The sequence below is a fragment of the Ascaphus truei genome, chromosome 10 (genome assembly GCF_040206685.1).
Source record: "Ascaphus truei isolate aAscTru1 chromosome 10, aAscTru1.hap1, whole genome shotgun sequence".
Lineage (NCBI taxonomy): Eukaryota > Metazoa > Chordata > Amphibia > Anura > Ascaphidae > Ascaphus > Ascaphus truei.
This window is the reverse complement of record NC_134492.1, coordinates 52095333-52167421: the sequence shown is the minus strand read 5'-3', so window position 1 is coordinate 52167421 and position 72089 is coordinate 52095333. Positions and strand designations below refer to the sequence as shown.

Sequence of the window (72089 nt, the reverse complement as noted above, 5' to 3'; positions counted from 1 at the left end):
CAGCATTCATCACTCCAAGTGGCCTCTATGAGTTTTTGGTGATGCCATTTGGGATGAAGAATGCCCCGGCTACCTTCCAACGCCTGGTCAATAGGTTACTGGAAGGGATGCAGAGCTATGCCAGGGCTTACTTAGATGACATTGCTGTCTTTAGTAATTCCTGGGAATCCCACATAGGACATGTAGCTGCTGTGCTGGATAGAATCAGGGAGGCTGGGCTTACCTTAAAACCCACTAAGTGTATGGTAGGGATGGCAGAAGTCCTGTACTTAGGGCACAGGGTGGGTGGAGGGCATCTCAAGCCAGAGCCAGCCAAGGTAGAAGCCATAGTTCAGTGGCCTGTTCCAAAAACCAAGAAACAGGTCATGGCCTTTTTGGGCACCGCAGGGTACTACAGGAAATTTGTCCCACAGTACAGCGCCGTGGCCAAACCCCTGACTGATCTGACTAAGAAGCAACTGCCTGTGCTTGTTACCTGGTCTCCTGCCTGTGAAACTGCTTTCCAGGCACTGAAAGCTGCGCTTGCTGAGGCCCCCATCCTGGCTGCCCCAGATTATACCAAGCATTTTCTTATTCAGACTGATGCCTCTGACTTTGGTGTGGGGGCTGTGTTGAGCCAGGTGGGGGACGACGGCAAAGAGCACCCTGTGGTGTATCTCAGTCGCAAACTGCTCCCCAGGGAGGTGGCATATGCCACCATTGAAAAGGAGTGCTTGGCCATTGTGTGGGCACTCAAAAAGCTCCAGCCCTATGTCTATGGGAGGGCTTTCACAGTCATTACCGACCACAATCCCCTGAGCTGGCTACAGAGGGTATCAGGGGAAAATGCCAAACTGCTGAGATGGAGCTTGGCTTTGCAAGAATTTGAATTCACCATTCAGCACAAAAAGGACAGTGAAAACAGCAATGCTGATGGGCTTTCACGCCAGGACTATCCCTCTGAGACTGAATTCATTAATGGTGCCAGCAGTGCCCCACTCCCCGTCAGGGCCAGTGGGCCACAGGACACGCATTAAGAAGGGGAGGTGTAGAGGGAGAGAGAGGGGTGGCCCGGTATTAAAGGGGTTGCACCCCATTTGGCCACCCCTGACCGCACCAGGGAGACAAGGGGTTAACTGGGCTGAGGTCCAGAAATGTGATGTAACCCTTGTTATGACATGTAAATGTATTTCCCCTGTTCCATTGTAATGTCTGGTTACTCAGTGTTTGCATCACACACACACTAGAATCCATCCGGGAGCACAAGGGTTAATAATTCTTTAATGATTATAGCTCTTTGTGTAGTTTTCCCGCCTTTTCAGGCACCATTTTGCAGGTCCCCATTGGCCGCCATTAGGGCTCAATGCATTTCAATAGGAATTTGTGCTGTTTTCGTCCTGTTTCCTGTAGTGACCAGCAGGTGGCGTCCGAGAGGGAGAGCGGCGGTTTCCCATTGAAAGTCAATGGGCTCATTGACTTCAATGGAGATGCCTCGAGGTAACCTAGTTGGCTGCCGTCCAGACCGCAAACCGCAAAGCGGATACAATGTCTTTCAAAAGAGCTAAAATCACTGGGTCAAGTTCAACGTCAATTAGCGGGGAAATAAACTGTTCTAGGGCACCTAGGGATAAAATTCTTTTTGCCCCTAGTTCCTAAGCGTCCCCCCACTCGACCACCACCGGGTCCCCGAATCCTGGACCCCCCATAAGGGTCGAACCAGATAGAGCGGGTCGCGCCATAGGCTTTGCCGGCGGCGGCAGAAACGGCTCAGAAAAATGACTAAGTGAGAAATGCTGAATGTTAGGAATCCATATCTCCGGTTCCGGAGGGTCCAGCGGATCAGGGTTTGGGGTATCTGTAGCCACTGCTCCGGCATCGCTGCAGAACCATCCTTGACCCGCTTGGACCAACCCGACGGAGTATGGACCCCCTTGAAGTTCGGGACTTTTCCCATAGACTTCAATGGCAGAAAATCCCCATTGACTTCAATGGCGGCGATTTACCATTGAAAGTCTATGGCGGAGCTGCCCGTTGTTTTCAATGGGGATTTAGTGAAAAGCTGAGATTTCTTTTTCAATGGAGATTTTTGTATTAAAATGATTTAATGTGCATTTGTGTAACTCCGGTTTCTTAGGTCGTAGCAAGTCGCTTTTTTGACCATATGGTGTCCCAGTTCTGGCAATGCGAACTGGGAAGTTTGGACCTGCTAAACCTAACGGAACCAGATATTTTAATACGTTTATGTTTTATGCTTAATAGTGTATCCTAAGGTAGGGATAAGTTCAAAAGGAAATTCTTTTGGGCCATAAGGTAGCAGATGGCCCTGGGGACGCCGCTATGTCTAGGATTTAAGTGCTGTTCAAAGAGTTTTATCACCCTCACTGTTTATCCGAAGCCCAAACCAGGGCAGGTCTTAAGTGTTCCAGTTAACACCTTTCAACAAAGGTTTTCCTGCCAGAACTCCAAATAGTAGACATTCTGGCATTCCTGACGTAAATGTGGGGCTTCAGAAATGAGACCCCCAGAGTTCTACTGCCCATGTGCCAACTAGCAGGGGGGCATGGGTCAGAATGCTTTCCCACGTTAGTGAGTGGCTGGAGGTAATTGTAAACCAATCCCCTGTGCTTAAGGTTAAGAATAGAAGGAGAATGGTTTATAAACGGCTGTCCACCCATATATCCTTTGTCTTCGTTTGCTGATATGGTTACCTGATATCACCTGAATGATTTCCTCACTGCTGAAAGAAATGCTACATCATACTTCTCATTCCCCAACCCTTAAGTAAGTGTACTTCTTGTTTGTTACTGTATTATCTGTTGTGTTCACCTTTATTCTAAGGAATAAATACAATTTATTATATCTTAAGCCTCGTTCAGTTCAAACCCAATTATTTTTGTGTAATATTAATAAGCCTGTGGAAGCTATCGTCACAGGCGTATTAATATAACTGGTGGCAGCTGGTGGGACTGAACTGGACCTGGATTACAGTATTCTGCGGGGTACTGTGATCCAGTGGGAACTTGATAGTAATTGCAAGTTCCTGGGACTAAAGATATTGAACACACAGTAGTGCAACAAGTAACGCAAGTTGTTACACCACCTCACTGCTGCGACCCAGAACTCAGAGCCATGAGTGAAGCGGAGAACCTCTATTACCTGAGAACTAGAACTCAGCTAAAGGACAAGTGCCGTGCCTATGGACTGGAATATGTGGACCAGGCGGTCGAGGACATGGTTGCTGCAGTCACCGCATATGAAGCTGAGCATCCAGAGGTCCTGGAAGTAGCTCAGCTTGCCCTTTTACAGCCGCCCGGAGATCAGGGACTGAACCCAGTGCCGGGCTGGCAGGATCCCGGGGAGGGACCAAGTGCACCTCCCAGGACAAGTGCAGCAGGAGGGGCATGGGTAGCTGCGGCTACCAGTCCCTTTACCCCTGAAATGCTGGCACTGATAACAGCGTGGGGAGACCGAGGGACACCGGAGGAGCGGCTACAGTTTATCTCTATGGCAGTGAACAGACCCGCTTATTGCCCCCCGGTCCGACCCCCCAAAGATGAACTCCAACTGGACAAGCACAGTCTCACCAAGTATGTGGAGGGCACTGATCAGATTGACATGTTTCTAAGGAACTTTGAAATGCAGTGCCGGCGGTACGGGGTGCTTCCCCAGCATAGGGTTGCACGCCTGGACCCGCTACTCTCCGGCTTGGCTAAACAGACTTTGATGGCGCTTACAGAGGAGTTTGCTGATGACTATGACCACCTGAAAGAACTTTTGCTGTTTCAGCACGGTTTTACCCCTGAAGCTTACCGGGGTAAGTTCCGGCTGGCGGAGAGGCACCCTCAGGAGACCTATGTCACTTATGTGACCCGCATGGCTTTGTACGGGTTACACTGGGTGGAGGGCTCTGAGGCCAGGACTTACCAACGCCTGCTGGACCTCATCTTTCAGGAGCAGCTCATGCAGCAGTGCCCGCCGGCGGTGAGGGCTTTTGTGTATGATAAAAAGCCCAAGACCTACACCGAGGCGGCGAGGATGGCAGATGACTATGTGGTCAGCCGGTCCCAGATGACCGCCAAGGTACCAGCCAAAGCGGTAACCCCACCGGCGCCGGCCAAGAAAGCTGTGAGTACCCCCCAGTGGACCCAAAAGCCGCCTGCGGGCAGCGGGTCACAGAAGGCGGGAGAGCTCCGGCATGAGCGCCGGTGCTACAATTGCAACAGCACTGGTCACCTCAGACCAGATTGCCCGGAACCCCTGCGTTCCAATGGACCCTACCGAGGGCAACGCACCCCAGCTGCAAAGCCGGTAGCCCGCGTGCGGGTGGCTTCCACCAAAGAACCAGGACCGGTCATGGAAACAACTCCCAGCGAGACGTCCCATGTCACCCCTACCCCGGTTTCTTCAGTGCCTACAGCCAGGAGCGGAGGACATCACAGCGCAGACCTGCAGCAGATGGACGGCAGGAGCAAGCATCTCACCCCGGTCACAGTCGGTGACCGGCAAGCAGTTGGCTTACTTGATTCAGGAGCTGCAGTGACCCTGGTCCGACCTGATATGGTCCGGCCAGAGGAATTGATCCCAGGCCCTGGGATGCAGATCACTGTGGCTGACGGAGAGCCACGTTTCCTGCAGGTGGCCCGCATTTTTTTGGATTGGGGGGTGGGCAAGGGTGTGCGGGAGGTGGGGGTTCTACCAGGTTTGGATGCTGAAATTCTTTTGGGCAATGACCTGGGACCGATGACCTGCACCTACGACCGTGTGCCCCAGCCCGCTGCAGTGGCGGCAGTTACCCGGAGCCAAACCGCGGCAATGCCGGCGGTGGCCACCCCAGTCCCCCAGCCTTTGGGACCAACGTTAGCGGAGGGCACAGAGGAGCCCAGGGAGGTAAGCCAGGATCAGTTGCAACCACAGGCTGACTTACTGTTCCCCCTTACCGTGTCCCTTTCCCCTGACAATGACATGACTGGGGGGGGGGCAGATTTAGGAGCCCAGTTTAGGGAGGCAGTGAAGGCAGACCCTACCCTGGCCGGCGTGAGACTTCGGGCGTCCGAATCTCAGGCAGGGGAGGGCACTGAGCGCTGCCTATGGCATAAGGGACTCCTATACAGAGAAGAAGGGAACCCGGGAATAGAGAAAGGATTGACCGGTAAGCGACAGCTAGTAGTACCCCAGGGGTACCGACAGCAATTGTTACGGGTAGCTCACTCTATTCCGTTAGCGGGACATCAGGGGGTCACCAGAACGCGAGCCCGGTTATTGCAGCGTTACTTCTGGCCGGGGGCATCCAGGGATGCGGCTGATTTCGGCCGCTCCTGTGATACCTGCCAGCGAGTAGGTAAGGCGGGCGACCGTGTGAAGGCACCCCTGAGACCCCTACCGATAATAGGGGAACCCTTCCAGAAGGTAGCGATGGACCTGATAGGACCCCTCATGATTCCTAGCAGGTCAGGGAAGCGCTACATCCTCACGGTGGTGGATTTTGCCACCCGGTACCCTGAGGCGGTAGCGCTGGGCACCATAAGTGCCAAGACAGTGGCAGCAGCTTTGCTGAACATTTTTGCTAGGGTAGGTTTCCCTAGTGAGATCCTAACTGATCAGGGGTCGCAGTTCATGAGTGAACTGTTACATTGTCTCTGGGATGCCTGCGGTGTACAGCACCAGCGCACTACCCCTTACCATCCCCAAACAAACGGATTATGTGAGAGGTTTAATGGTACCCTGAAGCAGATGCTTCGGACCTTTATAGAGGCGGAGGGGAAAGACTGGGAGATTCACCTGCAGCACTTGCTGTTTGCATACCGAGAGGTACCGCAAGAATCTACAGGCTTCTCCCCCTTCGAGCTACTATATGGCCGCAGGGTACGTGGACCTCTGGACCTCTTCCGTGAGGGATGGGAGGGGGAGACTACCGCTACTGATGCTTCAGTGATCCAGTATGTGGTAGATCTCAGAGACCGGTTAGAGATGCTTATGGGGGTGGCCCAGGACCACCTCAGGGCTGCTCAGACCAAGCAGAAGCAATGGTATGACCAGCAGGCCCGTAGCAGAGAGTTCATCCCAGGACAGCAGGTGCTTGTTCTCAAACCCACTCGGGAGAACAAGTTAATGGCTGCCTGGTCGGGACCGTATTCGGTCATCCGAAAGGTGAATGAGTGCAACTATGTTGTACAGGTAGCGCCTGAGAGGCACAAGACATATCACATTAATATGTTAAAGGAATACCGAGCACCGAGTATGGGAGCAGTAATGGCAATTTGTAGCCCACTGCTGGAGGATCCGGCGAGCAATGCTCTGCCTGATCTCCTAGGGGAGGCAAAGCAAGGAAACACTGTTGAGCAGGTAGAGATCGGGGCACAGTTGAGTGCTAGGCAGAAGGGAGAAGCCAGGGACATGCTAGCTCAGTATAGCGCCCTCTTCACTGACATGCCAGGGACCACACATCTCACCAAACACCCAGTACACACAGGGGACCTGCAGCCTCTGCATAAGCACGCTTATAGAGTGTCAGCAGAGGTCAAGACAAGTATGGAGAGAGAGATTGAGGAGATGCTGACCCTAGGGGTAATTACTCCGTCCCAGAGCCCTTGGGCAAGTCCAGTAGTCCTAGTGCCTAAGAAGGACAAAACCACCCGGTTTTGTGTGGACTACCGGTTGCTCAACGCTGGGACGGTGTCAGATGCTTACCCCATGCCCCGCATGGATGAGTTACTAGATGAACTCGCGGGGGCAAAGTATCTGACCACCATGGATCTGAGCAAAGGCTACTGGCAGATTCCCCTGACCCTGGAGGCTAGGGAGAAGTCAGCATTCATCACTCCAAGTGGCCTCTATGAGTTTTTGGTGATGCCATTTGGGATGAAGAATGCCCCGGCTACCTTCCAACGCCTGGTCAATAGGTTACTGGAAGGGATGCAGAGCTATGCCAGGGCTTACTTAGATGACATTGCTGTCTTTAGTAATTCCTGGGAATCCCACATAGGACATGTAGCTGCGGTGCTGGATAGAATCAGGGAGGCTGGGCTTACCTTAAAACCCACTAAGTGTATGGTAGGGATGGCAGAAGTCCTGTACTTAGGGCACAGGGTGGGTGGAGGGCATCTCAAGCCAGAGCCAGCCAAGGTAGAAGCCATAGTTCAGTGGCCTGTTCCAAAAACCAAGAAACAGGTCATGGCCTTTTTGGGCACCGCAGGGTACTACAGGAAATTTGTCCCACAGTACAGCGCCGTGGCCAAACCCCTGACTGATCTGACTAAGAAGCAACTGCCTGTGCTTGTTACCTGGTCTCCTGCCTGTGAAACTGCTTTCCAGGCACTGAAAGCTGCGCTTGCTGAGGCCCCCATCCTGGCTGCCCCAGATTATACCAAGCATTTTCTTATTCAGACTGATGCCTCTGACTTTGGTGTGGGGGCTGTGTTGAGCCAGGTGGGGGACGACGGCAAAGAGCACCCTGTGGTGTATCTCAGTCGCAAACTGCTCCCCAGGGAGGTGGCATATGCCACCATTGAAAAGGAGTGCTTGGCCATTGTGTGGGCACTCAAAAAGCTCCAGCCCTATGTCTATGGGAGGGCTTTCACAGTCATTACCGACCACAATCCCCTGAGCTGGCTACAGAGGGTATCAGGGGAAAATGCCAAACTGCTGAGATGGAGCTTGGCTTTGCAAGAATTTGAATTCACCATTCAGCACAAAAAGGGCAGTGAAAACAGCAATGCTGATGGGCTTTCACGCCAGGACTATCCCTCTGAGACTGAATTCATTAATGGTGCCAGCAGTGCCCCACTCCCCGTCAGGGCCAGTGGGCCACAGGACACGCATTAAGAAGGGGAGGTGTAGAGGGAGAGAGAGGGGTGGCCCGGTATTAAAGGGGTTGCACCCCATTTGGCCACCCCTGACCGCACCAGGGAGACAAGGGGTTAACTGGGCTGAGGTCCAGAAATGTGATGTAACCCTTGTTATGACATGTAAATGTATTTCCCCTGTTCCATTGTAATGTCTGGTTACTCAGTGTTTGCATCACACACACACTAGAATCCATCCGGGAGCACAAGGGTTAATAATTCTTTAATGATTATAGCTCTTTGTGTAGTTTTCCCGCCTTTTCAGGCACCATTTTGCAGGTCCCCATTGGCCGCCATTAGGGCTCAATGCATTTCAATAGGAATTTGTGCTGTTTTCGTCCTGTTTCCTGTAGTGACCAGCAGGTGGCGTCCGAGAGGGAGAGCGGCGGTTTCCCATTGAAAGTCAATGGGCTCATTGACTTCAATGGAGATGCCTCGAGGTAACCTAGTTGGCTGCCGTCCAGACCGCAAACCGCAAAGCGGATACAATGTCTTTCAAAAGAGCTAAAATCACTGGGTCAAGTTCAACGTCAATTAGCGGGGAAATAAACTGTTCTAGGGCACCTAGGGATAAAATTCTTTTTGCCCCTAGTTCCTAAGCGTCCCCCCACTCGACCACCACCGGGTCCCCGAATCCTGGACCCCCCATAAGGGTCGAACCAGATAGAGCGGGTCGCGCCATAGGCTTTGCCGGCGGCGGCAGAAACGGCTCAGAAAAATGACTAAGTGAGAAATGCTGAATGTTAGGAATCCATATCTCCGGTTCCGGAGGGTCCAGCGGATCAGGGTTTGGGGTATCTGTAGCCACTGCTCCGGCATCGCTGCAGAACCATCCTTGACCCGCTTGGACCAACCCGACGGAGTATGGACCCCCTTGAAGTTCGGGACTTTTCCCATAGACTTCAATGGCAGAAAATCCCCATTGACTTCAATGGCGGCGATTTACCATTGAAAGTCTATGGCGGAGCTGCCCGTTGTTTTCAATGGGGATTTAGTGAAAAGCTGAGATTTCTTTTTCAATGGAGATTTTTGTATTAAAATGATTTAATGTGCATTTGTGTAACTCCGGTTTCTTAGGTCGTAGCAAGTCGCTTTTTTGACCATATGGTGTCCCAGTTCTGGCAATGCGAACTGGGAAGTTTGGACCTGCTAAACCTAACGGAACCGGATATTTTAATACGTTTATGTTTTATGCTTAATAGTGTATCCTAAGGTAGGGATAAGTTCAAAAGGAAATTCTTTTGGGCCATAAGGTAGCAGATGGCCCTGGGGACGCCGCTATGTCTAGGATTTAAGTGCTGTTCAAAGAGTTTTATCACCCTCACTGTTTATCCGAAGCCCAAACCAGGGCAGGTCTTAAGTGTTCCAGTTAACACCTTTCAACAAAGGTTTTCCTGCCAGAACTCCAAATAGTAGACTTTCTGGCATTCCTGACGTAAATGTGGGGCTTCAGAAATGAGACCCCCAGAGTTCTACTGCCCATGTGCCAACTAGCAGGGGGGCATGGGTCAGAATGCTTTCCCACGTTAGTGAGTGGCTGGAGGTAATTGTAAACCAATCCCCTGTGCTTAAGGTTAAGAATAGAAGGAGAATGGTTTATAAACGGCTGTCCACCCATATATCCTTTGTCTTCGTTTGCTGATATGGTTACCTGATATCACCTGAATGATTTCCTCACTGCTGAAAGAAATGCTACATCATACTTCTCATTCCCCAACCCTTAAGTAAGTGTACTTCTTGTTTGTTACTGTATTATCTGTTGTGTTCACCTTTATTCTAAGGAATAAATACAATTTATTATATCTTAAGCCTCGTTCAGTTCAAACCCAATTATTTTTGTGTAATATTAATAAGCCTGTGGAAGCTATCGTCACACCGACACCAAGCTGAAAGTTCCCAAGATCGCAAAGACGTTGGGCAAGGAGGTGAGGGGTTTTGACAGTGTCAAGATTACATCGTCTGCGTATAACGCTACTTTATGTTGCTGCTCCCCTATATCTATCCCTGTTATATCTGGGCTTGCTCTGATATGAGCCGCTAACGGTTCTATGCAGAGGGCAAATATTAACGGTGAAAGTGGGCATCCTTGTCTTGTCCCGCTACGGATGTTAAATACCTCCGAGGGGAACCCTTGGTGTCGCACCTTTGCAGTGGGACCATTGTAAAGGGCTAGTATTGCCTCTAGGAGGCGCCCCCCGAACCCAAACGCCCCCAGCGTCTCCCTGAGGAAGGGCCTTTTCGGCGTCCAGACTCAACAACATAGACGGAATACTTTTCTTTTTTGCCAGATCAATCAAATCTACAATCCGTCTAGTATTGTCTGCCGCCTGCCTGCCCTCAATAAAGCCTACTTGATCCGGGTGAATCAGCCCCGGAAGGACAATGCCCACCCTGTTAGCTAGCAATTTTGAGAAGATTTTAATGTCGGAATTGATCAGGGATATTGGCCGGTAGCTCTTTACGTCTGCCGGGTCCTTACCGGGTTTGTGGATCACAGAGATAGACGCCTGGAGCATCTGCTGATTGCTGCACTGTTTTTTAACTGCCTGGTCGCGCAATTGGCGTAGGAACTATGGCAATTGGCGTGGGAACTAGGTCAATTGGCGTGGGAACTTCTGTTCTAGGGCACCTAGAAATAAAATTCATTTTGCCCCTAGATGTTAGGAACCCCCTCACTTGACCCCAACAGGGTCTGAGCAGTAATGGTGGTGAGAAAGGGTCAAGTCGGCGAGGAGGGTCCTACCATTGAGCGCGATGGCGGAGAAAGCTTTGAACCAGCTAAGTCAGAATGAGCAGAAACCTTGAACCCACAACTCCGGTTCTGTTCGACCTAGAGGGCTCAGATTCGGTGACCATGTAGTCCTAGTTGTGGCAGGATTGCATGGCAAATTTCGACCCTCTCGTGGCAACAGAACGGAGTCAGGGTGATGTTAAAGTTTAGGTTTCTGCCTTTGACTTGCATGGCAGAAAAAAAGCCACTTTGGTAATGTGCTTTTAAACTGTCTTTTGGTACTTTCGGTTCCGGGGGTCATGCAAGGCTGATATTTTGCCACTATGGCAAGGGTCCTCCCGCATGAGGACCAGGTAAATTTCAACCCGCTCAGACCCACAGAACGGGTTATGTTACATTATACTTACTGTATATACAGGATTTATATATTTTTATTTTAAAGATATTAAAGAATGTACTGTATTGTATTAAAAACATGTGACTGTAAACCATAGTGACTGACAAATATTTTCACACCCTGATGAAATACTGTATCAGTGTACTCTCAATTCTCACAGTGCTGTGCACATCAGATTTACATTTCAAATTCGAGAGGAGATTTTCGAAAGCATTACCGTTCAAACAACAGGCCTCTAAGGGTTGGGGAGGGGGATGGTGTGATTAGACGCAGGCGTGCTGTGTGTTTGTAGCTTGGCTATGGGCGGATTAAGAACACAATGGCAATATGCAGAAGATCAACGACCCAGTGGAGAGAGGGGGATGGTAGGCTAGAGTGACTCAGCCGATTGACGCTTGGCTAGGGAGGGATTAAAAACTCTGGAGGTGTGTGGCTGAAATACTGTAGTTAACAGCAGTGTAATTTCAAAAGGCAGTTCATCATAATAATTTGATGAATAAACCCCCAAAGACAACCCCCAAATACAGTACATAAAAAGCAAGTCACTGTATCTCCCTGTGCCCCATGCACCAAAAATGTTTTGTGGCAGAATAATTTAATAAAGGCTGCAGTATGTATTATTGTGTGTTGATGGTTAGAATTGCTGTGCACTTTAAATGTTACAACATTGTACAGTATTTGTAAATAAATGTTTTTGTACTGACTCCACCAATAAAAGACCATGTTGAATTGCCTCACATTGTTTCCATTTGCTCCTTTGCCAGTGTAACAAATGTAGAGGCTTGCTGCACTGTTTTTTAACTGCCTGGTTGCGCAATTGGCGTAGGAACTTCTGTTCTAGGGCACCTAGAAATAAAATTCATTTTGCCCCTAGATGTTAGGAACCCCTTTACTTGACCCCAACAGGGTCTGAGCAGTAATGGCGGCGAGAAAGGGTCACGCCGGCGAGGAGGGTCCTACCATTGAGCGCGATGGCGGAGAAAGCTTTGAACCGGCTAAGTCAGAATGAGCAGAAACCTGGAACCCACAACTCCGGTTCTGTTCGACCTAGAGGGCTCAGATTCGGTGACCATGTAGTCCTAGTTGCGGCAGGATTGCATGGTAAATTTCGACCCTCTCGTGTCAACAGAACGGAGTCAGGGTGATGTTAAAGTTTAGGTTTCTGCCATTGGCTTGCATGGCAGAAAAAAAGCCACTTTGGTAATGTACTTTTAAACTGTCTTTTGGTACCTCCGGTTCCGGGGTCGTGCAAGGCTGATATTTTGCCACTATGGCAAGGGTCCTCCCGCATGAGGACCAGGTAAATTTCAACCTGCTCAGACCCACAGAACGGGTTATTTTACATTATATTCGCGCAATTGGCGTGGGAACTACTTAGGGCCGCGGTCAAGTTCACGGGCAATTGGCGTGGGAACTTCTGTTGTAGGGCACCTAGGAATAAAATTATTTTTGCCCATAGATATTAGGCACTGTATACCACTGTACAGTATACTGTGGAAGACACATAATGAAACGATACTGAATATGTAGAATAAATGCACAGTTTTATTTATTCGGGTTTATTACACAGTATACTGTATGGCCGGAAAACATCAGCATACAGTACAATATTATCCATCGAAATCCCCCCATTAGCCGTTTTCTTTTCTGAGGAAAAAAAAAGAAAAGTTTTAATGTACAGTAATGGTCTGCCCCCTAAAGAAGTACCCAGCCAGCCCCACCAAAATAATACGGCAACAAGACAGTACTCACCATAGAATTAAAATTCATTTCCCCCCAGATGTTAGGAACCCCCTCACTTCACCCCAACAGGGTCCGAGCATGTACATTACTGTACTTTAAAATAAATTAAATATGTAATTTTACTATTACTGTGTGTGCACGCACAGACTGTGTACTGCAGGTTGAACCGCGAAGGTATTAGACTTCAGAGACAACAGCTCGCGAACGCCCCCATGCGTTTTTACACGGCATTGCAGTATTGCAGCCAGTGGGAATAAAATGCTTAAATCACAGCCGCGAAAATAACGCTATACACCCCGGGAGAAAACGACACAAAACCGCACATCACCGGGATCTTCTCAAATTCGCGGAGCTAGCCAAGTAAGAATAAAGTTGGTCGCCACTGTACATTAAGTGTGGCCACCTCAGGCACCTCACCCTTGTACATGTGATTGAAGAAGCTAAAATAATTTTGCAAATGGAGAAGGCATCAAAACTAGGTCATGTTTACATAATGGGTGATTTTAATAATCCAGATATTGACTGGGGCAATGAGATTAGCTTTACAACTAATGGAAACAGGTTTTGGGGGTGCTTAAAGACAATTACATGACCCAAATTATTGAGGAACAATCCGGAGAAGGGCAATACTGGATTTGGTAATATCAAACAATGTAGAATTAATAACAAATATTTAAGTCCTGGAACATTTGGGTAGCAGTGATCAGAAAATGGTCACTTTTGAAATAAATTATTACAGACCTGTAAGCGTGATTTCAATAGTGGGCAAGCTGAAGGTTTAATATGGGATAATACACTGGCGACACACTTTATTCGAGCTTGGCTAGTCCCACGAATTCGGGTATACCCGGGTGTATTGAGGTTTGTGACTGTTTTCTGCCCGAGTGCATTGAGTTATTTTCCAGGCAGGGATTGAAGCATTTTATTCCCGCTGGCTGCAATACTGCACAGTATATATATATATATACTGCATTACAATTCATGAATTTATGCCATCTGGTAGACACGCGAAGCATTGCAGCCTATTAAATCCTAATCATTATCATTTAACAGATCAGCCGTCCGTCAGCCAGGCATGAACCCAGGCTGGGAAGGAAAATGCAACGGGGCTTGTCAGAGGTGAGGAGCGGCGCATTCCAGGTATCTGCCTGGTACATACTGGGTATTTGCTCGAATAAAGTGTGTCACAGCAGTATTCAGGAATACCTAATGGAAAACTAAATTATTAGTAATAGTCAGCATGAATTTATGAAGGATAGATCTTGCCAAACTAACCTTATTTGTTTCTTTGAGGAGGTAAGTAGGAATTTACACCAGGGTAATGCAGTTGATGTGGTCTACTTAGATTTTGCAAAGGCTTTTGATACGTTTCGCACAAGAGATTGGTGTGTAAAATAAAGGAAATTGGACTCAGTAAAAATATACAGGCATACCCCACATTTATGTACGCAATGGGATCAGAGCATGTATGTAAAACAAAAATGTACTTAAAGTGAAGCACAACCTTTTTTCCAGTTATTGATGCATGTACTGTACTGCAATCATCATAAACGTGCATAACTGATGTAAATAACGCATTTGTAACAGGCTCTATAGTCTCTCCACTTGCGCACAGCTTCGGTAAAGGTAGGAGCCGGTATTGCTGTTCAGGACGTGCTGTCAGGCACATGCATGAGCTGGGGTTTGCCTATTGGGCGATATGTCCTTACTCGCGAGTGTACTTAAAGTGAGTGTCCTTAAACAGGGGTATGCCTGAATGCACTTGGATTGAAAACTGGTTGAAGGATAGACAACAGAGAGTTGTAAGAAATGCAACTTTTTCAGGTTGGGCTAAAGTAGTGAGTGGAGTACCTCAGGGATCGGTACTGGGACCCCTGCTTTTTAACTTGTTTATTAATGACCTTGAGGTTGGCATCGAGAGCAAAGTCTTCATCTTTGCTGATGATACTAAATTGTTTAAGGTAGTAGAATCAGATCAGGATTTAATTTCTCTCTAGAAGTACTTGGAGAGACTGGAAACTTGGGCAGCTAAATGGCAGATGACATTTAATGCAGATACATGTAAGGTTATGCATTTGGGAAGCAAGAATTAACAGGCGACTTACACATTAAATGGGGATAAATTAGTGGAATCCGTGATGGAGAAGGGTGTAGGAGTGATTGTAGACAGTAGGCTTAGCAATAGTGCCCAAAGTCATTCAGTAACGGCAAAGGCAAACAAGATCTTATCTTGCATTAAACGGGCAATGAATGGAAGGGAAGTAAACATAATTATGCCCCTTTACAAAGCATTAGTAAGACCACACATTGAATATGGAGTACAATTGGGGCACCACTCCTTAGAATAGATATTATGGAACTAGAGAGAGTGCAGAGAAGAGCCATCAAATTAATAAAGGGGATGAACAATCTAACGTATGAGGAGAGGCTAGCTAAATTAGATTTATTCAAATTAGAAAAGAGGTGTCTAAGAGGGGATATGATAACTATATACAAATATATTCAGGGACAATATAAGGAGCTTTCAAAATAACTATTTATCACAAGGGCAGTACTAAGGATTCGGGGTCATCACTTAAGATTGGAGGAAAGGATATTTCACCAGCAACAAAGTAAAGGGTTCTTTACAGTAAGGACAGTTAAAATGTTGAATTCATCGTGATGGCAGCTACTGTACAATAGATTTGTTAAAAAAAAAGGTTGCGCATCTTTTTAGAAAGGAAAGGTATACAGGGATATACCAAATACAGGTAAACCCCGTTATAACGCGGTCCTCGGATGGGAGCGGGGATGTCCCTCCGGTCACCGCTTCCCCCTGTCACCGCGTGACAGGCCGCGGTGAAGGAGATGGGAGCGGGGATGTCCCTCCGGTCCCCGCTTCCCCCTGTCACCGCGTGACAGGCCGCGGTGAAGGAGATGGGAGCGGGGACGTCCCTCCGTCCCCGCTTCCCCCTGTGACCGCGTGACAGGCCGCGGGACAGGAGATTGGAGGGGGGATGCCCCTCAGGTCCCGGCTTCAACCTGTCACCGCGGGACAGGAGATAGGAGGGGGGATGCCCCTCCGGTCCCGGCTTCCCCGTCACCGCGTGACAGGAGATGGGAGGGGGGATGCCCCTCCGGTCCCGGCTTCCCCGTCACCGCGTGACAGGAGATGAGAGGGGGGATGCCCCTCCGGTCCGGGCTTCACCTTCTCCCCACCGTTGTCCCCGCTGCCTGCACAGGAGGAGGGGGGGGAGCGGGTGCTGGTGTGTGTAAGTGTGTGAGAGTGTGTGTGAGTGTGTGTAAGTGTCTGTGAGTGTGTGTAAGTGTGTGAGTGTGTGTAAGTGTGTGTGAGTGTGCGTAAGTGTGTGTCAGTGTGTACCCTTATCATCTCTTTCCCTGTGCTGCAGGTCGCTGGTCCCCTACCTGGTCAACCCCTCTGTGTGGAGTCGGATCCTGGGGTTGTAAGTAATTGCAGGCTCCAATTAGGGACAAATAAACTGGGGCCAGCAACAGACCGGCGTATTATGGTCCTTTCCCCGCGGGGTCTCTGGGTACTTGTAGTTCAGGCTCCACTATGTTTACAACGTGTGTGTGTGTGTGTGTGTGTGTGTGTGTGTGTGTGTGTGTGTGTGTGTGTGTGTGTGTGTGCGTGCAGTGTGCAGTGTGCAGTGTGCAGTGTGTGTCAGAGTGAGCAGTGTGTGTGCAGTGTGTGTCAGTGTGAGCAGTGTGAGCATTGAGCAGTGTGTGCAGTGTGAGCAATGAGCAGTGTGTCAGTGTGTGCAGTGTGAGCAATGAGCAGTGTGTGTGCAGTGTGCAGTGTGTGTGCAGTGTGTGCAATGTGAGCAATGTGCAGTGTGAGCAATGAGCAGTGTGTCAGTGTGTGCAGTGTGAGCAATGAGCAGTGTGTGTGCAGTGTGCAGTGTGTGTAATGAGCAGTGTGTGTGCAGTGTGTGCAGTGTGTGCAGTGTGTGCAGTGTGTGCAGTGTGTGCAGTGTGTGCAGTGTGAGCAATGAGCAGTGTGTGTGCAGTGAGTGTGTGCAGTGTGTGCAGTGTGCAAAAAAAAATTAAATTACATTTTTTTTTTTTTTTTTTTTAAACGGGAGCCACGGGAAAACCGCGTTATAACCGAATCGCGGTATAGCGAGGCGCGTTATAACGGGGTTTACCTGTATGTAAACATGGAAGGATGTTGATCCAGAGAGTAATCTTATTGCCAATTCTTGGAGCCCGGAAGTATTTATTTTTCCCCTTATGAGATATCATTGGATGATATTTTACAGGGGTTTTTTGTTTGCCTTCCTCTGGATCAATATACCGTAAGTACGGATATAGGATAAAGTATCTGTCGTCTATATTTAGCAAAGGTTGAGCTTGATGGACGCATGTCTTTTTTTTAAGCTCATCTACTATGTAACGATGTCTGTGTTGTTTCATAGATTTGGATATATTTACTTTTTCTTGCTTCTTGTGGATGTTTACTGTGTGGATATGGTTTACAATCTGCCACAGGCCTTATAATATTCTATATGCTACAAAATTATTTTTTAAACTGTAGATAGATGTTTGGGGTTCAAAGGTCAGCTCCACTGAAGAAGCCATTTAAGGGGTTAATTTTGTGTGCTCTGTGAAAATGCTGAGACAGTGATTCACACAGTGAATTATGAAACATCTTTGCTTGTGGGAGTGTATCTGAGTTAGATAGTGAAGGTCCAGAACACAGATAGCAGATATACGACCTTCAATAATAAATTTATACTTTGTGTTTTTTCTCTTCATACTAACAAGCCTAAAATGAACAAGTTCATTTATAGTTAGAAAAAAGCCATGCTTGAGAAAAATTACAACACAGCAGAAAAAAACAGCCTATGACCTGTGACATCTTACCTTTACCAACCGAAGTTTGTTATTGAATAATGCCTCAACAATAAATATATTGGAACTGCAAAAGAACCTGCACTGGAATCTGTATTTTTACACAACAAGGATCTTGTGGTATTTGAAGAACAAAGAAATAATAAATAAATAACATGCAAATAAATACTGTTATTAAAATGTCCCCATTGACACTCATTATATACACTTTAGCTAAGGTTATAGTAAAATACAGATGCAGCGGCTGTTATCCGATCATTTTACAGGTTTAATCCCTTGGCAGACCCGGGCTTGGTGCAGGATTTCTTGAAATTTTCCCATGTTAAGACGCGAGTTTACTAGTATTTTTATCGAGTGCAGAAAATTTAATTTTAGCATTGTCTGCAATACCTTTGAGAAACTCAAGTGGGCGATCGCAAATTGTCTTAAAAATCTCATTGCAATGGTACCTGTCTTTTATTCCGTACAGTATTTCAAGTGTGTGTAATTGTAATTTGAAAATAAAAATATGAACACACCAAAAAGTATTTTTAATGAATTAAATGTTTTATTTGAACACGATAATAAAGCTAAAATGAATATTACAAAATACAACGTCACTTCTTCTTCTGAATGTAAAATGTTTATTCTGCGCATGCGTATGTCAAAATGGAACCTTGCGTGTCATCACATTTCTGCGCATGCGTGTCATTATAGAACCTTGTTCAGAATAAAATTACTGTACAGTAAGATACAGTGCATTTCCTCACAGAGTCGCTAGATATCTGCTGTACAGTAGTACTGCTGTTAGTGTATCTAAACAGAAAAAACAACTTTTATTTTCTAGATTTTTAGTATACTGTGCATATACTGTATGTCAATTAGACATTTTAGACATTTTTATAAATTTAAATGCCTTTAGAACTTTACATTACAGTATGTATAGTGCTACTGTACATGTATGTAAACAGTAAATGCAATGTATTTTAAAGATTGTACAGTGTATGTCAAAGATATATTTAGATACAGTATATTTAAATGACATTAGTACTTTATTTATAGTACCACTGTAAGTGTATTTAAACACTAAAAGCAACTTAATTTCAAGATTAATATATACAGTATGTCAATGAGATATGTATATATATTTAAATACCTTTACAACTTTACATTACAATATGTACAGTATAGTGCTACTGTAAGTGTATCTAAACAGTAATGCACCTGTTTTGCAAGATGTTTATACTGTATACAGTACTGTATGTCAACGAGATATTTATATACAGTATATTTAAATGCCTTTAGTACTGTATGTATAGTTTGTACTGTAAGTGTATCTAAACAGTAAAAACATGAACACAAACTAAAAGTATATTAAAAGAATGAAAAGTTTTATTTATGCAGGAAAATAAAGGAAAAAAGAATAATACAAAAATACAACATCGCCACTTCTTCATAATTTACCATCTTGTCTCTTTCTTCTTTGCTTGTGCTTCTTCGACGTCTTGGTCCGTAAAGAAAGAGACAATATTCTATATTAACAATTGCACCGTACATTACGCAATCCAGATTTTGTGGAGAAAGGGCATGACATGAGGTACAGTAGATTATGACTACATTGTGACTACACATGAAAATAATATTCAACTATGATGCCAGTATAGTCCATTATTATATCTTCTGGTTTTTTTTTTTTTTGGGGTTGGGGGAGACAAAGCATGCATGGCATGGGGTAAAGCACTTTACATTAGGATTCGAGGTTTACATTAGGTTTTTGGGTGTTTGCGGGGGAAGGGATTTGGCATGCATGGATTTGAGCACTGTGTCTTACCTGGCAGTATTGCTGGGAGAGTTTCCTGCACCAAAGGGGGGTATTTACTGCCCGTAGTATATGCATAGCATAGTTTGGCTTAATCATCCCCCCCCCCCCGCCCCTTCTCGCAATGTCAAAAGAAATCCATGGTCGTTTACACCGGGTGACTTAGCATACCCATGCAATTAAAAACCCCTTAGAAGACACAGACAGGCCTTTACTTCTACAGTCTTTAACAACTGGTGACTCGGCTAAGCCCAGTGGAATTAAAGGCCCCATTTGAACGTGAAATGTATTCTTGTTGTCAGCTGTAACAATTGTTTGTTAAATTAATAAAAGTTCTAACTCCCAGAGACTGTGTGTGTGTGTGGAATATTTATGTACAGTATACAGTTTGAATAGAGAAGAATATTTCCCATTGGGTTACACAACTCAATTGGCCTACACATGCCGTCTGAGAATACTGTAATATGCCACCTCATTGAGAAATAAAAAGGTAGTGATATTAATAATGTAAAAATTGATTAAATATGAACACAATGCATCACATAATGTTTTCTTAAAATCCCACAATTATTCCGCACTTCTCGAGGAAAAAAAAAAGTTTCTTTAATTACAGCAATAACACCATAAGTCATAAATCGCATACTCCACAGGGGGGAGGGATAGGTTTCCTCACAGATACATTCCAGGATGCACTGTTTAAGTAAAAACCTTTCTTGCTTTATCCATTGTAACACCGCTGGAAGAAGAGATCAGTGTATCTCGAAAGCTTGCAAAAACACAGTAAAAGCACAGATACGCAATCATTTGGAAAAAAGATTAAACAAAATAACCCATACTTACAAGAAGCAAAAATACAGAAAATAAAAAGATAGAAATTAACTAAATATTTTTTCCTATTGTATGTTCATTGGGGCTCCTTTATTTATTGTAGTATATTGTAGCCAAGTCTCCCAGTAGCTTTTCAATTGACACACATTAATATATACATATATAATATTGTAAGTCCGGCTTTTGAGCTTGCTAAGATTGTGTATATGTAAATATAAAATGACATTACAGGACCCTTCTGTCCCTTTTACTGTACCTTCAATTTTTTTCTAAACCTTGGTAAATGAGTTAAAGTGCACAGTCTTAGAATAAGAGGATGGCTGGACTTATGTAGACACATCAAGTATAAAAGAGAAATCAGATAGCAAATCAAGGCTAATGTAAATGTACATTACACATTCTTTTGAACCCCTTAAGAGCAAAGGCCATTGAATGTTGCAGGTTACTGTATGTTAATGTTGGACTGATTCCATTTTCTGAAAGGTCTAGCAGTCACTTTGTTCCGATGCGGACTTCCCGGCAGAGCATAGTAACAATGTTCTGAAGTAGAAGCCGTGTAAAGGCTTTCTGTGAAATGTTCCTGCAACAAAGGAATCCTGGGATGTGCATTGACCTGCAAAGTATAAAGCAGAACGTGATTAGAAAAAAGAACTGTTTTATCTATCAGCACAAACAATGAGATTAACACACTGTGATAAACGTGGAAACCAATAACATTCGTAAGTAATATGACTCATTCAATTCCAGTAGATTTACATTTTTGCCCTAAGCCTTTTTTTATTTGAAGTATATAGTAACAAGCTAATACTGTAATCATTCCTGTTGTTTTAAATAATGACTCATTTATTACAATGTAAAGTATTGCAGATATTATCCAATCTGCAGTATTAGCTGTTTGAATGCAACCTAGACCTGTGGATTCGAAATGGTGGTCCGCAGAGTGTGAGGAGGGGTATGAGTGTGAGGGGGGGTGTTGATTGTGAGGGAGAGGGATTGAGAGAGAGCAAAGGGATTGAGTGTGAGGAAGGGGTGGTTGAGTGTGAGGAGTTCAGCCTATGGTAAATTTAGACAACAGATAATGTATCCTATATCCGTACTTATTGATCCAGAGGAAGGCAAACACAAAACTCCAGTGACACATCATCCAAAGATATCTCATAAGGGGAAAATAAACTCCTTCCTGACTCCAATTATTGGCAATCAGATTACTCCCTGGATCAATATCCTTCCCATGTTTACTTATTTGGTATAACCCTGTATACCAGTTGAGTGTGAAGAGGGTGGTTAAGCGAGAGAAAGGGGATTGAGTGAGAAGAGTAGGGGATTAAGTGAGAGTGAGGGGGGTTGAGTGAGAGGAGGGGGGATTGATGTTAGGTAGTGGGATTGAGTGTGAGGATGGGGTCTAAGTGTGGGGAGGGGGATTGAGTGAGAGGGGGAATTGAGTAAAAGGCGGGATTGAGTGAGAGGAAGGGGATTGAGTGAATGTAACACTTTTTTATTTGATTGTAACTTTTTTAATTTATAGATGCAGTAACATTTTTAAAATGTCGGCCCTAGTATTAACCGGTCCTCCAATTTGTTTTTGTTTTTTTTGCCGGTCCTTTTAAGGCAAATGGTTTGAGACTGCTGTCATTGACTGTTCTCTGCAGACGTATTTTAAATGCAGCACATGAGAATGTAATTTCCAAATTAATTTATATGCAGATATTCATCTAAATGTCAAAGCCTTTTATTCTGAAAATTCCATCCGACATTCAAATCAGAATAGACATATGGTTCTTTGGAAGTAAATCTATATCGAAGTTGGAACAAATGAAATAACTGAAACTGCAAATCTTTTTAAAACATTTAACACTTTTTATTGGCGATACAGGCTATTCTAGTAAAGTACTTTTGGGGAACTCTGTGTGTCAATTTAATATATCAATTTGTATATTTAAATAGCATCATACATCACCCACAACAGCAAGAATCACAGAGATGAATGCAATGAAGGCAGCACTACGCAGGTAAGTAGCATCAATTAAAGATGTATATGTCTGTCCTGGAACTAGATTCCACATTTCTCTGTCTCCCTTTGCAGCTCATGGGATTCATATCTCCCTAGTTTAGCTGCCTGTTATTTTCCCTGTCCCAGCAGCTAGCTGCATGTGAAAAGGCAACATTATTGTTACATGTTGTTTACACAGCCCTAGACACTGTTGGTTGCCTGCAATCTCCTATTCTCCTAGCTGAGAGTGGGCTATTCCTACCCCCCTGTCCTTGCTGACAGTTAGTATAGTCTCACTTCCCTTCTAGTGTGACCCTTGCTCCTCACTTCCTTTTCACCCTGGACTCTGAGTGAGTACCTGTCTGCTATTTGCCCCAGCAAGGCCTTTCTGTTTTTACACTGCCTTATCTTTGATACACTGCACTTCAGACAGAGAAGCACTCTCTACCCACACTACATCTGCAAGTTCCTTTCTTCCTGTGATTTTCCTTCAATTAAACTAAGAAAGACAAAACGACTTGTTGTGCTTTGGAAGAGGGAAGGCATGAGTTAAGCTTACTGGAATTATTCAAACATCATTCGTGACCCTGGTTCCAGGAAAATGTCCAAATATCCAACATGTCAGTCTTCTCTAAGGGCCGTTCTATACTGGTTACGGACGTGCGTGAGCGTGCACGTGCCGCATGCTTTTTTTGCCTGTTATAGAGCCGGGAGATACAGGTGTGTGTGTGTGTGTGTGTGTGTGTGTGTGTGTGTGTGTGTGTGTGTGTGTGTGTGTGTGTGTGTGTGTGTGTGTGTGTATGTGTATGGGTTGTGTGAGTGAAGAAAGTCCTAAATAAGATTTTTTAAAGAAAAAAATAGTTTAATAAATATTTTTATTTTTTATTTGTGCAATCATTGACACACACACACGCGCACACACGCGCACACACACACACACGCACACACACACACACATCCAAACACACACACACATACATACATACATTTGAGCGCTGGTAGGGGCGCAAAATCATCTTTCCCACCGTCTTCGCCGCTGTCTGTCAGCTCCCCGCCCTCTGCTGTGCGCACGAGCGGCCCTTGTATAGAAGGGTTGGCTGACCTCAGCCATCTATAACTGCTGTGCGCGCGCACAGCATAGCACGCCCCGCCACTATAGAACGGCCCTAAGGACCTGTATCAGGGCAAAGTGACAGCAGGAGAAATCGTATTGCGCTCGCAGCTGCAATAATGATCGCTGTGTCAGTGCATTTCAATATTCAGTTGTGGTTCCAACTCCTGTGTTGTGTACACTGGGGGTGCCCTCTCTTCCAGCAAATAAGGGAACCAATGGATATTATAAAGAGATGTAGCCAAGGTGGTTGCTAACACTGGCTTGTTATGGTGAGATATTCTGTTATATTCTGCTTTATCGCTGCCACTATATACTAAGGAAACTTGCCATATGTTGTGTATCAGCTATGAAATCTGCTCCATCTATTGGATTGGTTTAACGATGTGAATACCTCCAATTGTATCTTCCTCTGATTTTACTTCTCAGCAGCACCAATTGCATCTAAATTATGACATATTTCATTTCCTGGGTATGTTATTATGAATTACTCCCCACTGTTTTGGTACAACATTAATAATACAGTTTAAATCAAAGAATTGAAAATTGATTGTCTTTTTGAAGTAGTTCGAACTGCCTGCTTCTTTTTAGGATAAGACTATATTCCTCATAACTGTGACAGCTTTGATAAAACATTCAAAGTACCTGATAGCTATTTAATTTTTGGACGCATAATTATATACTGTATGCTTTAGAGTCATTAATGTGATTGTATGAAGATGTGCTTGGGTTGTTTTACAGTCACTGAAATTGTACTGTAATTGTGCTGGTAATATGTCAATTAAAGGAAAAAGGCTAAAAATTTACAGAATTTGGAAATTAATTAACATGTTTTTTTAGACATCATCACTTATAGAGACAACCCAAGCTTTTTTTTTTTTTTTTTTGCACTGTTCTCCAGAGCTGAACCCCATTAATTTCAGCTCCGGGTAACCCCTGGCTTCTAGAGATAATTACCTCCGTAGTAGGTGATGGAAGCCACTATGTTCGGCTAGCAGGGATCATGTAAGGGTTGCTGTTCACAGCTCCCGTGCCCTGCGGGCCAATAGGAAGCAGTGACATCATCAGGTTCAGGTTCCTATTGGCCAGCGTAACGAGGGAGCTTTAAACTTTAAACCCAGCTAGCTCTGCCGTAGCGGCTACCGGCAGCCACTTACTGAGGGAAGTATCTCCGAAAGCAGGGGGTCCCCAGAGCTGAAGTTAATGGGGTTCCATTTCGGAGATGCCCTGCTTCAATCATTGTTAAACAAATGCAAATAAATACAGATAAATAAAAAGGTGCTTGGATTTACTCCTTTAAAATGGCACATACTCTAGATTTGAAGATAAGAGAATGGGACGCCGCTCAAACCATAATATCAAATAATATAAAGTAAGCCTGGTGCACGGGGAAAAAACATATGAATATAGCAGAAGAAAGTGACAGAGGTCATGACAGACCTCTATTAGTTGCACTCAAGGCAAAGTCAAGGTAAATACCATAATGATATTAATATCCACAGTATGGACTAAGAGTCCCAGATGAAATAGAACAAATGCTTAAGGATACAATATCCACTGGAAGACTGATATGTCTGAAATAATAAACATATAATCCAAATAAAAGGACCATATATGTCCACAGTTAATGTCTAATAGCCCTAAGTATAACAGTGACATTCACTGATAAAGTCCAAAAAATAAAAAAAACATTAATAACCCATAATAACGCCGAAAAGCAAGTGACAAGAAAAGGAAACAATGTGTAAAATGTTAAAATGCCCCTGTAAGGGGTGCGGGTGGGAGGAGGGTAGCGACAAATCGGATATGGTCCTTTTATTTGGATTATATGTTATTATTTCAGACATCTCAGTCTTTCAGTGGATATTGTATCCTTAAGCATTTGCCTTGAGTGCAACTTATAGGGGACTGTCGTGACCTCTGTCACATACACTAGATTGCAAGATTCTATAAATAGTATCATTGACTGAGTCACTGATTGAGCCACCTGTGCTGAAGCAGGGGTATCCATAAAACCTGAACTGTTAGTGTACCTTGAGCACTGGAGTTGGTCACTACTGTACTAAGTGTTTCCTAATTTTAGATTAATACGCCCTGAAAATAATGGAATTAAGAAACACAAGTTCTATCTGATATATTTACCAAACTTAATTTTTGAATGTTTGCCACGTCGTATTATAGAAATACAGAAACTGAATTACAAAAAACTTATCTTTAAAGATATCAGTTGGATATTTTTGACTCGAAACGTAATTCATTGCAAACCACAAAGCGATGTACAAGAGAGAACTCTTCAAAGTGGATTTCCCGATGAAATATTAAATGTGAGGTCTCGTAGAATCAAGGAACTCCCTCAAGAGTTTCATTTAACAGCTTTGTAGCATCTTGCCAATAACAAAACATGGTCCCATGCTGCTGAGAGAACTGCAGCTTCAAATAGAATCTACAATATACAGTACATAGAAATCTTGTAATTCATTGTAATTTAGGGGTCAATTCAATATACTCTGAAGCGGCAATTCATGTCAATGTGCATATTCCTCTGGAAACGAGCTGAATGGCCACTTCTGAGTATAATAATTTAACCCTTAGGTTAGGGGTGCTCAACACCAGTCCTCAAGCCTCCCTAACAGGTTAGGTTTCCAGGATATCTTAGCCTCAGCACAGGTGGCTCAATTAGTCCCTGCTTCAGCACGGATGGCTCAATCAGTCCCTGCTTTAGCACAGGTGGTTTAATCAGTCTCTGCTTCATCACAAGTGGCTCAATCAGTCTCTGCTTCATCACAAGTGGCTCAATCAGTCTCTGCTTCAGCACAGATGGCTCAACCAGTCTGTGCATCAGCACTGGTTGCTCAATCAGTCCCAGCTTCAGCACAGGTGGCTCAATCAGAGGCTCAGTCTCTGACTGAGCCTCTGAGTCACCTGTGCTGAAGCTGGGATTTCCTGAAAACCTGACCTGTTAAAGTCACTGCCCATTTACTGAGTAAATATTTTTTTAATGACTTATCTATACAATAATGAAATAGAAACATTTCCAGCGATTCAGCAGACATATTTTTGGATGGTAAAGAAACAAAATCTGCAACGAGTGTGTGAGGCTTTTTTCCACTCCCACAGTCACAGCTGGAAGGCATGGTATTCATGTCGCTCTTTATTTGTTCACCATGATTATGGCTTTTAATTGTTTAAATATATGGCTCAACTTTTCACGTTGTGTGCTTCAAATGTTCAGTGGCCTGTTGATGGAAATGCTTATAAAGTCCCTTATTTTAACCAGGAAACAGTTTTAAAACAAATAAAAACAGATTCATTGTAAGTTGACTTAAACAATTAGGTCAAATGTATATGATGTTCTTTTATATGTATGCCCAGTTTTACAGATCTATCCTTGAAGCTCCATATCTGTATATCTAACAGAGTATTTATCTATCAACACCAGGAGTGGCCAACTCCAGTCCTCAAGGGCCACCAACAGGTCAGGTTTTCAGAATATCCCTGCTTCAGCACAGGTGGTGCAGTCGAAGACTGAGCCTCTGATTCAGCCACCTGTGCTGAAGCAGGAGTATCTTGAAAACCGGACCTGTTGGTAGCTCTTGAGGGCTGGAGTTTGCCTCCCCTGATCTATACCTTTATTGCTTTATTTATTGTATCTATATATCCTATATTTTTATATCTACATCGTATATATACTCCTTCTACAGCCGAGATGTGCGTAATTGTGCCAGTGTAGTTTGCAACATTTTTCCTGAATTTTGCAAACATTTTGGTGACAGACGAGTAGTAGATAAAAAAAACCCCGTGAAATGTGGCATGAATTGTGCCGTTTTTTCACAAGCTCGCTATTTGTGCGCACATTTTGCCTATTACTTCTCTCCCACAATATATTGATATAATACGTGAATCCCCTTTCCTGATACATTGCCCCTAACCATACGTACACTAAATCAGTTACTAAACTCTTATTGTCCTTTCTTTCTATAAATATATTTATAGAAGAAAAAAGTGAATTGCGCTCTAAAAAATGTGTTATTGTGCTCTTAGTGATATTAATAATACAAATAAGATAACCTGTTTACAATATGAGAGGTTTATGCTGCTGCGCTCGTGGTACCGCTCCACAACCAAACTAGTGCAAAAACAAAGAAAGAGACAGCGCAAAAAACCTCATTGTGCAATATATAAACAAAATTGTATTTGTAAACTGGTGAGTATCACACGTACATCAATATAGTTAGATTTAAGCAGAACATGTTATGGACATGTTACCAATCTGTGCTCAGGGTACAGGACTTCTAGGTCAGCTGGCTTCTCACAGGTCTCGTGGAACAGCATGCAGGATACAGCAGTCGTCACCGTCAGGGAAGTGTTGTAAACACGAAACGCGTTGGACTGAGGGCGCATTCATTTATTCCCATATACTGGATGTTTTAATATTATACATTGTCTAATTGCTCGCGACTGTAAGCGGGCACTATACGGGACTTTCTTGGGACTTCCAGCTTCCTCAAGCAGTGACTCACTCGCGCACGACGCTGACGCCGCCCGATGACGTCACGGATGTGCGTCTAGCGTTCTCCGAGTAAGCGGCTGACGGTGAGGTTCCCTGCAGCGGCATACCTAGCCGAATCATTCTCCGCCCCGTGTGGCGTTTGAAGCTGGTGTTCAGAGGGCTGGATACAGTTGATAGGACTTTCCACCGTGAGACTCGGTATCGGAGTGTTCTCTTCATTTGGAGTGGCAGTTCCCCTGCGGTGACGACTGCTGTATCCTGCATGCTGTTCCACGAGACCTGTGAGAAGCCAGCTGACCTAGAAGTCCTGTACCCTGAGCACAGATAGGTAACATGTCCATAACATGTTCTGCTTAAATCTAACTATATTGATGTACGTGTGATACTCACCAGTTTACAAATACAATTTTGTTTATATATTGCACAATGAGGTTTTTTGCGCTGTCTCTTTCTTTGTTTTTATAAATATATTTGTAAGATTTATTTTTATTTCTCTTTCTCTGATTTTCTCTCACTTCCTTTAACTCTGTCTCACTCTCCAATTCTTTCGCACACACTCTTTCTATCTGTCACTCTCTTCTGCACTCTTATTTCACTCTTTCACTGCTTCTCCCTTTTCCTTGTTTCCTAGACTGTCTCTCCCAGCGACTCAGTCTGGCCATTAAAGCTGCAGTTCAGTCTTTTTTTATTTTTTTACTTCAATAGTTTTATGTGGGCAATCTCTAATTACCTAAAGAACTGTATAGCTGCCAGTCAATTCATTCTCCATGTATTGATAGGTCGAAATTTGGTGACATAATTAGTGAAGGGATCTGCTTATATTCTGCTTGTCAGTCAGTGGAAGCTCATGAATATTCATGAGCAATCCTGCACTGACATGTGCTAGAGGGAGGGCAGGGCTGACAAAGGGGTGTGCCAGGGCTTGTGACAGGACATGAAGGGGCAGTGCCTTAGCAAATGGCTGTTAAAATAGAATACAAGAAAATTGGTCTTTAAAAGTTGTTTTTTTAAAAACATGTAGCCCTCTTTCCCCCCCCCCCTTGAGTGAGATTGGGGTGTGTAGGTGTATCTGACTACTTCTCAGTGTGGTGCTATACCTGTTGGCTCACAGGAGGGCTGAGCTTCCGCCACGGGGAACCTGGGGTAATTATACTAGGGGTGATCACTTACAACATCTTCTCGGTACAGCGCCTCCACCTGCGATGGCTCCCACCAGAGGGGGAGTGGTTCCTCGCAGGACAATCACAATAATAATCACGTAGACAGCATGTATATTAACTATATGACTTTACTAACATGCATGGAGAATATCATCACATTTACATAACATCATAACCTGTTAACCTTATCACCTCAGGCCCAATGTCTGGTGTTCCCACCCAGTGTCCTGTAATCCCCCACACCCAATGTCCCGTACTCCTACGGAGGTCGTGGGTGACTGCGTAGTCACTAATTAACTGTTAGGCCTGTTGGTGCACATGTGTGGAAATACCTTCCGAGCACTCCGATGCGATGCATCCGTCTGATCCTTTCCAGGTACTTCTCCAGGAACCCCAACGAGGGTCCCACCGCTTCACGGGAACACAACCGTCTCACGGTAACAGCAACCGAATCACGGGAACAGCAACCGCCGCTATCCCTGTCTATCCCTAACTAACCCTAACGTGACAGGAACCCTAACCTAGGGCCTGTCCCTGATGAACCGCAACCTGGGGTGGCTTGGGGAAATCTCCTAGGGCCTGCGGAGTAATAACCTGCCCCACTCCCTTAGCTGCCCAAGTCCCTAATCCTCCCTAACATCTAACTACTCGCTACTCCTAACAGCCTGCAGCAGACACACAGCTCTCACCGTCAGCCTGCAGACATTCACACACGCTGCACACACTGCGCCCAGCACATGCAGCGACACACACACGCACTAAGGGCAGCGTCCCTGTCTTGGGCCGTTCCTCAGCACTTACCCACTAACCTGGTGGGGAGTTGGAGCCTTACTTGGGATGTGGGGGACCTTACTCGATGCAGGAGCTGCACATGCTCTCTGCACCCTTCCTTCCCTCACAGCTCCCCAGCTCCAACTGACAAACGTGCTGCAGCCCAAACAATGTATCCACTTTCTCCCTCTGGAGATCCTTGGCCCTCATTGGCCACACTGAGGCACCTGGTGTGCTTGCCCCTAAGCCTCATGGGATTTGTAGTCCCGTGGAGGCTGCAAATACATTGGGGCCGCGTGCGCGCCTTCCCTGCGCCTGCGCGAACCCCTAATGGCCATCGCAACCTCTCCTGAACAGTCCCTGCCCTCGCGCGACTCTCTAGGCTCTGTCCTGCGCATGCGCGACCTCTCTGGGGCTTTGGGGATCTTTCTGCGCATGCGCGATCACTGCGCACGCGCGAGTAGCGGCAATGGCAGCCCCCGCTAACCGGGTGCACCGCCGGGACTCTCAGTGCTCCCTGCACTGGCCCCCACCTTCGCATTGTGCCGCCGGAGCTCCAGGGATGCCGAGCGCTCCCTGCACTGGTCCCCACCTTTGTGAACAGCCTGCGGGTCCGTCGCTGCCTCTGACGGCACCCGCGCTTGCGCTGACACAAAGGAGAGGGGGTCTCTGGTGGTCTAGGGGCACCAATGCTACACTCTCCCCCTGGTGGAAAATCCAACGTCCCCGCTTGGGGAACGACATCACACGGCATAAAAGTTATATAACCAAAATGCATTGCACAGAAAATACAACTTATCATTTTGACTATAAACATCTGATTACAATGCACTTCACACCAGATAACCGAAGCGAGCTGAGATCATTTGTGGGGTGCCCCTAACTGATCATGTGGGGGTACCTCACTTTTGCATCCGTGAGCCTCCCCCAGAAAAATTTCCTGAAGAGCACACCGGAGGGCAAAAGTCACGGGTTCCTCGCTACTTCCTCCCCCTGGTGGATGGAGTAGCACAATGTCTCTGAAGCAGACCGTTACCAGGTCACCCGCGGCAGGGATGCGGTAGACCAGGAGGCCAGGACCTTTTCCGCGGTCCACTACTTGGCGAATGGCACGCTCCTTTTTGGGCTTAAAGGAGGCCAGTCTCCCTGGATCTTCCTTTACACAGTCCTTGTCCCTACGGACTTGCGAGGCTTCCACTGAGAAGCGAGCACTGGACAATGTCTCTGTTTCACCTGGCAGGGGGTAAAGAGTAGACACCTTACCACTGCGGTGATTCACGGTGGCCAACAGGTCCTCGGGGATGCTGTCAGTTCCCACCTCGGCTGTCTTGGGACCTGCCCCCGGCACTTCTGGGGCAGTCCACTTACGCGCGGAAAACTCGGGAGCGTTGGATCCCAGTCCTGGGACCACTTGTGTCGGAGCGCACGGGCTCATACTCCGTTCAGAAGCCGCAACTCTGGCCTTCTTCACGGCCACCTCCATCGGAGATTGTGGGGAGTTAGGGAGTTCCTTACCACTCCACTGGCTTGGGATGGATTCTCCCAAGGAGGACACCTCCGCCAGGACGCGATGCAGAGGGGAGCCCTTCGCCCGGGTGACCAGACTTAAGGAGCCATCGTGCTCCGCGGTCACCTGGAGGCTCACCCCCCACACCCCTGGGGCAGTCGACTCACCCTCATTGTCGTTTGGTACTGGTCCCCATTCTAGGACCGATGGTACCTCGGTAGTAGGTCGGACTGACCATTGTAGGGCGCACGGGCCCACAGCAGGGTCCGCAACATCGGGATACACCTCCTCTAGGGCACACGGGCCCACAGCAGGCTCTGCATCCGCCAAGATATGGTGTTCATTGCTGTCACTAAAGTGGTCCGCCGGCAGGCGCATCACCACAAGTGACTGGTCGCTGGATTCACTAGAAGAAGGTGGGGGTATATACACCTTACCCTGTGATTCCTCTGTATCATCGCTGGGGTGGTTCGCCGGTAGGCGCATCGCCACCGATGGGACTTCAACCTCATCCCGCTCAGGAACCGGATCTGAAATGTTCACTCGGGCACACGGGCCCTCCACAACCGGTTGTTGGTAGCGGGAATCCCTAAGTAACTTCTCCCTGAAGACAGACTTAACTTCAGCACAACTCAGAGTAATATAGAGGTCAGGATCCTCCTCCTGTTTTGAGGCTATCACGATCGGATCCTCAGAATTTTCTAGGTTAGCTATACTGACCGGCTCATCGTCCTCTGCTGGTTCTACAGGCTGGGGCACAATAGACTTCAATAACCGGGCACCGCAACAGTCACATTTAGGCTCCCACGCCAATGCCTCCCTAGAACTGTCTGTCTCATCCACGTTTGGTTGAAAGTCACAGTGCTTGCTCCCCCTGGTGGAATCTGAAGGAGGGGCACTTTCTACAAGGGAGTGGTTCTGGCTCTGTGCTGAGTCACTCACAGTGCAGGGGCGGGGTTCAGGGTTTTGCGCCCAACCCGGACAATACTCTGCAACAATTTCTTGCACAGTCCTGGTGCTCTCCCGACTTGGCGGGAGCCGCCATCTTAGGTGTGACTCACTGCTAGAGAGAGACTCCATTTTAATCACAGTCTCTGAAATTACACTAGGGCTCTCTGTATAGATAGGGGGGTAGCCTTCTGGTTTTCCCGCCAATCCCGGACAGTTTTCTTCAACACAATTTAGTGCAGGCTTGCAGCCAACAGCACGTGCGCTCTCCTGCGTTGGCGGGAGATGCCATTTGGCTGGGTCGGCGTAGACTAGGGGGTACCCCTCAGACGGGCCCCCGGGCATACACAGGGCGGACGGTGCCTCTGCCAGGCATATATCTGCAGTGGGGATGGCCACAAAAAGTATCGTTTTCCATAGGGCCGTGGGATCGTGTTCTTCCTCTAAGAAACATGCGTACGGCCACCCTGGAATTTTACGCATATAATACTGAACCTCAACCGCGGGCATAGTTGCGGGAAGGCCTCCAACCGCCACCACCCGGCCAGGTTCCATACATTGCCTCAAAGCCCAGGCAAGGACCTCATGGCCGGACTTTCCAAACATGGTGACAAAAAATTGAGACTTGGACAAATTGGGGAAAAAAATGGAACAGGGCACCCCAGGTCTGAATCTCAGCAGCGCCTCCAAATGTAGCCCTCTTTCCCCCCCCCCTTGAGTGAGATTGGGGTGTGTAGGTGTATCTGACTACTTCTCAGTGTGGTGCTATACCTGTTGGCTCACAGGAGGGCTGAGCTTCCGCCACGGGGAAACTGGGGTAATTATACTAGGGGTGATCACTTACAACATCTTCTCGGTACAGCGCCTCCACCTGCGATGGCTCCCACCAGAGGGGGAGTGGTTCCTCGCAGGACAATCACAATAATAATCACGTAGACAGCATGTATATTAACTATATGACTTTACTAACATGCATGGAGAATATCATCACATTTACATAACATCATAACCTGTTAACCTTATCACCTCAGGCCCAATGTCTGGTGTTCCCACCCAGTGTCCTGTAATCCCCCACACCCAATGTCCCGTACTCCTACGGAGGTCGTGGGTGACTGCGCAGTCACTAATTAACTGTTAGGCCTGTTGGTGCACATGTGTGGAAATACCTTCCGAGCATTCCGATGCTCGGGCCTGCAACACTCTTCTCAAAGGGTCAGACGCGCGATGCCTCCGTCTGATCCTATCCAGGTACTTCTCCCGGAACCCCAACGAGGGTCCCACCGCTTCACGGGAACACAACCGTCTCACGGTAACAGCAACCGAATCACGGGAACAGCAACCGCCGCTATCCCTGTCTATCCCTAACTAACCCTAACGTGACAGGAACCCTAACCTAGGGCCTGTCCCTGATGAACCGCAACCTGGGGTGGCTTGGGGAAATCTCCTAGGGCCTGCGGAGTAATAACCTGCCCCACTCCCTTAGCTACCCAAGTCCCTAATCCTCCCTAACATCTAACTACTCGCTACTCCTAACAGCCTGCAGCAGACACACAGCTCTCACCGTCAGCCTGCAGACATTCACACACGCTGCACACACTGCGCCCAGCACATGCAGCGACACACACACGCACTAAGGGCAGCGTCCCTGTCTTGGGCCGTTCCTCAGCACTTACCCACTAACCTGGTGGGGAGTTGGGGCCTTACTTGGGATGTGGGGGACCTTACTCGTTGCAGGAGCTGCACATGCTCTCTGCACCCTTCCTTCCCTCACAGTTCCCCAGCTCCAACTGACAAACGTGCTGCAGCCCAAACAATGTATCCACTTTCTCCCTCTGGAGATCCTTGGCCCTCATTGGCCACACTGAGGCACCTGGTGTGCTTGCCCCTAAGCCTCATGGGATTTGTAGTCCCGTGGAGGCTGCAAATACATTGGGGCCGCGTGCGCGCCTTCCCTGCGCCTGCGCGAACCCCTAATGGCCATCGCAACCTCTCCTGAACAGTCCCTGCCCTCGCGCGACTCTCTAGGCTCTGTCCTGCGCATTCGCGACCTCTCTGGGGCTTTGGGGATCTTTCTGCGCATGCGCGATCACTGCGCATGCGCGAGTAGCGGCAATGGCAGCCCCCGCTAACCGGGTGCACTGCCGGGACTCTCAGTGCTCCCTGCACTGGCCCCCACCTTCGCATTGTGCCGCCGGAGCTCCAGGGATGCCGAGCGCTCCCTGCACTGGCCCCCACCTTTGTGAACAGCCTGCGGGTCCGTCGCTGCCTCTGACGGCACCCGCGCTTGCGCTGACACAAAGGAGAGGGGGTCTCTGGTGGTCTAGGGGCACCAATGCTACAAACAGAAAATGCTAAAAGTATTTTTTCTTACTACAGAACTGATTTATTAAAAAAAAACACACATGCAGGATATTGACTGAACTGCAGCTTTAAGATATTGCCCCTATGGTTCCTATGAACCGTTAATAACTGCCTTTTATATAGGCTCCCTATAAATCAGTCAAGTTATATACTGTCCCTCACTTCCTCTCCTTCAGTGACAGTGAGTTTTTAGCCAAATTAGTCACTTAGATCAAGTATATTGAGGGGCTTATTCTACAGATGTAGCCAGCCTTAAGGTTCCTGCAGCTGGGGACGGGGGGGGGGCTCACACAAAATCATGACAGTAGTGTCCCCTGGCAGAAGGAAATGTTTCCGTGGGGGTGGGCCTGTTCAAAAGACCCTCCCCTTCCCTTGGTCTTTCATCCAGTGTGTGACAAACGCCCCTCTTTTGTAGCGCTGACGTCTGTCTGGGTTCTTCCCGACACAGTCTTCTAGGGTTAATTATACAACAAACAGGATCATGCAAAGTATTATGCTGCTTAACTCAGGCTTCTGCCTGCTTTATTTTCATCCAAGTAAGGTACTGCAGCTTTAACATGTGAAGGTTAGAGGTACTCAGATACTTTCATTCAGCAGTTCACTCATTTCAGTGTTACAATATTTCCCACTCTGTTATTTCAAGAAATAAAACCTAAATCATATAAGCAAAATCCTATCCCTTTCAGGGATCTAACTACACATCAGAATTAGTCTCTCTAACAGCTGCTGGACAACTAAACTGGTTCCCCAGCTTAAAACAATGCTCTCTCATTTAGGGTCACAAGATACAGCACAGTCTTTTAGCAACAGCAATAACCATTTGTTTTGTCTTATCTGTTCGTGGGGTCCAGGCAAATCCTCTGGTACTGTGATACGTGGAGGGGCCGTCATCCCCGATACTGGAAACAGGGGAGCAGCGATACCCCCAGCCTCCAGGCTCTAAGGAGAGAGAGTGAAATGCAAAACCTCTCTGCTCTAAGTACCTGTGCATGTGATTAGAAGAGCAGGTGAGGGAGAACTAGAGCCATTGTAATCTGTGGTCTGGATTTTCCATCCAGCTGCCTGAGTTAATGGGAAGCTGTGGAACGGATCATTAACTATTCCTGCACTTTCTGCTCTAAAATGGGGCAGAAAGCTGCCTAACATCTTTGGACTATGTCACATATCCCCCTCCCCAGCTCACACCTACTGGGGTGAGCGGCCATGGACCTCACTGGGGTGAGCGTCCTACCTGAAATACTTGAGCTAACTCCTCAGTACAACATTAAGTATTCACATGACACGAATATGAACTTTTCCCACGGCAATTATGGACAATAGGTTTCGTCATAAGAGACTATATTTGGCAAACATATTTTGTTGCTCTCTATAAGGGAACTATTTTGAAAAATAAGTGTCTAGCACACATTCTTACAACCCAGGATATGCTAAATATATTCAGAAAACCAGATAATTTCTATTACCTCCCTGGGTTGTTCTACTCTAGAATATGAACCTCATTATATAATTTACCAACTGAAAGGGCCATCAACCCTGTATATTAATTTGTAGTTTAGCTACATTTTCAACACAGAGAACCAATATAACATTGTAATATTGACAAAATGCTTATTCTAGCTAGAGGCCTAATATACCTTAACTACAATAGCTTATTTGCATAGTTAAGTGTCCGTGACATAGTCCACACATGTAATAACAAAAAGAAATATCGGTCAATTCCCCAAACACATTTTTTTTTTTTTTTTTCTTTGACTTCCAGTCCATTAAATTTCCTGACTTTATTTCATAGGCTGCTGCAACCTGCAAATGACTGGACTGTTTCTTTAGCCTCTGACAGAACTCTGGGGCCGGATAGTCTTTGTCTTTATATTGTGGCCCAGAGTGGCGAGATCCGGAAAAATTCAAGGCCAGCGTTGACCTTCGTCGCTTTTGCTTTGCAACCTTTGAACTTTTAAGGTACTTCTTACTGCCATGTATTTTCTCAAGACCATCACTCTCAGAGATTTGGGATTTCCCCTCTGGGGCAATTATATGGTATTTAGAAGATGAAGCACTGATTACCTTGATGGGGTTCTCACTAACTCCGGCTGTACCCTGTGGCATTTTACCTTTGCAGCTGGCAGGCATGTAGTGTTGGGCCTCTCTTTCCTGAGGCCTACATTTATAAAGGCGGAAATACCGCTGTATAACCAGTGACGCATTTCTCAGGGTTTGATAGTGAATCCTGTTCTGTGTCATCCTAGTCAGAGACTGGATCTTTATAGTTGCTCCTTTCATAATGAGGAACCTGTTTCGTACCATGCGGGCACGGTAGAATGATTGAAGTACACAGGCTGCTTTATTCCGGCGATTAAACTGACGAATTTTCATCCCTCTGTAGGCAGCCTGTAGGATGATAATTGCGGCGCGTTTACGCCGATAATTTTCTCTTTCCCTTCTTCCTTGGATAAGAGCTGTGCAGTGCTTCTGAATTATTCTAACGCTTTTCTCCTTTTTAAAAACGTTAAGTTCCTCCACGAGAGAATTCTGTTTTGTGCATATATGTCGCAATTCTGTTCTCAGAGCGTCCATTTCTTCCTGGTGCTGGCTCTGAGTGTGCATCAATGCATTCTGTAGTGCTTCCTGCACTTCTAATTTTTCCTGAGTCAACTGTTTCTTTACTTTTTCTGCTTGGTCAGTCAAATCTGAATTTTCCAATTTCAGAGTCTCATTTTCTTGCTTTACAGTCTCTAACTCACTCAGGGCAATCTCATGGGTTTGCTTCAACATTCCCAGCTCTGTGTTCAGACCGTGGCCCTCCAGGCGTGAGTTTTGCACCTCTGTGCTGAGCGCGTGAACCTCTTGTAGAGCCTTCCCGTATTTCTGTTTTAGGATAGCCATTACGGTGTTGGCCTTTTCCAGCCTAGTCGTCACCTCTTCCAGCTCACTCCGTAAGAGAGACTCTGTTTTCTTCAAAGCCTCGTACTCCTGTAAAGCTGGAAGTATACACCTCTGTAATTCGGCGTTCGATTCTCGCTCTTCCATCCAACATTCTCGCTCCTTCTTGCTCCATTCTCGCTCCTTCACCAAATCCTGCCACAGGACTTCATAATTATGGCGGGCAGCTTGGAGTGCAGAAACCAAAGCCTCTTTATCCTGGTTCAAGGATTCAGCTTCCCTTTGCTCCTCCTTTTCCTTTGCCACTGTTCCCGTGACAATTCTGCCGGTCACTCCGGTCTGCAGCACATCTCGGCGACTTTCTGACGCATGTCCTGACAGCGCAGGTTCAAGTGGCTCGGTCACTTCCCCTGTGACTTGAGGAACAGTTTTCTTTTTCTTCTTCTTTCTTTTTGCTTTATTAGCTCCAGAGATATCAGTGGTACTGGGCACACGCTCACTGGTATCAGCTTCCACATCTTGCTTGCACTCATAGGGCGTTGCTTGCTTTTGCAGCTGTTTGTCTTTGAAAATTTTGGGGCACACATCTTCCATGTGACCTACTTTATGACAGGCCCAGCATACTAAATTCATCGGTGGGTACGACTCTCCTCCAGGGGCCACACACGAATCGTCATTATCATCATCATCATCGTATGGCCTGAAGGGACACTGTTTTTCATGATTATGTACATTACAAAACAAACATTTCACGTCGGCCATTTTAGAAACCCGGCAGGGACAATTTGCTAGCTGCAATTTCACTCACTTCAGCAACTTGCATACAGCACTTGCTAGCTGCAAATTCACTCACTTCAGCAAAAGGCATTAGCTTTACAAACAGCACTTGCTAGATGCAATTTTTTTTTTCTTCTTTTTCAGCAAAACATTTTGGTTTTCTGTTTGGGTTCAGGGTGCTATTGCATCCACACTTCGCACATTCTCTGTGTATGCTAGAAGCACAACTGATATACACAGTGGGACAGACTTCACTCATAGCATCTGTACTTTAGTTCAGCTCGGCGGCCATTTTAAACCCCCGCATTTATTTGCAAACCCACAGACTTTTTTAGTGTCTGCCCGCATTCTCCACCATATGTGACAAACGCCCCTCTTTTGTAGCGCTGACGTCTGTCTGGGTTCTTCCCGACACAGTCTTCTAGGGTTAATTATACAACAAACAGGATCATGCAAAGTATTATGCTGCTTAACTCAGGCTTCTGCCTGCTTTATTTTCATCCAAGTAAGGTACTGCAGCTTTAACATGTGAAGGTTAGAGGTACTCAGATACTTTCATTCAGCAGTTCACTCATTTCAGTGTTACAATATTTCCCACTCTGTTATTTCAAGAAATAAAACCAAAATCATATAAGCAAAATCCTATCCCTTTCAGGGATCTAACTACTGCACCGACACACTTTATTCGAGCAAATACCCAGTATGTACCTGGCAGATACCTGGAATGCGCCGCTCCTCACCTCTGACAAGCCCCGTTGTGTTTGCCTTCCCAGCCTGGGTTCATGCCTGGCTGACGGGCGGCTGATCTGTTAAATGATGATTAGGATTTAATAGGCTGCAATGCTTCGCGTGTCTACCAGATGGCATAAATTCATGAATTGTAATGCAGTATATATATATATATACTGTGCAGTATTGCAGCCAGCGGGAATAAAATGATTCAATCCCTGCCTGGAAAATAACCCAATGCACTCGGGCAGAAAACAGTCACAAACCTCAATACACCCGGGTATACCCGAATTCGTGGGACTAGCCGAGCTCGAATAAAGTGTGTCGCCAGTGTACACATCAGAATTAGTCTCTCTAACAGCTGCTGGCCAACTAAACTGGTTCCCCAGCTTAAAACAATGCTCTCTCATTTAGGGTCACAAGATACAGCACAGTCTTTTAGCAACAGCAATAACCATTTGTTTTGTCTTATCTGTTCGTGGGGTCCAGGCAAATCCTCTGGTACTGTGATACGTGGAGGGGCCGTCAACCCCGATACTGGAAACAGGGGAGCAGCGATACCCCCAGCCTCCAGGCTCTAAGGAGAGAGAGTGAAATGCAAAACCTCTCTGCTCTAAGTACCTGTGCATGTGATTAGAAGAGCAGGTGAGAGAGAACTAGAGCCATTGTAATCTGTGGTCTGGATTTTCCATCCAGCTGCCTGAGTTAATGGGAAGCTGTGGAACGGATCATTAACTATTCCTGCACTTTCTGCTCTAAAATGGGGCAGAAAGCTGCCTAACATCTTTGGACTATGTCACAAGTGGCTCTGGAAGCATATACAGTATAGATGTTTGAAAGTGTACAGGCACAGAGATTAACCCGTACTAAAGACTCCAGCTGCATTCTACGTTGCTGCACTTAAACCCGATTTCATGGAATGGAGAAAAAAAATAACTGACTGTGACGGTGAAGGGGTCCCCAGGCCACCAATTAAAGCATTATGCCCAGCTGGGGGGGGGGGGGGCCTGAGTCATAAAAGGTGACTGTGGAGTGTCAGTTCTGCAGCCCAGAGCTGGCTGCAGTCCTGAAAAGGTATAATACAGTGTGTGAAATGTGCCCCTGAGCTATATTGGGGAATTGTGAGTGTCAGCTCTTCAACCCAATTGTGGTATGTAACTGTTGGTATAATAAAGATGTACGTGGTTTTACAGTTCCAGGAGTGCCAGCCAGCGGGGATGTGCAGGGCGTGAGTTTCAGGGGTGACTTTACGGTAAAATGTTGTCAGGGTGTGTTTGGGTAGACGGGGGCCACTGTTGTGGGTTACCCTGAAACATGTACTCAGGAATCCCCCCAGATTCCTGAGGACACGAGCAACACAGATCACTGGACAAACTCCTCCCTAGAACACAGTTTGAAGCTCACCACCAAATCCTCCTGCTTCAGCACAAACCAGGACAGTAAAACCGGGCAGGGAACTGAATTACATTAAAGGTTCTCGGAATATGCCCAAACCCCAGACCACAGTGTGGGGTTCAGTAAATCTCTCACCAGGGTTAAGGTGAAGAGAGTTATAGGGGTTTTAAGTTAAAGCGTTAAGTGTCAGCTCTGCAGTCCAGGGCTGATTGCAGTCTTAGAAAATGTGTTAACCTATAAGCAACATCAAAGCCCTCACCCAATTAACTCAGTACCGGGGGTTAGGGAGGTCGTAGCTTTCTGAAATTTTATCTGCAGAAGGTTAGAAGAGAATCATGTAGATTGAGATGGTTTTAATATTTATAACATGTGTATAAATGCATAAAAAGACATAGCTTGGTTTAGGTACATTTAAAGTTATGCGAGCTGGGGGGGAATTTACATGGCAGTCAGGAGATTCTCCCCCATTCAGTCCAGAACAGGAGATGACACTTGGGTTGTGTAATACTGGGCTTTGAAATGCTTAGCAGGATTCAAAGGTGTTAACCTTTTGGTAACAGGGAGGGGGAAAAGGAAGAGAATTGAACTGGGCCATCTGTTAAATTTAAAATTTTCCTAGACTGAGCGGCATTCATTAAGAAAGCAGGATGCCATATGCTAAGTGGCCAGTGAGGGAAGATGACATTTTTGTTGCACATGCTCAGTTGCGATACTGAGGCTGTGTGACAGTTTTTTAAGAACCTGGCAGAACTCTGCTACAGGTGGGATAATTGGTTCCCACACAGTGATTCGCTAAGACTGTAAAGATAGGCATTTGGTATTTTTAAAAAGCCGGGTGCAGCCAGTCAGGGGTTAATTCCATCTTGTAAGAAGTTCCATCAGATTCATCTGACCTACAGCGTGCGGTGCAAAGGTCATAACATCGTAACTAAGGATTGCACCCTGCTTCAAAAGTGCGAGAGTAGATCTAAGGACTTTGAAACTAATTCTGCAAGGGCAGAATGAAGTTATTTAATTTGGCGAAGATATACAGTAGGGGTGGCAAGTTGCACCCCTAGCCAAAAGACTGTTTCCTGCTCGCGTATCAACCCCGCTCTGGGAATTGATACCTGGAGACCGGATTGCATGAACATTCGTTCCAGAAACCTTTTATTTTGTTCCAGTAAGTGTGTTATGCGTGATATTTTTGTAATTCAAGCTGTGTGTGTTCTTTATGTGAATAAATACAATTTATTTTATTTCATGCTTTATTCAATCAAAGGACCCAGATGGTAAAGTGTTAATAAGCTTGGTGTACCGTGACACTGACCATCTACAGCATGTCACCATTTCAAAGTCAGTTTCCATCGGTCCAGACAGTAGAGAAGATAACAGAACAGCCAGTGGGGGTATCGAATGATGGCTAATATATCATTAATTTATAGTGTGGGACATTTTATTGACTGTTAGAGACACTGCAGCTGAAAATATTGAATCCATTCATGAATACAAAGCTCACATCTTGATTGTTTGGCGGACTAAGCACTGGAACATGCACCATTGTTATCATATTACTGAGCTCTCCAGTATTTTTATTGTCTGAATAAAATAGCTTTTCATCTGCAACTCTCTCTCTCTCTAACATTGCCAAAAAGCACTGCCTGGCTTTCAGCTCAATTACAGGAGTTCAGAGTTACACCTTACATTTCATTTTTCTGTACAGATTCTGAACCTTACAACTAGTGTAGCTTATAATCTAACCTCCCATGTCAAAGGCTTCTGTTTATCAACACAAAGAGAATCTTGTTTTGTGCTTGAAAGTGCGACTTATATAATAAGTTTATAGCCTTAGCATGTTGCATGTGGAGCAAATTTGTAAAGCAGGATTACGCTACTGTGCCTTAAACTTGGTGACGTTTTTGACACAGAAAGATCGGAGGAAAAGTGAGGCACAGATTTGCAGAACTTGACACATCTCAATATGAAGCCATTACATAATCGAGAGACACCATTGGATAATGTGTCACTGGGATCTTTTGTTTGCCTTAATCTGGATCAAAATAATGAAAATACAAATATAGGATAAATATCTGTTTTATAGATTTAGCATAGGTTGAACTTGATGGATGGATGTCTTTTTTCAACCTCATCTACTAGGTAAGTACGTAATATGTAAATATGTAATTATAATACTATGTGCCTCTTGTAACCCAAAAGGGTGACACCCTCATCATCTTTTCCTTGCACTTGTTCTGGTTGTTGGAGTGGCACCATTTGGCATGAGGGGGAAACTCTTGTTCTAACAAGTTAGGGAAAATTGTTGCTGTGAGAATAAGTACTCCTCAATTTCAATTTCTTAAACTGTCATACAATGAGCAGAATTTTGCCTGTATTTTTATAAGCTGTTTTGGTTAAATATATGCACAAATTGGTACCTTCTGTACAGCAGGAGCTCATCCCAAGGTTTGATTTTCACAGTTGGTAATTTCCAGCAAAGTTTTCATATCTCTGTGATTTTTTTCTGCCAGATGCACAATTCTCTTTGCCCACTGAAAGCACAAGACAAATATAAAAGTTGTCACATCACATACGTAAGAGAAAGGTGTAAGGTATCAACTTCAAGTGAACTTCTACAGCTTTAGTGTAACTAAGCCAATTATCTTTGTCTCATTGATCATCTAGTAAATAAACATAAACAAAGTTTCTAGGCAGAAATTCATTGTTCCCCAAAAGTCTGCAATTTCAAAGCAAGGTTTTCTGAACATTCAATATAAACTAAAATCATTATTATACTGTCATTCAAAGAATTCACATGTGTATATTAAATAAGGAGGTAGTCACAATTAAATGACAATCATAACAATCTAAATAATTTTGCCTTGAAATTCAAATTTGCCAGTAATCTTTGAAAAGATATACAGATGTGCTGTTAAATCATAAGCTCATATTTTAATACCCAAAAAAACAAGCTATTCCCCAAAAATGGAAAGATGTGAGCTGAATTCCAACAGAAAGATTAGTACAATAATTAAACAGATGAGTATTAATGAGATTCAACAAGAATAAATCAGACATGATTAAGAACAACAAAGTAGGAGATCAGTTTAGGTAATAATAAAAGGCAATGCATTACAAGATATAAATGCAGTTAATGCATTTTTAATTGCATTGGAAACACAAAGCATTATGTAAATAGTGATATTTAAAAGTAGTTCCACTGGTATCAGTTATATGGAAGGACTCGCATACTATATATGGGAAGGGATACATATATACAGTACATTATAAATAGTGTGGAAGTGTACCAAAATTCAGGGAGCGAGTAAAAACATAATAAATAGCCTGTGAAATAAATTAGGTGATGAAAAACAAGTACTGTAGTGCCGACGATTATTCTAAAACAAACCTGGGGCAATCTCCAAAAAGACCCAGGTACATGCTGGGTATATGCTGGGTACATGCTGGGTACATGCTGGGTACATGCTGGGTACATGCTGGGTACATGCTGGGTATATGCTGGGTACTTGCTGCAACATTTCACACATTTCTGCAGACAGACTAATGGCCCATCGGATTAACAGTGGGGGTCCCTGGGAGCCCCATTCAAACTGAATGGGACTGCCAGGAACCCCTGCTGTGTTAATCCGATGGGCCATTAGCCTCTGCAGAAATGTCACTGAAATGTACCAAGCATGTACCCAGCATGTAAACTGGCTAGTTTAAGGTAAGTTTAAGGCAAGTTTTAGAATACTCGTTGGCTCGTCTGTAATACAAATATTACATTAATAGGAAATATATAAGAATGTAACTTAGATACTATAGGTTACTAGTTGGTCTAAAAAAATCCAATTATTAGTTGAAAAGTTCCCAAATCCAGGGTTGTCAAAAATACAAAATACAGATCGAGACACTCACTGTCCTCGGTGTCGTGGATGAGCAAGCAAAGGTCAGTGGCTCTGGGGATAGAGTTTTGCAGCGCCAGGGATAAAATCTGTGGCACAGGGGATAGAGTCCACGGTGGTGGGGATAGGGTCCGCGGCGGCAGAGAGTCTGCGGTGCCGGGGATAGAGTCTGCAGTGGTGGGGATAATGTCGTCTTATCCCCTGCTGCGGCCGTGGGGGACTTCCCCACAGTGTTTCCATTGGAAGGAGAATCCGGCCTTGTTGTGTCACAGTGTTGTGACGTCATAGTGTTGTGATGTCACCAGGGAATGCATTTTCTCCTCAGGGTTGTCATGATTGTAATACCCTACGTGTATCGTGGAGGCCTACAAAAGTAATGGCAAATGCTGCAATCTATAAATACAAAAACAATACCGTTACTGGTGCTCTTGTGTTCAGGGATAGCCTGCAAGTAACCCAATGAACATGGTAAAGAGAAGCAACACAAGACACTTCGGATTTGTTTAATCTAATTTATTAAATCCAATAGCTGTTCGATGTTTCGACCTATAGGTCTTTCTCAAGTGAATGCCACATGTCGTACAGCTATTGGCTTTAATAAATTAGATGAAACAAATCCAAAGTGCCGTGGTTGCTTCTCTTTATCGTGGAGACTTCTCCCACTTCCTCATGGGTATAGAGGAAAGCTGTATAGGAATTCAGTAGTTTATATTTAAACTTCTGGCCACTTCGCCATATCAGGGTCGGATCTGAGCTCAGTTCAGTTCAAGTAAATATGTCTCAGAAGCAGTCTTTGACATGGAGTCTCCATAGCATATTAAATATGGACCTACGACCATTATTCAGTATGCCGGGAAGCGGTCTCCTCTGCGCTAGAGATTTGAGTCCCATTCATTTGAATAGCGCTGAACTGTTCTCCTAAACTGGGAACCAGCCTCACAGCATTTTTAGATTTTTCTAGATTGTAAGCTCCTTGGGGTCTCAGTTTGTCAGTATACAGTATGTACTCTTTTGTCACAGAATGTTAGTGCCCTCCCTCCCACTTGCACTGCGTGGCGGAATATGCAAATAAATTATTATAATAATAATAGTAATAATACTTGAGCAGAAAAAAGTACTTCATTTGCATACAAAAGGCGGAATATGAGGGACAAATTGCTGAAGTCAAATTACCGCACTGAATTTTATTTGCAGCTGTAAGCTACTTGTAATCATTTTGGAGAATGGTATTGTCAATATTAAACTGTGCATTTATTACCATAACGTTCTGTACATATATACAGTTATGTTTTTGTAGGGAGAAAATTGGCAGAAACCTAAGCACATAAAAAACACAATAAATATTTCAGCTTTAAGCATGTGTTTCTCTCTGTCTCAGTTATTACTCCACCTAACAAATCCTTTTATAACGACTCAAATCGACTCAATATCCTGGTTCTTTTTCAAATGCATAAAGTTGCCTATACAGTAACTGTGAATATAAACTTGGATGCATTTTTAATTATTGCATAAACAAATACTACAGTAGGTGTGTCATTTGGTATGCAACTTGGGGAAATTATAAACAACAAATTATGTGAACTATTAATTTCAATGGGAAGGCATTAGCATGCATCAAGGGATTGCTCTAAATTATTTTGTGTAAATAAGCTTCTAAAGCAGAAAAATGTCTAATATTTCAAGGTACATCATACATATTAACACTCAAATGACTGTGGCATTGATCTACTGTAGCTTACCTGCATATGTCTACTGTGTCCACCATCATATTTTATGGTATCTTATACTACAACTTCCAGAGTACAGAAACAATATATTATGTCCTTTATAGCTTATATTCCAGATTCTTATGAAAGTATTTCTTTATTTATAAAATGTAAAAACAAAAAAAAAAATCTAAACGGTGAACTTTTGATATCGTACTTTTACAAACATTTTAGTCATCTTCGGCTTAGGGAAAGAAGAAGATTTAGGCGCCATCACCACAAATACTAAAGTGTAACAAGAAACATCATTCTGTTTTATTACGTTCTGAATATCAGGTTTATACAGTCTAGGGTTTATCATTTTTACTTACCTGCAGGAAAAATCACTTTGGCATTTGAGATGTGAAGCTACAGTAGAAATGTCTTGAAACCACTTGAAAACTTTTCACATAACTGGGATAATGAGCCTCTTTTATATTTCAATAAATTGCCAGCTGAGTTTATTTAAACACAATATGGGGTTTTTCGTTACTAGGACGTAAGTAGTGCTAGGAGGAGAACATACATGCTATCAATGCTGTACATTATTCTTGCCTGACACATCTTTCATTTTTAGACTTCTCTGACATGGAAAACGTAGTCCTGTACGTAATGCGGCTATCACCCCGGAAGGGCCGCAGCTCGGATTTAGACTAATTCACACATCTCTACATTAAATCCTACATTGAATATTCCTTTTTCCAGGACCAATACAGACTCTATCCTCTTCTGAACCAATAAGCCGGCACTGTGTCTGTAATAATCCTATGTGCTGCGTACCGCGCGCTATACTGTAATTGTGACGCGCTGAGTCCCTTTGGGAGAAAAACGCTATATGATTAAAGTTATTATTATTTATTTCTTACAAAAGCATAGACATTGCTAACACGACTATCTGCAGAGCGTTAACAGTCAGATAGCTTGCTCTGTCTTTTAGTGACAATCTTACACTTTGTTGCCTAATTTGTCTTTTTTAGCCCGCATTGTAGGATCCCTTATTTAGTAGTGAGATTTACATGGCCTGAGATGTCCCCATTTCATCTGGATTTTCATTGGCTTTATTTGACTCCAAGTTGATGATTTCCTCCTCTCAACCATTGCTATTCTCTCTCCAATAGCATACACCACTATGACATTCAATATAGTTATATAGGGAGAACTACAGTAGATGTGTACTCGTGTAGGGACCACATGTAGAAGCTAATACAGGGGTGGTAACTCGCTAATACAGGGGTGGCCAACTCGCTAATACAGGGATGGCCAACTCCAGTCCTCAAGGACTACAAACAGGTCAGGTTTTCAGGATGTCCCCGCTTCCGCACAGGTGATCATCGAATGAGCCACGGATTGAGCTACCTGTGCTGAAGCAGGAATATCCTGACATCCTGACCTGTTGGTGGCCCTTAAGCACTGGAGTTGTCCGCCCCTGAGCTAATAACACTAACATCTCCTCTAATATACTGTAGCACAATTTAAATTAACTTAAAAAGTTCACATTATAATATAATAATCCTGATGATTTAAAAACAGCGGTGGGAATATTATTATGATGCCATTACAACACAGGATAACACACAATTCAATTTAGTAGAAATCTATGGGGAGCCTATTACAGGAACATTATGTAAAGTGTGGCTCTGTAACATTTTTGTATAAAGGATAGCAACCATTGCTCAATACAACTACACAAAATCATGGTTAAGTAAACAATAGTTTAAATCTCATAACTGTTAGTCTACCATGAGTTTTTCTTTTTATAAAAAAAATATTAATCCATTGAAAAGGGTTGTGATCTAACATCCACATGGAGAGATAGTGAAGGTATCGCCACCTCTAACACATTTGCTGTTTAATTTCCAGATGTAGAAAAATCTGTTTGTGTTGTACTGTACAGTACATCCATTTGTGAAATGCGTTTTGATGAAATATTCATCCCGAGGAGAGTTGTGGGGGTGCCACCCGTTTTAAACATGTGACATTGTTTTGTTTGAAAAAATATGTTGTTTTTAGTGAGCCAATTATTAACTTCTCAAATAACTCCTATTTTAATGTGTGTGTTAAATATATCCCAACTGAGCATGAAAATGAGTCAACAAAGTAATTTTACTCATTGTAATGGTAGTCACCAAAACTCTGGTGACTAGCGGTAGGCTGATTTAACACAATTGTTATCCCCTACTCCAGGCTCGTGTTTGTAAGGATCCGCGCTGCGGGCACACCCGCTGCCAGCGCCTCCTTACCTCTCTGACATGCCGCCCAGGCTCCCCGGTAGCGTACCTCGCTCCTTGCGGCTCCCTCTCCCGCTGCCCCCACACTTCCGTGTCGCGCGCGTCACCCCTACGGGCGCGTGCGGACCCAGGCTGCCATTTTCTGGTGCCTGGTGCCTGACTCCGCCCCCGATGACGTGGCGCACACTCCACGCGCTTCCCTGTCTCTTCCCCGTCAGGTCCGCCCCCCAGGCTCTTCTCTCCCATCAGGCTCTTCTCCAGGCCGCTCCTCCATTCCTCCACTTGCTGTGACAGGCCCCAGCTACCCAGACACCTTTCCCCTATCAGGTCCTCCCCTGGGCCGCTCCTCCGCTCCTCCCCTTGCTGTGGCAGGCCCCAGCTACCCAGACACCTTTCCCCTATCAGGTCCTTCCCCGGGCCGCTCCTCCGTTCCTCCCCTTGCTCCAATAGGCCACAGCTTCCCAAACACTTCCCTCCTATCAGGTCCTTCCTCTGACCACTCCTCTGTTCCTCCCATTCCTCTGATAGGTCCCCAACCCCATATTTAGTCTCCCCTCACCATTACCTCCTTGCTCTGCATAGCTTCTGTACCTTGGTGCTGTCTGCTGTTGCCTGGCCCCTTTTGTCTTTCAGCCCCTGTTCCTGTCCCTGGATATTCTGCTGACCTCCCTGGATATTGACCATTGGCTTTGGACTCCGTTTATACTGCTCTCTGGTACCCTTGGACTTGGCGTTGGACTCTTTACCTTGCAGACTTCTATATCCCTTTGACACGGCTTACGGACAATCTACTTCACTGCTCTCTCCACTCCACGACCCAGGCTTACGGACACTCAACTACGCTGCTCTCTCCATTCCACGACCATTGGCTTACGGACTATACCTACCACCGCTGGAGTTGGCAAGTACGGTACTCTTTCTATTGTTGTTACCCGGACCATCTACGCTACTTCCACACTCCGGACGTGCCCCCGTTTACTGTTAGGTGTGTGGTATTATCCCTTTCCACCTCAGTCCCGGGGTCTCGTCTGGCTTGTGGGCATGCCGAGCGTTACAGTGTTAGGCCTATCATACTTACGTATATAATGGCCATTAAATACATATATTGTAGGCAAGATTTCCTAAACCAACCTGGAATAGCTGATCCGAGTCACCTCTTGATGCTCTGGCAGCGGGATCTCATTGGCCAGTCGCTGGAGCTACGCTCAGTATGCCTCAGGAATGAATAGCTGTCGGACATGGGTCCCCTGTTGGTCTGTGTCATCTGGACCTTCTCCATATACAGCAGACCTGCCCAGGGCTCGGAGGCAGCATCAATGTTTCCACATCCCCTCCGAACTCAAGGAAGCGTAGTTCCACTGAGTCACCTTGTCCTGAGTCACACTGCCCGTGGTCGGGAGGTCAGTCACATCAGGCTCGACTTACCGGACTGATCTCCATTGATGTGTCTGGGGACATTTCACTGCTCAGAAGCGGCGGGTCAGTGGGAGCCTCCTGGCTGGCAGCGATCGCAGCGTTACTGAATCCCACCTCTTCCCTTTCCCTGGATACCAGATTAAATTTCACAATCCATAGGATCTCATCTGGAAAACAAGCTTTAAAAGGCCATAACATAGCTTTCTGCTCTCTCTCTCTGCTCTCTCCTCCGTTAGCTAATAGCCAACAGCATAGCAGAGCTTACAGCTAAGGCTGTGGCCAGGCAGGGAGCGGGCACGCTGGCGCTCATGCGCAGTGACATCACGCTCCCTGTTTGGCCAGGAGATTTGTGGCCAGCTAGATGCGCGCACGGGGGGGGGTGATTTGGGGGGAGCGGCCATGATGTCACGGAGCTGGTTTGCCCTCATTGACGCGCGAGCAAGAGACAAATTAATTTTTTCTTGTTTCGGCAAGCTGCTAAGCACCAAGCATGCGCATGCGCTTGCTCACACTGGCCACACATATTGCTGCAATGTGTTTCATCGCGGCCAGCGTGAGGGCCCTCGCCAGCTCAGCGCCACCCTGGCCGCAGCTTAAGGCATGGTCTCCTGAGCATGCATAGTGAGAGAGTTAACTCTTCACTCCCTCACAGGCTTGCATTTCTTCTTACCTTTGTGACTGAAATAAATAAGACTTAACTTTGTATCTTGTCTCCTGAACTAATACAATTTGTTCTGTTTTTCTTTGTTGGGACAGTAAAAGCTGGTTAACTACATCCTGAATTATTGGAAACCTTCACGGGCTTGTGTTTTACTTTACAGGGGTGCACAAACTGAGGGGCGCAAGATTTTCCAGGAGGGCGCGGCAGTTACTGAGGTCCCGTGCTCTACCTCAATGCATTTAAATGAAGTGCCAGGGGACCGTGCAAGGCCACTGTAACTTCTCCTACCTTAATTCAGACGGTGTTGTCTTGGTGTTGTCTTCGGCGACGCGTCGCCATGGTAACCCGGCATCATGCAGTCGCGGGGGTCACGTAATGTCACATGACGCCGGAGCCGAGCAGGGGTGGGGCATGAGCAGGGGAGGAGAGCAGGCAGGGGTGCGGAGGGGGAAAACTTTGTGCACCCCCCATTTTACTATATAAATGTGAGTCCACTACAATTAGATCTGATTGTTTTCACTCCCGAGCACTGGGATATCCACACTATAGTATATTTTTCCTCCCACTATCTGCTCTTCTTGGACTGGAGTTGTAATCTACTTATGGAGCGGCCGCTATTCGAACACATCTCGGCGCCGATTTTGAGTTCTCTGCTGTTCCCCACGCAGCATGAACGCAGCCAATCGCCCCAGGCACCCGCGCTTATCGCGGATATTTTGTTTGAATTTCATGGATTCTGTTTCTTCATTTGCAATAAAATGGATGAATTGTAATGTGTACAGTACTGTGCTACTGTGCTACTGTGTCACTGTTACTGTGCTACTGTGCTACTGTGTCACTGTGCTACAGTGCTACTGTGTCACTGTTACTGTGCTACTGTGCTACTGTGTCACTGTGTCACTGTGTCACTGTGTTACTGTGCTACTGTGCCACTGTGCTACTGTGTCACTGTGTCACTGTGTCACTGTGTTACTGTGTTACTGTGCTACTGTGCCACTGTGCTACTGTGTCAATTTCATGTTTTTAAAGCCAGAACACTAAAATTTGTTTTTATGCTCTCGCCGCGCTCGTATCTTAGTGCGGGAAGGCTGGAATTCATCCCGCAGTTTCCAATCTTGTACATGACGCGTGAAATGTTCAAATACCGTCCGCTGCATCCGTATATTTGCTGCCTGAGAGAGATAAATGTGTATTTAGCCTTTACTCACTGAGACACTCCTCAAGCATTAGATGAACATTTTAGAAAGTTTATACATATAGCTCACCCTTACAAATACAGTATTGCACATGCATTTATTGTCATGTCATGGAGAAGCATAAGAATATCAAGGTCATTATAAGGAAGCCACAAAAAGCTCAGAATTTCAGTTAGACTTAATTTATTCCACTTCTCAAATCTACCATTCTGATTTTCCCCAAAAAATACAACACTGGACTTTTACCAAAACTGCTAAATATAAGCTTGAAGTAATTGGGGCTTTTGATATGATAGCACCAGATTAGCACCAGCATCTCATGGAATCCCATTTATACAAATCACTACCACATTTCCAATAAAATACCATTTAGTTATTCCCCAAATCCCACTGGGTCCTCTCTCTGGAGGTTACAGTGGTGGCCGCCTTTAACCTCCTGCGGCCGTTTCCCCGCGATTTTTAAAATCACGGGCAGATGCGGCATATTTTCGTCCATTTTGGGCGCCGCGGGCGCTTTCAATGTTAAGCGCCATTAGCGCTGTCTGGTGAATGTGGCTGACGCGCGGCAAAGTCCGTGACAAAGGAGGTTAGAAGGGGCCGCAACAGTTACATCAATGACTCAGAATTTACCAATTTTAATGGATTAATTACGTCAATTAGCAATATCTTGAAAACCTGATCAATTTCGGAGCCTTGAGGAGTAGAACTAAGCTTGTACCAACCTAGTCTAAAATTATTGGCTGGTGTTACTTATCTTCCCAATAGACCTCTTTGGAGGTCATCTACAATACTTCTATAGTACAAGTAGATTAAAGGTTGACCAGATATGGTCTGAGTATGTTCGCCACGTTCCTACTCAATTTCTACCAAAGCAACACCAAATTGGTGCTAGAGGGAAAAAATGAATATCCAGAAAGCAGAGGTTATTGCTCCCGCTGGCGCGTTATGGTGGAATATTATATTCAGCGTTATCATAGCCATGGAATCCTATGGAAACTCGGTGATATTCTGCATTGTAACGTGATGTTCTGTGTTATCAGTAGGTAAAACTGGGTACATCTGTAAGGCATGCTGGGGAACTTTGACATTTGCAGATTGTAGCCAACTTTACAGACGTAGCTTCAGTAAGTGAGAGCAGCTGGTCGTAATTAAGGCCTAGCAAGTGTGACACAGAACATTACCTTCTAAACTCTGTGACAGAGGCATGGAAATCACTCTACCGTCTGGCTGCACATTAAAAAGAGAAATATTGCCCCCTGTAGTAACTTCCCAATATTTTATTTAACTTAGACATCGAATTCAAACTGCAGTTCATCACGAAGACATGAAGCAGAACCTCAAAGGGATTGCTCGCCGAGTAACTTTTTTGTTTCACCTGTGTTTATTTTGTATGCTGTTCCTGATTGTGAGAAATTAACCTACTTTGGACCCTATTTACTACATAGCTAAGCCATAAGAAAGAGTATGGTGCTGCACCATAACTCACAGGGCCATAAGATGCCATATGGCCCAATAGGGTGAATGGGCTGTACAGTTTGTTATTATGCGGTTGTGTGTCTTATGGTTAAGCACTGCTAAATTAATCTAGCCCTACTGTATGGGCTTCTGTAAAAATGAATGCACTGGCAGATGCATTGGCAGAAATATTTATAGATGTTTACTGCAACCAAAAGTACCACATCACTTGAGAAAGTCCAGCAGACGAAATGTCGTCTACTCTATGCATAATAAAAGCTTTATGATTAAGAAATACATGTGCCCATGTCCATTCATAGCTTTTGATGCATTGGCAGAACATCCAGTATTCACAGTACTGTATATCTGAGAATATCACAGACTTTCCATAGGAATCTGGTATTTTTGGACAGTAATATATCACAGCGGGCCCTGCAGAAAAACATCGCCTTTGCTAGGACTCCTGCTGATTTACACATTTCTTTTAAGAAGTCAAGGTTATTTTTGTGATACCATTTACACATCTCTATGCCAGATTATCTCTGGAGTGAAGAACAGGGTGCATCAAAGGATATATTAAGTATATCATTATCATACATTAATGAAAGAAAGATGCTCAAATCAGACACAATGCAGTACAAATTACCAATTTTCCATTGCACATCTGCACAGCCCCCGTTTTGTGCGAAAAAAGAGGAAAAACAATGGAAATGTCTACCTGGGAGAGGTGTTTAAAGACTCTTAACATCTACAGAATGTCCTAAAGCGGCAATCCCAGTGGACAATTTTTTTTGCTTTTTGTGTTTTTAACATAAGATTGAAACAGGGAGTCCCCCTAGTTAAACCCCATTAATTTGAGCTCCAGGTACCACCTGCCTCCTGAGATACTTACATCCATAAGGAGTGCTGGTAGCCGCTCCAGCTCACTAGGGATAACGGATTAGTCGCTTTTCAAAGCTCCCCGCAACATACAGCTCGATAGGAAGCCCTGATGTCATCCAGAGCGGGAGCTTTAAAAAGCAGAGAGATGGAGACTTCCGGTGACGTCATCGGGAATGGCTGGTTAGCGAGGGAGCCCCCGGGACTCTCTTAGTATAACTAGATTAAAAAGGCAATTTCAACCTCTCAGACCCTTAAACTTTTTCGACGGATCGATTGACTAAAACTCCCTGCTATGGCTTGCAAGCTCAAAAAGCCGCCTACCAAAGGTGTCTCCCAATTCTTCACGGCCCCACAGCGCGGATCAGGTCCCAACAGTGGAGAACCAAGATGGCGCTGCAGCACGTGCGCCCATCATCAAAGAACAAGACTGGACGGTCTTAGGCAGGGCCGTTTTAAGACCTTCTTAGGCCCTAGGCACTTTTATTTCTAGAGTCCTGTGTGTTCGATATTTTTACTCATTTCTATGCTAATTTCATCGTTTGCTTGTTTCTTTCGATACTAGCGATATTTGGCATTGATACTTTTGTTTCGATATTTAAAGGTATCGATACTTTGAAGGCATTTTAAATTAAAATTTGCTGTTTTCTCTTATTTTGTAATTTTTTTTGTTTAGGTATTTTTTCAAGTGAAATATTGTAGGCCCTAAAAGGTTTGTAGGCCCAAGGCACTGTGCCTAGTCAGCCTAATGTATAAAGCGGCCCTAGTCTTAGGGCTCATCGAAGACGCAGAAATTACTCGACCATACCTGAAGGAACTCTTTATCAAAATGCATGAGAAAATGCACCAGCTCGACCTGAAAGCTGCAGTATACTAATTAAAAGACTAAATAAATGGCCTCTCCTAAAGATCCACCGACCTTGAATCCAAGACGGGTGAAGCCCTGCAGCTGCAAACGGCGGCTGACGACGAAATAATGCGATTGGGCCAGGAAATGAATTTCCTTAAAGATTGCATTTCAGAATAAATAAAAAAAAATGGTGTTTCAGAATTACAGGAAATTACAGGAAATTCCCTTCTCGTTGCTTATATTTCTGTGATATTGAACGCTGATTTTTCCCATTTTCCCAATGTCAAGAAAATTAGCCAGGCACAAACCCTAATCTTCTTATATGTGACACAAACACCGTGGTGCAATGTGTACTAATTAATGTAAAATTGTTGATTAGAATAAGATAAATAACAATTGCAAGATTTGATAAAAGGCTGCATCAATAAGAGAATGTGTATTTTAATTAAGTAATAATCCCCTCAGAACAGGGCATTACTGGCCAATAATGCCCTGGCTGGAAGAGTTGAAGGCTCTAGGCAAGCCGAGGGACTTTAACCCAGCCAGGGCATTATTGGCCAGTAATGCCCTGTTCTGAGGGGATTATTACTATTATAGGCTAAATGTAGGCTTATTTCATAAATAATAGACACTTTTGTACAGTTAAATAGATTTTTTTTTATTCAAATAAAATGGTAAATACATGAAACCACCTCTATATACTCTTACACTGCAGATATCTATATCCACACACTGCCGCCCCCTCTGTGTACACACACACACACACACACACACACACACACACAGCAGCTCACACACAAACTGCTGCTACACACACACACACACACACACACACACACACACACACACACACACACACACACACACAACAGCACACCACACACAACACAGTGCCTCTACACACACACAAACAGACTGGAGCTCTAGACACAACACAGCACCTCCTCTACACTCACTACACAGCACCTCTACACACACAGCAGCTCTACACACACACAAACTATGCGGCTACACACACATGCTACACCCATAAACACTGCTACTGACACACACACACACACACACACACACACACACACTGGAGCTCTATACACACACACACACACACACATCAGCTCTACACTCACACAAACTGCTGCTACACATACAACAGCACAACACACACACACTGCAGCCACAATCAAAAATGCAGCCATTGCTAAACTTTGCACTCTCCCCCCCAGCTCTTCACAAAACACAGCACCTCTACACCCTCTCCTCCCCCCCCCCAAACACACACAACACTGCACCTCTATACACAACACACTTCTTTGCAGTCTCTCTCCCGCCCAATTCAACTGAATCTGTTCAGAAAATCTCAGTCAGCTCGGGAGGGGGAGGAGTCAAACTGTGGCTGATACTTTTTGACCAATCACCTGCCATGTCTCAGAGCTTTTACTTAATTCAAACCAATCCCCTGCCCTGTCTCAGCTGTTCTGAAAGCTGATTGGCTGGAAACATACAGATTGAAAACTGCATTTTGCAAGCTGCTTAAATTCCGGGCATTACTATGGATAATGCCTGGAATTTTAACCAATCAGAGAGCAGGGTTTTCAATAATGCCCTGAATTTTACTGCTTTGGCATATAATATAAAATAATAATTATTATAGCAAGTTGGTGTTTAATTTCGCATGGCAGAATTTTAAACCTTTGTTACGTCCAGAAAGTGTTAATCTTTAGAGCAGATCTGGTATTTATCAGGATACTGTTCGGAGTTTTCAAAGGCATTGATGCTTTTAGTACATTTTAGTATAAATTTACAATACCTGGGAATATAATTATATTAAGTGCATTTCATTTAGTAAATATTGCACAACAGGGATTCCTAATACATTGAATAAACAGCATGTTTTGCTCATAATTTATTCTAATTTAGTTTCCAGCATTTCATTGTAGACTTGCTGAACCACAGTCTGTATGGGGAAGTGATCTTTTCATTCCGGTGTTTACTGTTCTGCTAAATTACTTGTATTTTATAACCAGCTGTTGACCTCAAGATGTAATATAGTCAAGCAGGGCAAATTCTCATATTCATTAACACCTTTGTCTAATAAAAACATTTTTTGTGTGTGTGTGCTGCAAATCATTTCCCACTGTGTAACCCAATTTCATGCAAGCTTTGCTTTTATTTATTTCATTGATTGAATGGAGAAAAAAACATGCATTTTCATCAAATTTCATTTGTATTAAATCTGTCAGAGCTTTGTTTTTCTACAGACGGTTTTACATAAATCAGCGGTTTAAGTCCTGTTTTGAAAGGGTATTAGAAAATATAAAGTATAGCATTAACAAGGATTGTTTTAGTAATCATACAATCTGTCTGCCATTGCCCATACAATCTCCTGTTCACCACATTGTAATATATTCCACTACAGGGAGGAGATATATGTAATCCAAATTCTTCCATTTTTCAGCTTATAATTTTTTTAAACTAACTTGGTTTTGATATTTTCACAGTCGAGAGTATCTGTTGGGATGACATTTTTTTCAGATTGTGTTTAATATTGAAGTTACAGTATTTGCTTTATACAGTACTGAATAACTTATCCAGGCCCGCCAACAGGAGGGAGAGAGCCGGGACAAGTGTCCCAGGCCCGGTGGCTGCGGGGGGCCTGGCGGCCGGACAAAGCAGTTGGGCCCAACCTCTGGCCGATCTCGTTGTCGACGGTCCCCAGCTGTGGACCTCCCTCGTTGACACTAACACTGTCCCAAGCCAAGCCTCTGATCGGACCTCTCACTTCCATATCAGACCCCACACTTCCATATTGGACCCCTTGCTTCCATATCGAACCCCACATTTCCATATTGGACCCCACAATCCAGATCGGACCCCATGCTTCCAGATCGGACCCCATGCTTCCAGATCAGACCCCAAACTTCCAGATTGGACCCCAAACTTCCAGATCGGACCCCACACTTCCAGACAGGACCCCACGCTTCCAGATCGGACCTCACACTTCCAGATCAGACCCCTCACTTCCAGATCAGACCCCTCACTTCCAGATTGGACCCCTCACTTCCAGATCAGACCCCTTACTTCCAGATCAGACCCCTCACTTCCAGATCGGACCCCTCACTTCCAGATGGGACCCCACGCTTCCAGATCGGACCCCTTGCTTCCATATCGAACCCCACATTTCCATATCGGACCCCAGAATCCAGATCGGACCCCATGCTTCCAGGTCAGACCCCATGCTTCAAGATCGGACCCAACGCTTCCAAATTGGACCTCACACTTCCATATCAGACCCCTCACTTCCATATTGCACCCCTGTAAATTTACTTACCGGCTTCTTGTCCATGTGTCTCCATGGCAACACGGCGTCAAATGACGTCCATTACCATGGAGATGTGCCGTCAAATGACGCAGTGGGTCACTTGACGTTATGTCACATGACCCCGCAGCGTCATTTGACGCATAATTAGAGGCAAGGGGGGGCGCAACCGAGGAGGCAGCAGGTAAGGGGGGCGCAGGGAGTTTGCGCACCGCTGCTGTAGAGTAACAGTATACAGTATATAAATGAGTGCATATAGAATGGAATATTTATCAGGCTTTTTCTTTAGGCTAAAAAAACACAAAATTGGGAGCACATACAAATATCAGGTGAGTGTTTAAAAAAGTGATTCAATAAGTGAGAAATATGGAAGAATGAATGGCTTACATAGTATAAGTTTGGACCTCTGGATCCACAAATCTGCACATACTTGCAAAAAGGGAGAGCGAGAAAAAAAGGGGGAACATACAATAGTGTGATACCATCTATTGATTTGAGTTAACAAACAAATATAAAGTCCCCAGCGCTAAAGTCCAAGATACCGTGATCTTTAAGGCAGTCTCTAGTCTTTAAGGTGGTAGTTGGGCTCTGATATAGATGCTCCAGATGGGATGATGTCCTTGATGTAGATGGATACACCGTCTGAAATAACAGATAAACAGACACACCTGATTGCGCAATGTGTTACAGCAATCAGAGCCCTATCTGAGATGTGAAAGAATCCTACTCACATAATGAACGCCAATATATTCAGTGGAGAGGATCTGTGCTTGCTCCCCTTCTAATCCACTCCTCACACGAACCCCACGTGGAGACAGCTTACTGGAGACAGTTTACAGGATAAACCCTCTATCCTCAATGGCGTCGGGGATGCGTCCGTTACGACACCTACACCAATGTGAGACAGGAATATGTACAAGATAGTGTAGTATGAACAGACCTTTATTTCTTAAAACACTATAAAACGTAATAAAATACACTCACATGGTGCAATAACAGATGGTATTGCTCAATATGCCGTCCGCAGCTTGCATTTCCTGATACCACACCGGAGAGAATCATTGCACACAGACACGCTGTCGACTTGGCGTGTGACGTCAGTGCTATAGGAAGCTCTCCCTGCGGCAGGACTACAATGGCTGGGATGGTTCAAAAGACTAAGCTCCTCCTCCCTACGCGTTTCGTGACACGTGGTCACTTCGTCAGGGAACGCGTAGGGAGGAGGAACTTAGTCTTTTGAACCATCCCAGCCATTGTAGTCCTGCCGCAGGGAGAGCTTCCTATAGCACTGACGTCACACGCCAAGTCGACAGCGTGTCTGTGTGCAGTGATTCTCTCCGGTGTGGTATCAGGAAATGCAAGCTGCGGACGGCATATTGAGCAATACCATCTGTTATTGCACCATGTGAGTGTATTTTATCACGTTTTATAGTGTTTTAAGAAATAAAGGTCTGTTCATACTACACTATCTTGTACATATTCCTGTCTCACATTGGTGGAGGTGTCGTAACGGACGCATCCCCGACGCCATTGAGGATAGAGGGTTTATCCTGTAAACTGTCTCCAGTAAGCTGTCTCCACGTGGGGTTCGTGTGAGGAGCGGACTAGAAGGGGGGAGCAAGCACAGATCCTCTCCACTGAATATATTGGCGTTCATTATGTGAGTAGGATTCTTTCACATCTCAGATAGGGCTCTGATTGCTGTAACACACTGCGCAATCAGGTGTGTCTGTTTATCTGTTATTTCAGACGGTGTATCCATCTACATCAAGGACATCATCCCATCTGGAGCATCTATATCAGAGCCCAACTACCACCTTAAAGACTAGAGACTGCCTTAAAGATCACGGTATCTTGGACTTTAGCGCTGGGGACTTTATATTTGTTTGTTCACTGTGTATATCAGGTTTGGAAATACCTGTTATTATTGTCACCTAGCTGCTTTTTTCTCACAGCATTGTGTAAGTCACTTTGATATTAATTTGATGTTGCACGAGCACTTATCATTGTTTTAGCACAATATTGTTAGCACTTAGTTTAGTGTAGGTTAGCGCTTTTGGAGGGGTTATTTTCTTTGTTTTATTGATTTGAGTTAGTTATAAAGAATTAATTCATATAAGCATTATCCTCAAACATGGGCTAAAGATGCAAAAAATATTTAGTCAATATCATTGACTCGAGTGTTCTTGTTCACATCATCAATATATTTCCTGGTACACTGTGTAATTAGCGAGATAACAGACAGCTTCAAAAAGAGCAATGAGAAAATAATCAGCACTCGCTTGGCAAATCTGTTTTGCGACCAATTTAGTTATCACACAACCTTGATAATTCAACTATTGAGTAATGTCTTTGTTTACCAAAACAAAATGATAACAAGACGGTCATCACTCTCTGTATTAGGGAAACACATGTTATTATGGGCAACAAGTGTTAATATCACTACAGTACATACATTATTATGCCTGTAATTTTTTATAGGAGTCATACAAAGGCATGTGATCACAGTCTGAATGCATAATGATATGTTAAACAGCAGACTGACATTTTAAGAGGATAAACTTCTTGCGTATGATTCACATTTGATGTTATTTGTTGTTTTTAGAGAGAATTTGATGTAGGGGAGACTGTCATTACAAAGGCAGTCCAATGTTCTTTAAAGAGCATAAAACCATAACTAGCATCCTTAACCACATATCATTATCTTTAAGGCAAAAGTGTGACTTTGAAGTAAAAGCACAGAAATTAATTTGCTTCCTTCCATACAGTATATGGGTTTCTACAATCTAATCATCACACTATGATACAATCCGAACTCTGGCGACCACCACGGATGTCATTTACCTGTGTAATGGAACAGGCTATTTGACACACAGTAAACACAGGACATGTCTAGGTAAGGCAAGTTTAACGCTTCCCAAGCTTCAGAGACAGGTTAACATACAGCTGTAACTTGTCTTAATGTCTCTGGTAGCTCTGCTACCTATGGTCACATGACTGCAGTGATCAAAGCATCAGAGGATTATTACTGTGGCGGGTCTGATTCGGAAGCCTTTGCATCTTCGACCTGGGCGCCAGAGACAACAAGTCTTACTACATCTGTATAATATAATATCTTTAAAAAAAAATTATATCAGAGCTCCTCAAGTTCACTTCTCAAAAGCAACCAACAAGTCAGATCTTCACCATTTCTATACATAATTAAATTAAACAATGAACGTACTGTAGGTCTAGTTATTACCAAGAAAACTTATTAGCTATAAGACACCACAGACAGACACCACAATGTAGTGCAGTGTTAGATTTTATACCTGGGGATGTGTTTATTACCCTGCCCCATAACAGGGCAGGTCCAGGTACTGACAGGCAGCACACCACTGGCATGTGATCCAGTCAGTACCCTACCAGGCATGAGACTCCCAACTGCCGTTAGGCCTGCACCTGGATATGGTAACAGTGTACCCTATTCAGTCTGCAATTCATATGCTAGGCCTCTGTGCAGGAGTTTAACCCCAATGCTGCCTGTTCTTATCTGGACTTATGATGTTAAGGCCAAAGAAAAGGGTATAGGCAGTGGCACAAGGCTACACAGATATCAATAAGCTGTCAAGTATGTTTGGTATTCCCTCCAGCCTGTTTTCTGGTTTCTGGTTTCATTGAAACTCTAGCATACAAGGGGCAAAGTAACATTGACAAAGCCATGTTTAAAAGTCAGTCAATAGTGGCAACATAAATGGATATTCCTTATGCAACAAAGCATCTCAATCAATGGATGCAACCAATGATATCATTGCTGTTGATTAAATATCCCATATGGACATTTGAGACATCATTCCAGCAACACCCCCCCTCCCCCCCTCTCTGTTGATTGGTTCCCCAGAGAGGATCCTTCAGGAGCAATTCTGAGCCATGGGAAATCGCAAGAAGAGGAACACATACTGTACAGGTATTCATTTCCAAAATCTGTGAAATGTCTTGGCAGAGCCCACAGTTCACGTATCAGTTCCTAAAACTATCGTTCAAAATATTATTTGCAGAATTGCCAAGAGATGGGCTAACTATTCCCCAAAGTTCGAGACAATTTTTAGAGTGGATTCAAAGTTTGGCAAAACGTTTGCCCATTTTTAAGCAATATTGCAAATAATGGTTTAAACACATTGCAAGCCAGAAACAATTTGATTGGTTAGGATAGTTCTAGGAAACTCATATGTAATCTTTTTCATATTCATCCCAAAAACATCTGGGGTGCGCTCCTTTTTTGTGCACAAATGCCTCTCTGCATGTTGTATAAAGGTGTGGGGTTTGGGGTCATATATAAGCAATTTGGGATTATAGTAAAATAGGTCTGTCACGGGAGACCAGGACTCTTAACACCTTTTAACTGGGATCATTCACTAGACAAAACAAGATAGTGGAATAAAATTAGTTTTATTCGGGAAAACCCGTGTACACACAATGAATATACAATAATACAGATGAAATACACACTTACTAGGGGTCTGGGGGGAAAACTAGGCTCAAATAGATGCAGGGCGTCTGCTTCGGAAGGCTTACCTCCCGGCTTTCTGGTCCACTTTTCGGCTAGAAACCTGGACCATGACTAAGTCTCTACAGGGCAGGCTTTCTTAGCTTCAGAAACAAAGCCAGTTGCTCTGCTATTCGTAATAGAGCAACTTTGAAAAGCCCACCTGTGCTTCATCAACTCAAGCCACAAGATCGTTTGGTTCTCTGACTCAGCCAACTCCTTACATACCCTCCGCTGTTGTATCTTCAGCATGGAAGTAGGAGGAGCGACCAATCATACGTGGGAATTCCTTCCCACTAGCCAATAGAAATGGGGGCTCGTCTCTTGGCTGATGTCAGAGGAGGAGGCGTGCCAATCCGGCTCGAAAAGCCGGGTGGACAGGAAATATGATTTAGCCAATAGGAAATGCACCGACGAGCTGTATCTTCCCCCAGCTAACTCATTGCCACCCGCTGGACAGGCTCCACCAAGTCTAGCAGACACAAAAAGTGTCCCCACAGGGTGCCCTTTGTTCTCCGGACCTGGCAAATCGTCCTTCCTTGCCCACCAAACAATTTTGTCACCTTTGGACATCCTCCTTTCTTTGAACTCCGATGTCTATCCAGACATCCCGGCACCTGTGTGGATGCCCGGGCTGGCTGCATAAATATTTATAGAAAATGCACCAAACAGAATAAAATGTTTTAATACAGAACATGACTTGGGGGGGACCCGTACCTGTGAAGGAGATGTGTCTGGGATATCTGGGCTCAAAAACCAGGAATCTGGGTTACACTGGGTAGCCCGGGTGTAATTCAACGTGCGTACCGGCAAATCATGTCTTCACGCCATTGAAAATTAGGGACTACCGGTAACTTTGGCCCCCAAACTCCTGCAAATAAAATAACTGCATTTCCACCCAAGTATCCCACCTAAAACTTATACTCCTGAAGTTTCATGTTTTGGGGCAAGGGTAACATGTAAAGTGGAAAATCAGTGTACTCTTTGACTTTTACAGGTTACATTACATGGTCCCTGGCAAATGGTGCTACTTAGCTGCCAGGGACCCACGGTTTTCAGGGGTAACAAGTTGGGCTTAACCTTTATTATGCAGACCGGCTACCCCCTACCGTCACAAGGCCCCAACCATCACAAGGCCCCTACGGTCACAAGGCCCTTACCGTCACAAGGCCCCTACCATCACAAGGCCCCTACCGTCACAAGGTCTCTCCCCAATCCTCCAAGAAATAGATCCTCAACAGTCTGTCAAATAGTTAATGTTATGTTAATTTCAGTTAATATATCGTTAAGAGCCAAAGGGGATCTTCAAAGCTCAATAACGACGTGTTAAGTGCTGTATTCAGCCGTAACGAGCCCTTGCGTTACTATAACGGACGTTAGTGTTAATGATATGCAGAAGAGGCGTTCCTTCTAACAGCGCAGATCCCGAGAGCTCTGTCATAGTTGCGACAGGAATTTTACGCTAAAGGTGGTGTTACTTACATCCAGGCTCAGAAATAGATCTATTACAGGGTCTGGATAGGTGTAAGACCACAGGTAGGTAGGATTTAACTATCATATTGTTATTTACAGGGTGTAAGGAATCCGCTCCTGGGTTTGGCTGGAGCTCATCCTTGCAGAGCTATAGTGTTCCAGACTAACCCCTCTCTCAACCTGCAAATCAAGAATCACCTGCTCATTCAATCACTGCAGCCTTGCTGCCTCCTGTGGAACTCTGCCCTGATTGGCCTCCTGTGCTATTTAGATACTGCCCCGCACTCAGGTAGTTGCTGGACATAGACTTTGCAATCCAAGTTGCAAGTAACTGTGCTTGTCACAGACTCTCTCTTTGGCCTGCTAGGCCTCCTTGTGCCTTGTCTACTGCTTCCAGTCCCCTGCTTCCCAAGGCCTCCTTGCATAGCAGCCCCGGCGCTGCTTCCCTTGTTCCTGGCAGACTTCGCTGCCACGCTGAAGCGGCTATGCTTGTTTCCCCAGTGTTTCCTGTGGCGTGTCTGCACCCCTGGTTCCTGTGGCCTTCCTGTCGGCAGTTCCTGTTGCTAGTGACCTTCCAGTGGTCTCCACCACTCTCGGCTGTACCCGGCTAGGGGGTGCCGTTCTGTGCTGAAGCACTGGATTCCCAGTTCCTGTTGTCTGCCCCCTGGTTCCTGTGACCTTCCTGTCTGCAGTTCCTGTTCCCAGTGGTCTCCACCACTCTCGGCTGTACCCGGCTAGGGGGTGCTGTTCTGTGCTGAAACACTGGATTCCCAGTTCCTGTTGTCTGCACCTGTGACCTTCCTGTCTGCAGTTCCTGTTCCCAGTGGCCTCCACCACTCTCGGCTGTACCCGGCTAGGGGGTGCCGTTCTGTGCTGAAGCACTGGATTCCCAGTTCCTGTTGTCTGCACCCCTGGTTACTGTGACCTTCCTGTCTGCAGTTCCTGTTCCCAGAGGTCTCCACCACTCTCGGCTGTACCCGACTAGGTAGTGCCGTTCTGTACTGAAGCACTGGATTCCCAGTTCCGGTTCCCTAATACCTGAAGCCCTGCTGTCTTCGCTGAAGCTTTGTTTTATTCCCTGATGACGACCTCAGCTTGTATCCTCAACCACTGCTCCTGTGCTGCCTGCCTTGACCCCTGCTTGGATAACGTTAACCCTGTTTTCTCCAATCGTGACCCGGCTATGCACGACCACGGATTTCGCAACCCGGATGGTCTAAGGTCGGTGTTTCCATATCCCCACCTCAGCTCCGCGGTCCGGTCCAGGTTTGTGGTGAGCACGTACGTTACACAGGGTTATTTTCCTCTTCTGTCTTCTTCTTTTACTTTAATTAAACACCTATTATAGATCTGGATGGGAGTAATGCCACCTTTGGGTGAGACAGATATAAGACCAGGGTATGTGATGCTAACGCCAGGCAGTGCTAACTTCCCATGGCGGGAAGCGTATGCTAAGGAAATCACTAAAGACCATTGTCTTTGCATGTATTTAGCTTTGTGGATACCTCTTAAACCCAGGGAAACCTATTTACCTATTTAGGTAGCAACCGTCAGTAGCCCAGATTTAACAGGCTTCTGAATAGCTACAGTACCCCCAAGTCAAAGTAGTGCAAACCATTGTGGTCTGAAAATTGCCACTTTGGTTCATCTCTAGTATTGCCAACCTATTTCTATGTCATCATGAGATAGTCCAGCTCTGTTTTATTTCCCATATAAATACAGGATTTATTGTAACGCAGAATACATTGTGTTCATAGTTAGATAGCATAGAGTGGATCAAATTATAACGGAGATAGGTTTACAATAATGTTTGCAAATCAGACACATTTCCTAAGCAACGTTCTTCCATAAGAAAACTGCCGCCCCCCCAATGCACTTGACATACCAATCAAGTGAATGGGCTTTAAGATGTCTTCCGGCACCGAAATGTGACTGGTGGAATAGCACCATTTAGTAAATATGGGCCCCAACTGCAGCTTTGTTTAGCAAATTTGTGTACTATAGGTACCAAAAACGTAATTGTTTGTTGAATACTATTGGTATAATGAATGTTCTCCCAAATGTGCACTGTAAAACACTGCATATAAAACACAAATAGCCACAATTAAAGATAATTCTAAAAATATAATAATGATTTTGAATAAATTTACGGGGTTAATTTGAGGGTTACATGAATGGCTCAGTGAGTAATGGTACTGGTTCAAATCGTGGCTTCAGCTCCATGTCACCTTGGTCTTGCCACCTTTGTTATGTGTCTCATGCACCAAAGTATAGATTGAAAACTCATTCGGGCAGCAACGGGCCGTAAAATTCTATGAACATCCCTGTGTATCTCATCCTATGTTGTAGTTTTGAGACACTGTGGGTCCCATTGAGAGAAAAGCACTACGTGATAAACAAAATGGTTATCATATTATAAATGTAAATCAATATTTCAGTGGAAGCTAACTGTGATTTCTTCTCCATTCAGCCAGAATCTGATGTTTACTTTTATTGTGCTGGGATCTACCTGCAGTATCTGGCATTTATACAATGTATTCCCATCACAATGACAAATAGAGTGTAAAATACAAATCCCTCTTGAGTATAAGCTTTCCTAAGGGCCTTGGTGACAGCTTCTCATATTAGGGAGATTCGATCAAATGGAAAGGGATGTCTCTATTGCAAAACCACAAACCCCACTGTAAAGGAATCAATGTGTCAAGGATATGTGATGCTTAGAGGACAAATAATGTTCAGTCTCACAATACTGTACCTACATTTTGGGAGTTGTGACTTGCTCTTTGAAATTGATAGAAACTCTTTGATGAATTTAGCATTAATGTTTTTTTTTTTTGGTTTTAAAGATCTAAGGTATGACATGTAAATTAAGGCTTAGTCCATATTGACTCCAGCCATGTGGAGGCTCGCTGAGGCTGAGGGAAAGCAGGTGCTTTCCCTGGCCTTAGTTCGCGCGCCATCCGGGGGCGTGTCGGGGGGCGGGCCAGTGACGTCATGGAGCTGGTTCGCCCTTATTGGGCAAACCGCTCACGTGACCGGCCCTGCGCTCCCGTGAGCGCCAAAACTGAAAAAATTATTGTCGGCTACGCTTACGCACGCCTGCGAAAGCGTGCGTGAGCCCCTGCTAAAGCCGCTCTCATTGCGGGGGCTCACTGCCAAGCGTGAGCACGAGTCAGCGCCTAAGCGCTGACTGCCCGCGGCCTAACACTGAACACTAGAAACATCATTGTAAATACATCGTTTTGTATTCTGTTTCAATTCTTTTTCTGCCAGCAGGATGTATGGCGGAAAACATGGATCCTAAGATGGCATTTTCATTGCACGCTTTTTGGGGAGGAAGTATTCCTACAGTACATTACACGATACAGGCATACCCCGGTTTAAGGACACTCACTTTAAGTACACTCGCGAGTAAGGACATATCACCCAATAGGCAAACGGCAGCTCGCGCATGCGCCTGTCAGCATGTCCTGAACAGCAATACCGGCTCCCTACCTGTACCGACGCTGTGCGCAAGCGGGGAGACAATAGAGCCTGTTACACATGCGTTATTTACATCAGTTATGCACGTATATGATGATTGCAGTACAGTACATGCATCGATAAGTGGAAAAAAGATAGTGCTTCACTCTAGGTACGGTACATTTTTGCTTTACATCCATGCTCTGGACCCATTGCGTACGTTAATGCGCGGTATGCCTATATATCAATTGCACAAGATTTTACAATGTCTCACTTCTTACACTGTAAAGAACAGCACACATTTTTGAGGTTATACACAAATACCCAATACAAAGTAAAATATACATTTCAGTGTATTCATCTTTTATAGATAAACCGTGTATGTGAAATCAGAACCTTACATTGCAAATCCAAAAACCCAACAATTATTTAGAATGAAAACCAGAACATCAGGTGAAGTGTCCATCTATGGAGCGCCCGGTGAAGTGTCCATCTATGGAGCGTCCGGTGAAGTGTCCATCTATGGAGCGCCCGGTGAAGTGTCCATCTATGGAGCGTCCGGTGAAGTGTCCATCTATGGAGCGTCCGGTGAAGTGTCCATCTATGGAGCGCCCGGTGAAGTGTCCATCTATGGAGCGCCCGGTGAAGTGTCCATCTATGGAGCGTCCGGTGAAGTGTCCATCTATGGAGCGCCCGGTGAAGTGTCCATCTATGGAGCGCCCGGTGAAGTGTCCATCTATGGAGCGCCCGGTGAAGTGTCCATCTATGGATCGCCCGGTGAAGTGTCCATCTATGGAGCGCCCGGTGAAGTGTCCATCTATGGAGCGCCCGGTGAAGTGTCCATCTATGGAGCGCCCGGTGAAGTGTCCATCTATGGAGCGCCCGGTGAAGTGTCCATCTATGGAGCACCCGGTGAAGTGTCCATCTATGGAGCGCCCGGTGAAGTGTCCATCTATGGAGCGTCCGGTGAAGTGTCCATCTATGGAGCGCCCGGTGAAGTGTCCATCTATGGAGCGCCCGGTGAAGTGTCCATCTATGGAGCGCCCGGTGAAGTGTCCATTTATGGAGCGCCCGGTGAAGTGTCCATCTATGGAGCGCCCGGTGAAGTGTCCATCTATGGAGCGCCCGGTGAAGTGTCCATCTATGGAGCGCCCGGTGAAGTGTCCATCTATGGAGCGCCCGGTGAAGTGTCCATCTATGGAGCGCCCGGTGAAGTGTCCATCTATGGAGCGCCCGGTGAAGTGTCCATCTATGGAGCGCCCGGTGAAGGTGAAAACTTGGTATGTTTCTCACCATATATTTCTTAATTATTTCCAGTTCATTTATGGGTTTTATTACGTTTCCGAATCGTTTTTAATGATTTTATACTTGTTTCATACAATATTTTGCTATTCTAGCACGTTCCAGCTTACTCTGAGTTGTTTCCAATATTTTATAAAAAAGAAAATAAATTGAGCTTCGGCAAAAAAACAGAAAACAAAACACAATTTTTTTTTTTTTAGAAACAAAACTACATCCAAGATCAAAACACACGAAAAATCTGACCAAAAACATGAGTGAAAATGCCCACCCTTAATTCTCTATTTTTTTACTTTTATACATTTTATATTGAAAGTGTTATTCATAACCATCATTGTCAATTCCAGTAACTATAATACTCTTTTTCTGAATTTCATTTAATAAAGAACAACAGTCATGTATACAGTATATATTGTAAAGGGTTTTTTCTGAATTATTTAAAGCATAATATGGTGAGTGTTAAAAAAAGCTTGTGGTGAATTGATTAGCAGCACTGCAAAACTAAGTGGAATTTAGGTGAAAATGTGATTTAATAACACATTTTCAAGGTAAGATATAAGGGTTTCTGTATTTCTGCCAGACCCAATGAAGGACCCTGAGAAGGGGTCCAATAAAAGGTATCATACCCCCTCCTCCCTCTCCATCCTTTCTTACTGTACTACATGGAAGAAAGGACAAACACAGCTACCCACATATGGAATCATCCACATGTAACCCTTAAAACAGGTCACTGGCATTAGTTTGCTTTGGTCCTAGGAGTGATGGACCTTTTAAACCATCGATAAATGAATACCATTGTGCTGGACATTATACTCTGTCATACATATGTGTCTACGTATCAATGCACAGTCACACCTAAGAAACTGATTCTTCTATCTGGTGCAGATTAAATGTCACCAGTAACGCCACCTTAAACTTGATGAGGTTAATAACACAGATTGTAGGAACAAAATGTGACACAGATACACACAATATGATACATCTCATTATATTCTGTGCAACATGTAACACACATATTGTAATGGAATGTCAGGATCAAGTAAGGATCAAACAAGCTTAAATGGCAGTCTTTGGCATGTGACAGTGCTAATAGCCATAAGCTATTTCACAGCTCATTTATCTGTGATTAAATAGTGGCCATAATATACTTGTCTTTCATTTTAATCTCTCCTGGAATCCAGTCGAGTTCCCTCTTGGTCAAACTATGGTAATTTCTTCTTGTGATGTGTCCAGCCCACCATCTTTTTAATTTCTTCACCCTTGTGAAGACGTTTGTTTAACCCATTCATTCTTTCCCCTATATCTTTGGGTAATTCCTAGCACATATATCTCCATACTTCTTTGTATTGTCTGAAGCTGCTGAATTTCTGTGCTAAATACATACACAATATTACAATTTACACTTTTGGCACTTCTATTTGTAAACTTTTTCTAATCCGACACTCTGGAAAAGTAGAAGAGCACTGTCCTACTTGATTTACAGCGATCAGAGTGTATTATATAGTAGAAGAAGAAGAATTATATCATACAATGCTTATTTTTAAGGAGGAGATAAAAAGTGTTTGTTTTCATTGAACGTGAAATGGAGCTTGAGTGACTGATGTTATCAATTCTGATCATTGTATTGCACATTTCTTGTTCTTTCTTTTATTTTGTAGACTGAATGTTATGAGAAACACACAGATCTGTGAGCAGCATTTCCATGCATGAGTCTAAGATATTAAGGGAGGTGGAGAGGAAATTGAATGTCAGAGCTCTAATATACAATGGCCTTGTGTACTATTTAGTGAAAGCTTTCTTGGATGCACTTATTTCTATGGTAAATTAAGCCCCACATTGAAGTTACCTTACAAAATAGTTTATTATCGTTGCAAATTAGTATTTTCTGAATGGACACTCCTAACATAAAACGGTGCTTTATATTTGTTACAGTAATTCAGTTTGTGAAAAGTGAAGCGCCAAATGGGACACCTTTTTTTCCCCTCCCCCGGCTTGGGTGCTCTTGCTTGAGACTATCCTCCTGAAGTCGAACAAGTCCTGTTAATGCTCCCAAGGATCTTCAGCCTGATAGCCAGAAAGGTCTGAGGGTTTCTTGATGCCGTCCTCCATCAGGGTTCTGGACGTCCTTCTCTTCTTTTCTTCGGCCAGAAGGCCCGCAAGAAAGTCAAAGAGTTTTGGTTTTCAGCCGGAGCCTACTCACCCTGATCGTTTTCTCTCCAAAGAGACAGTGACTAGCCGTGAATCACTGCATCTCCTCCGCACACACAAACACAAAGTGATATTTAACCCATACTTGTGCCATGTCCAAAAGCACACATGGGGAACCTGCACTTAACAGCATTCACATAAACTCACAGAAGGCTCACTCAATCTAATCTGTAATTTGACACCCAGTTAGCAAACAAATCCTTAACACCCACCCTCAGGGCCAATCACCATCTCCTATGACCCACCTAAAGATCCAGATCAAGCTCCGGAGGCCAGCTGGCTCCTTCCTACCTCGTCGCCATGTCCATGCTTGCCCTTGAACTGCAACTTTTTTCCTCAGTGGGTTTCCACCCTAACTAGGTCATGGATCACCAAGGAAAGTTAGAAACTCCAAGTCTTGAACTTTGTCGCCTGGGGCTATGGAGGAAAAACTGTACGGCCACAATACACATCACCCTAAATAACAATGTCCATCCCCACACCCTATCCTGCCCACCACTACATATTTTCTTGGGAAAGGCCCCAAGTCACACAATAATTTCCCATATGAGCTCTCTAAAAAAAATCTTTGGCTATGAATATCTCTTCTAGGAAATATATATCCAAATACATCTGTAGTTTATACAGAAAATACGCATAACAATGTCATTTAAAAACATTAACCATGCTGGTTTCTGCCTACTCAGTAGGAGGCATTATATGGAAGTAACAGAATGAATGAATGCTGTGTACAGTATAATGTGAAAATTGTGTTTCTGACAAAAAAATGTTTTACAGTCACTTTGCAAACTACACGTAAATTAGTTTGAAAAAGTCATAAAAATTACTCCCTGTTGTGAATCTATTCTGAACAAGCAAATTTTGTAAAATGTATACAAACTGTGTGTGTTAGGTAGCACTCCACCAAAAAGATTGGTAAATACAGTAGCAATTAATGGAAAACTGAGTGGTGCAAGGGAGCAAGGAGGCACCTCATATCCCCCAAAAAGGAAGCAACAATATATACAAAAGGCCCCCAGCACACAAATGAGGAAAAGCAGACAAACTTATCAAAAATAGAATCGAATGATATATTTGTGAATAAAGCAGCTACAAAATCAATCCCAGCACAGGCAAGGAGAATACATCTCATGGAACAAGCTAACCACAATGAAGGGAGAGGAGGGAAGGAGGGAAAACAAAGGGAAA

At 44.7% G+C, this 72089-nt stretch overlaps 1 long non-coding RNA gene across 1 annotated transcript; it reads right to left on the bottom strand.

Moving 5' to 3' along the window:
* Window positions 1–19492: 19492 nt before the first annotated feature.
* On the bottom strand, window positions 19493–44804 carry LOC142503398 (uncharacterized). The gene is made up of 3 exons (XR_012804010.1): window positions 44202–44804; window positions 42722–42835; window positions 19493–20784 (listed from the first exon to the last, which is right to left on the bottom strand). It is a non-coding gene; the product is annotated as an uncharacterized LOC142503398 (long non-coding RNA).
* Between the last annotated feature and the right edge of the window lie 27285 nt (window positions 44805–72089).